At 39.2% G+C, this 72,089-nt stretch overlaps 2 protein-coding genes across 3 annotated transcripts; one reads left to right on the top strand and one right to left on the bottom strand.

Moving 5' to 3' along the window:
• Positions 1-31,621: 31,621 nt before the first annotated feature.
• Positions 31,622-35,130, top strand: LOC104452482 (60S ribosomal protein L23-like). Of its 2 annotated transcripts, XM_039317161.1 has the most exons (3): positions 31,622-31,766; positions 32,204-32,488; positions 32,579-35,130. In XM_039317161.1, exons 1-3 carry the CDS (start codon positions 31,754-31,756, stop codon positions 32,596-32,598), a joined length of 318 nt encoding a protein of 105 aa, XP_039173095.1. In that variant the 5' UTR covers positions 31,622-31,753; the 3' UTR covers positions 32,599-35,130. The 2 variants fall into 2 exon arrangements, with proteins under 2 accessions (XP_039173095.1, XP_010065261.2); XM_010066959.3 differs by having other exon boundaries at positions 32,204-32,609.
• A 22,497-nt stretch (positions 35,131-57,627) lies between these two features.
• Positions 57,628-65,049, bottom strand: LOC104454758. Its single transcript, XM_039316961.1, has 7 exons — positions 64,375-65,049; positions 63,987-64,173; positions 61,338-61,792; positions 61,110-61,245; positions 60,021-60,157; positions 59,824-59,941; positions 57,628-57,977 (listed from the first exon to the last, which is right to left on the bottom strand). Exons 1-7 carry the CDS (start codon positions 65,047-65,049, stop codon positions 57,628-57,630), a joined length of 2,058 nt encoding a protein of 685 aa, XP_039172895.1.
• Between the last annotated feature and the right edge of the window lie 7,040 nt (positions 65,050-72,089).

Raw genomic sequence — 72,089 nt, forward strand, 5'->3', positions numbered from 1 at the left:
GTGGTGGAGCTCACTTCTTCTCAAATCTTTTACTCCTACTTCATTTAAGGCTAGGGTTAGGGTTCGAGTTTGAGGAGAACCAAATTTGATGATAAAATAATGCCAAACCAAGAAAAGAAAGAGTGCTTCATTTTTGTGTCACAAAGAGAAGGAAAGACTTTCGTGAAAATGGATGAACATAAAAGAAAAAGTAAAAGAGTTGTACTTCGAGTTTTTTGAGACACTAGGTGATGAAAGGAAATGACAACTACGATATTATTATATTGCTACTTTATAAAAATTATATGCCCTAAGTGTGTTATGCACATGTCGTGCTAGCATCGTGCACGTGTCGTGCCTGCATTGTGGGTATTATGTGCATATTCCGACATCAACATAAAAAAACCTAAATTTCAATTAAAAAAGCATCATAAATCCAATTGACAAAAGTACTAATAAGTCATGAAACATTTTTGACTAAACTTGAGGTTTGGCCTTATGTTGGTATTTCCCCCATTCCTTCGGGAGAATTTAACTTAGTTGTGTTGTGCCCTAGCAAGGCACTGTCTATTATTTGAATTCAAAGTTCATAGTGATGAAACCATTAATCCGGATAACCATGTCTTTACTATTAGTAGGTACAGAAAACATACTATGTGTGTTAACAACATTTTCTCTAGTGACAGCGGCAATTCTCAAGCAATGCCTTTCATTAAAAACTCCTAGTTTGGACTTCCAATGTAACTTCATCTCTCACTATATAGCTATTGAGAACATTACAAAGGAATGTAATAATGAACGTTAAAGAAACATAAGGCACCCTTCGTAATGGATGAGTTTTACCGGTTTCCACTCTATGTGGTAATATGATGAAAGAACTAGCGCTTGAAGTTTAAGCTTTAAATGCAACATCACAGGTACAACAAGGATTAGCTTTTTTGTATCCATTCATGTGGGCTTTTATCACCATACCATAGAACTCAAGGAAGTATTGTTGAAACCTAAATTTGGGCAACCCATTTAGTCATTTATTGCATAAAAATTAGGGATTAATTTTTAACCGCTAAGAAAAAATATTATAATTCAATTGCATAGCATACAATTTTTTAGGTGCATTTATTTTTAAATTTACATGTTTTGCGTTTTTATTTTTTATTTTTAGGACCAGTGGTGGATGGGTTCAAATTAATATTTCTAAACTCTAGTTCGGCAGGCCAGGCTAGGCCCATAAAAGGAAACAAATTAACTCAAGCCCGTCGTTATTTTTAATTAATTATCTTGTGAAAAATTAAGATTTGATGCGATATTATGATGATTTTTGAAAATTAAGAAAATCGCATTGTAATCTTATCTTTATCAATAGATGATGAAATCGGGGGAGAATATTCATGAGATAAGGATTTTTGTGATCAAGAGATTATAAGCGATATTCGTGAGATGAAAATATTAATAAAAAAGATCACGTTTTGTTTCGCCTATAAGAGAGTGCGTACGGAGGTCGAGAAGATGGAGGGCGTTCAGTTTTTGCTTTCGAGGGATATTTCGGTTCTTTGGGAAGAAAAAAGAAAAGGAGAAAAAGCAAAAACAGCAAAAAGTAGAAAAAAAGAAAAAGAGGGGCAGAGGAGAAAGGTACAAGCGGCAGCGGACGGCCGTGATTGTCTCCCTCGCCGCTCGACTCCTCTGCAACTTCCATCCGCGAGACCCCGCGCCCACCGCCGCTCCGCCGATATCCGACCGACCACCAACGTTGCTTGCCGAACGCCACCGTCTCGCCACGCCAACGCCACCTAGAGGCCGAGGCCAGCCGCGACCGCCTCACTCGAAGCCCCGCCAGTGTCCGCTCGAGTTCTCCCGTTCGTGCCGCGCCGACCCACGATCCCAACGAGTTGTTGCTGCCCAGTGCCTCCCTAGCCTTGCATGAACCGCGATCCACCTGCTACTCGGGCCGAAGACCCGTACGCCAAGCCCGGATCCAAGCCCCACACATCCGAGTAACGTCTCTGTTGCTGGCCATCTCCGCTGCGAGCCTCCTCACGGTGCGCCTGCGGTTCCTTCGCTAAACGTCTCCGATTGCGACGGCCGCACCCGCAACCTTCTCCACCCACGACGCCGGATCCGGACGCCACGATCCGCCTCGGTCGCAACCGCCTCGCTCGAAGCACCACCCATGCCACAACGCCGCCCTTATGACACTGCACCGGGCCCTCTTCCGTGTAGACGCTAAGCCACCCTCGCTGCCGCTCCATCCGTTCTTGCCCTTCGCCGAAGCTCCAACAGATGGCAACAACTGCCCGGTGCCGGCGAACTTGCTGCCCCCATTTTCCTTAGGTTGCTCAATTTTCTTTTATTTTTTTTCTTATTTTATATTATTTTACTTTACTTTTAGTTAGTTTTATTATTATTGTTTAAGTTTGAATATTTTGAGGTGACTTTTAGGTTATGGATATTGTAGGCATTACTCACAGGATTTATCCCTAAAATTATTGTAATTATTAATTTTACCCGTAAAATGTCAGGTCATTTTTTTTAATTATATTGATTCTTGGGGTTTGTTGATAACATATTAATTGTTGAATCAATATAATTATTAATTTGATCCATAGGATTTCGGATCAGATTTTTAATTATTTTGAACCCTTTGTCGGTTAGATAATTGTTAATTTGACATATGAGACAACATGTTATTTCTTTCGATTATTTTAATCATTTATTTGATTGAATGTCTTGATTAGTTTAAATACAATGTTTATTTGATAATTTCTTGTTTTGGAAAACCACTAAAAAATATCCAAAAAATATTTGAATCAAGATTCAATTTGTTTTGGAATATTTCTTGTTATCTTGCATATCTAGAAGAGGGATTTTATTCCGAATTTAGAAAATATAAAAAAAAAAAAATGCATTCATTTAGGTTGTTAGTTTGTTATTTGGATTGCATGTTTAATTATGTATTAATTTTAATTTCGAATTTTCATACAGAAAATCACAAAAAAATAAAAAATTGAGCATATTAGGTTAGAATGGCATGTTTCATTTTAAATTTAGATCATCTTTTTTAGATAAATTGCATGTTAGATTAAGATAATATCTTAGTTTAAATTAGGATTTAATGTGACTTAATCCTTAGTTTAAATTAGATAGAATTTTAATCTAGCTAGATCATCTTTGCATTTTTAAAAATAGAAATATCAAATGCACGTCATTTAGTTTTTATTAGGTTCATTTAATTAGAACTTCCTCGTCATTAGACTAAGTCATTTAATAAATGTCGCATGACATATAACTCGCATACTAAATTGTATGTTGCGTGTCATTTTAGTTAAAATAATTTTGTATGTCATTGCATCGCATTACCCGTCATTAGAATTAGGTCATTTGATTAATTTAGATTGCATATCTAATTGTTACATTTCTTTAATTTCAAATTTCATGGAAAATACAAAAGAATTAGAATGAATTCATTTCATCCTTTAGGATAGATTGCATGCTTATTTATGTCATAAAATTTTGGTCATGTTATCATATCATTTCATGTTAGAATAGTGACATGCATTGCATAAGTCATGATTTTCATTAAATAAATTAAAAATAAAATAAAATTGAGTGTTAATTAGAAATCATATCTAGAATTGCTGATGTGAATTCTGATTTAACAATGTAAATGCTTTCGTTGCTTTGAGGTATATTTTGCATTATTTAATTGCTTTCTTGAGTGTTAAATTTGTGGTATGCGCATCTGTATGATCACTTCACATGTTAGGAAGTTAAATTAAAATCAATTCAATTGCCAAACATTTTTTTTGAAAATGAAATAGAAAGGTACCGAAAGGGCACTAGGATAGTCTGCTGTAATCAAGTCCCCGTATCCTTTAGTTTTTTGGTTTGCAGGAGTAAAAGAATGCTCCATTTATTTTACTTAGGTGCCTAATCGACCTACCCTAAACCGATTAGTGGCGACTCTTAGATAATAATCTTTTGCATGTTAAAACTTTAAATCGCGAATTAGTATGGGCTTGGAAGAGCCCGAGTTAAGCTTAAAGACTTAGTAATCCATTAACTTAGTTTTAGGTGGTGCACCCGAAAAATTGGGTCGTGACAAGTATTATATGCTCCTATGAAAAAAGGAGTTAAAAGGAAAAGAGTCCTTATAAAATGTTAATGTTATGCCATGTGCAGTTTGAAGAAGAAAGCGAAACGATGTCAGTAAGTGCAAAGATATTAGATCGTGAGAGTCTTGAGATGCGAAAATTGTCATACCTGGCTTTAGTGTTGCTAAGATGAACTCAACAGGAAACTTTGACGTTTACATGCATCTTTACGATGCTTTTCCTTTTCCCTTATTTTGGTAATTTGGTTTATGTTGTTGCTTGATTTTTGATGTCCTACCCAACTATCAAGTTCAATAAGAAAACTTGAGGATGAAATCAGTAAATCCATTTAAATGGACGAGTCATGAATGTATTTAGCCCATAGGGCTTTAATTTTCTTTAACAAGATATCTAGTCTTTGGAGGTACTTATTTAGAAGGTGTTGACACCTACTGGCAGCTCCTTTCTGCCATATTGGGCGACCGTAGAATGATACGGGTCCTGGGAAAGCAGCATCTTCACAAAGTCATGTTACTATTCTAGGCGACCGTAGAATGGTATGGGTCCTAGACAAGTAACACCCACTACCTCGAATTACTCTATCCTCCTCGAAGGTAAGTTATTCCAGGTAGGTTCATTTACATTTGCATTAGCATTTCCATGCATCATATGAATTGCATTTAAAAAAAATAGGATTCATTTCCCAAAAAAAAATCAAAAGTCATGTGCATGGTCAAAATTTAGGTCTCAATTTGTCTTTGAATGCAACCTCTACGAGCTCACCTTCAAAGAGGGGCAGCTGTTGACACCTAAATTTTGGCGATCCGTTTATCACATTAAAAAATCAGGGATTAATTTTAACCCCTAAAAAAAAAAATTAATTCCATAACATATGGTCATTAGAAGCATATTTCACTTAATTGCATATTTCACTAAATTTTGGCGATCCGTTTATCACATTAAAAAATCAGGGATTAATTTTAACCCCTAAAAAAAAAAAATTAATTCCATAACATATGGTCATTAGAAGCATATTTCACTTAATTGCATATTTGTTAGGCCGGCGGTGAATGGATTTTGGTGAATGGCTTTGAATATTCAAGCCAACAAGAGCATTAAACTGTGGATAAGTCGATAATTCCTCCATGGTGATTGATATTACATGGGTGTCCTAAATTGTTAAAAGTCAATTAAGAAATTTCCAGCATATTGGCACCGACATATTAGTGCATTTAAGGGAACGAATGCGAAGGAAGGACAGTGTGTAGCGGCCACCGATTCGAACATAGAGAAGCCCAACCACGTGAAGGAAAATTATGCGCTTTCCCATTATTCGGTCAACGTGGGGAGCAAGGAATTGACCAGCATTATTTTAAGAGGAAAGATACGAGCATATGCACAAAGGAAATTCGGAAGATCAGCATGAGAGGGGAATGTTGGGCACGTTCTGCATTGCGGGCATGGATTTGCGAAAAATATATATATCGGCATTCGATCAATAAAGAGGAAAGGAAAGAAAATATATTTCAACGCATGCCCAGAAGGAAACAGAATATGCTTTCTTTCCTCATTGGTTTACGCCCTTTCAATATAAATTGACTCATTACGGGACAAAAGAGAGGACTTTCGGAGCAATACACAGAGAACACACGAGAGAGAGAGTTGAGGTTTTCTTCTTGAGAGTGAGTCTTCGTAGCTGCAATTGGGGTCTACCAGCTTCACGATTCAGCGTTGCAACGGACGCCGCTGACTTTTGCTGGTGTCGCCCTCCACTGATCCGAGTGGTGCCGAGATTCATCCTTTTGGGCCGTCATCTCCAGCTGCATCTGTGACGCCGAAGCTTTTATCCCAACGTTGTTGCTGACTTTGTTGCGACGTCTAGGCCATGCATGTCATACCTTCTCCCTACCGCAGTGATCAATGAAGTCTGGCGATTCAATCCCTGCGAAGCCACATCTCGCGCTTTCTTGACGTGAGTTGGACCAGCGTACAAATAGCAAGCAACGGCCGTTATTCGCATCTTGTACTCCACGACGCCCGGCTACTGTTCAGAACCGTTCCTTAGTCGAAGCAAACACCACAGCAAGCTGTCCTTGCGCCATCACATTGAGCCCTATCGTGATTCACGAGCCACCGTTCGAAGGCTAAATTTGGAAGCAAATATTTGGGATAGGTAAGAATTTTGTCTACGTTAATTTCTGAAAATTTTGTTTCCTTATTTGATATACTCATTGGTGCACGTGATGGAAATTCCCAATATGCCATGATATTCGCAACACGATTAGCCTTTTAAATTGGGAAATCCTCCTAATTTCACAACGTACATATGATTGACGGTCCGATTTCACGCTCGAAATACGACCCGCAATCGTACGGAAAATCACCAATCCGATCTCACGCTCGAGATATGATTCGTGATTTTATTTAAAAATTGGCTAATCCGATCTCATGCGCGAGATATGATTCGTCAATTTAGTTCCCAAAGTTAAATGGACGTGGATGATGTCTTGCTTGATTTGGTGCCATGTTATTCTTGATGCTTTATTTGTTTGCTCCCGTAAAAGAAAAAAAATATTTGAGTTAGATTAGATGCATGTTAGGATGTTACTTGTTTTAGATTACTTTGCATGTCTAGAATAGGAAATTTATTTATTTCGAATTTTTGAAAAAATTAAAAATACAAAAAATTAGGATGTTAGATTTCTGCTTCACTAGTCTAAATTGCATGTTTAACTATTTGGCAATTATTAATTTCGAAATTTTTTAAAAAAAAAGGAAAAAAGGAAAAACACAAAAAAGGTCATTATGCATATGTCATGTAAAATTAGGGCATTCTTTGCACATCATTGCATGTTAAGATTGCATGTTATAGGTTTAGATAATTTCTCCTAAATAGATTGCATGCTTATTAGGAAAATAAAAATTATGTGCACGTCATATAGAATTAGTTTCATACAATGCACGTCATTTAGTGATTTTTGTTAGATGCATTTAATTAGAAATTGCCCGTCATTAGAATTAGGTCATTAGATTAATTTAGATTGCATATTTAAGTGTTACATTTCTTTAATTTCGAATCTCATAGAAAATACAAAAAAATTATTTAAAATAAATCATCTCATGCTTATGATAGACTACATGCTTAGTTATATCATATTGTTTAGGTCATATAGTAAGTCATGTCGCTATGTCATATTATTTCATGTTAAATTAGTGGCATGCATTGCATATTGCATGATTTTCATTAATTAAGTGAAAACAAAACAAAATTGCGTGTTAATTAGAAATCATATTTAGGACTGTTGATGTGAATTCTGAACTAACAACGCAGATGCTTTCGTTGCTATGAGGTAAGTCCTTCAATTTATTCATTTGCTTTCTTGAGTGTTAAATTGGTGGTTTGCGCACCTGCATGGTCACCTCACATGTTAAGGAATTAAAATCAATTCAAGTTGCTTGCCAAACAATTTTTCAAAATATAAGATAAAGGTACCGAAAGGGCATTAGAGAAATCTAGTGTAACCAAGTCCCCGTACCCATGATCTCTGGTTCGTAGGAGTAAAGTAAATCTCCCATTACTTTACTTGGGTTCCTAATCGACCCACCAAAAATAGATTAGTGGCGACTCCTAATTGAAAATCAATTGCATATTAAAAACTCGAATCTAAGTCGCGAATTGGTATGGGCTTGGGAGAGCCCGAGTTAAATTTAGGCTTAACAATCCATTAGCCAAACCCTAGGTGGTTCACACCCCGAAAATATTGGTCACGACAGTTTGGCGACTCCGCTGGGGACTTGAGTTAAAACTCTTAGTGGACTTAGGCCAATTTTTCTTTTCTTTTGAAAAATGTTTTTGTTTGGCAACGAGGATCCCAGGTACGTCCCTAACATTTAAGGTGTTAAATGTTTTTGCAGGATGGGAGGTATAAGGGGAAGTGTTTGCTAACCTTTGTTTTGTAGGGAGGTGTAGAAATGTATGGTTTATTTTCATATATGAAGTGTTGCTTGATATAAAATATTGTGCATGCCTTGCATCTAGCACTACACTATTGCACACACAACTTGCCGCCGGACCTGGGCCGCATTAAGATCATCTAGGATGGTATTGAGATGTTTGCCACTCCGACCGCATGCTCGCGGTACGAGTCGCCCATCTCAATCCCGAAGTTTCTTTCATGGTGTCAAGAGTACCCACCTCGGTCCGCATGCTTGTGACTTGAGTCGGCTCTTTGACCAAGCCGGAGTCATGAGGACCCGACATAGTCCACAAGCTCGTGGCTAGTCCGATCATCCTTGTGGCTTCACTTTGATAAGCCTTATAGAGTAGAAATCGAGCCACTTACCATGCGCATGTCTATGTGATTGCCCCTCATTGGTAAAGTAAGTTCTCTAAATTTTTGCCTTTGCAATTTACTTACTTCATCGTATTATTTTGTCGGTCCATGGCATTAGGATTGTCCTGAGTCTTGATCAATATACAATGGGGACACCGGACATTCGAATTATTTTCCCTCCAAGGGAAGAGCTTAGCATTTGGTGGGACAAGTTAGATCAAGATGGCCGTTAGTTTATAGAGTCACATATTGGTCAACTGCTTCCACTGTTGCGTATCAACATCCATGTCGGCCTCGTCCAAGCACTCGCCCACTGTTGGTGCCCCGAGACTTCTACTTTTATCTTCGGCGGTAAGCATGAGCTCACTCCCACCTTGGAAGAGTATAGCATTGCCATAGGAAAATCCTTGAAAGCTGAATTGATTAGTCCGTCTATCGGAATAGATCCTGTTATGACCTTATCTAATTTTCTGAGAATTAAGGAAGACGATTTAAGAAAGGTTTTAAAGGCTAACCGCAATGCATGTCCTTTATCTTTTCTGAAACAATGTTTTGAGAAAGGCACTTCATCTCAAATGCGAAGGGTTTTCCTTTTAGCCTTCTTTGGGTTTATAGTTTTTCCTTACTGCAAGAATGCTATTAACCCCTTGATCACTCAATTAGTTAAACAAGTATTGGAAGGAAAGAATTTTGTAAACACTATTCTAACTGAAACTTTCCTTTCCCTCACTCGTTTTAAAGGAGGCGGTGATAAGACTTTCCATTCCTCTCCTGAACTTTCGCAAATTTGGTTTCTTTCACATATAAAATGGTTTGGTGGTCTAATGACTATACATGATGTAAGTAATTCCAATCACCCTATTATGAGATTTGAGAACAATCAAAAACATGCACCGGACTATCATTATTCTAGGTGGCTAGCTTTCATGAAAAAACCAACTTCCAATGGTTTCCTATGGCATGCTAAATGGTTCCAAGTTCGGGTAGCGAGACTCTCGTGTGGAGGAGTTGGCCCAATCCCTCTATTGGGATTCACTGGAGCATTGGAGTACTATCCAACTAGAGTGACTCGTCAGTATCAAGTCGTGCAGGAGCTTCCCCCAGCGTTACAAACAGAACCATTCCAAGTCAGTTTTGTTGATGGAAGCCGAGACCATGAAGATTCCATTCTCACTATCAAGTTGATGTGGGACATGTGCCGTCCACGAAAACTCAAATGGCCCGAAGAGGAGTTGGAAGGCAAGGAAATGAAGTACTATGCCTCGATTAAGTATATCCAACAACACAAGATTCCCGAGGAGCTGCTTCCAAAGATACCGGAGGCGCCGTTGAAGATCACCAATCAAGCTGAGAATAAACGCCTCAAAAGAGTTGCTGAAAAAGCTCAAGAGGAGAATAAACGATTGCGCCGAAGGGTGTCCCGAATGTATATTGATCAAGCCAAATGAAGTGCTTGAATCAATCTTGCTATTCTCATTTTTAGATTAATGTTTAGGGAGTTGGGGTCATTTACTTTCCTAGTTCGTTTGTTTAGGACATATCGAATTTCTAGGCTTGTCAAAAGCTCCATTGATGAATAAAATTTCTAGAGTATTGCCATGGATCGGCGTATTTTCATATGATACTTATTTGTGTTCATTTCTTAATTATTAGGTGATAACGGATCCTCCACGCTCTCCCATTATCACGCGATTAAGAGCAAGAATGGCCGAACAAACCGAAGTGCGTGATCGTGTCTCCGTTATGGAAGGCCAACTCCAACAGTTAGCTGCCTCTATGGAGCTTATAACAGCTCAACTTCAATCCCTCCAAGTGAATCCGGCTCCTGTACCCACTCTCCCTGAGATAGCCGTCCCGAAGCCGGCAAACAAGGCCCAAATGGGTGAGGATGACATGCCCGGGCTGGAAGATGATCCATTCCCGATCAATGTGGAAAATGTTAAGCTTGTCAACATCCCTAAGACGGAGCAGGATGAACGCTTGGCGAAAATGGAAGAAAAGTTGAAACAATTGCAGGAGTCACAGAGTTCACTCCCATTCGACTTGTCCGTGTACGAGAAAGTCAAGATGCCAAAGAAATTCAAAATGCCGGATTTTGAGAAATACGATGGTACTTCTTGCCCAAAAGCTCATTTGCAGATGTACCACGTACGCATGGCCCAATATGTCAAGAACGAGCCTCTCATGATCCAATCATTCCATGCAAGTTTGACATGGATATTGCACCTTCCCGAGAGGATCTTGAGAGGATGGAGAAAAAGAAGAGCGAGTCATTCAAAGAGTATGCCGTGAGATGGCGAAATCTGGCAGCTCAAATCACCCCTGAGCCTACTGACAATGAGATGATGAAGTTATTTATCAAAACTCTCCCATCTGAATTCCGTATCCGGATGGCCAGCACGTACGTTGAAAGCTTCAATCAGCTTATTTCTGTGGGGGAACAATCGAGATGGGGATAAGGGAAGGATGGTTTACTGAACCATCAAATAGAAAATTATCTGCCAAGAAAGAGAAGGAGGCTGCTGTAGACGTAAATGTGGCTTATAGCCAGGAAAGTGCCAATTGCACCCCGGCTATCCAGATGAATCCGAGGCAACAGCAAGCTACCGGCCGTCAATCGTTTGCTCAAGCAAGAAGGCAATTCTCTCCTCTCCCTGGATCTCCATCCCAAGTCTTGGCAATCCTAAGGAAGAAAGGATTGCTTACTAGCGAACCGAAGCGCCCTAACCGCGAAAACATTCGTGGTTACGACTCGACCAAGAAGTGCGACTATCATAGCAGTGAATTGGGACATTCAACTGATGAATGTTTCACCTTGAAACATAAGATCCAAAATCTCTTAGACACGAAGGCCTTCTCATTTCAAACTACTCGACCGAATGTCCAAAAGAATCCACTGCCTGAGCACGAAGGTACAATCAATGCTATCTTAGAGCCTGAAGTAAGTCAGATCAAGAACTCAAAGGTACACGTAGCAGATGCTTACAACGGGCTGATAAGAGCTGGATATTATCCAGATCAGGAGGATGTTCCTCTATCACTGATGAAGGAAAGAGTCATCAGGATGGTGGATGACGGAATCATCGTTTATGCTGACTATAACTGTATAGTTTTCGCTATTTCACCCATCATTATTGATTGGGAGGAAGAGAAACGGCACTCAATGCTGATAAAGAGGAAATTGATCCTTCACTTGTGGACATGCCCCCACTTGAAGATGCATCCAACGATGAGATAGTGATTGAAATGCCTCAACCGTATGAATATGTCAACAATAAGGCGGTCCCTTGGTCTTATGATCTAGATGTTGACCTCGTTACAAGGTCTGGTCGGACTTATTCTCAAACGAATGCTCAACCCGTTAAACCTGTCACCGATAAAGAGGCTAAGGAGTTTCTGGCCGTGATCAGAGCAAGCGAGTATAAGGTGGTCGAACGATTCTGAAAAAATGCCCGCCCAGATTTCTTTGCTTGAACTCCTGCTTACATCCCCTGTGCATCAAAAGTCGTTAATGAAGGTGTTAAGTGAAATTCGTGTACCTGAAACGGTCGAGGCAGACAAGCTGGAAGACTTTGTGGGATCGATTATTCTTAAAGACATGATTGCCTTTTCTGATGAGGAATTCCCTCTCGAGGGTAGGGGCATAACAAGGCACTCTATGTATCTCCAAGCATAAGGCTTCTCATGTGTCTCGAGTACTCATTGATAATGGGTCCGCCCTAAACATATGTCCACTGGCCACTCTTCATCGCCTCAAGGTGGACCCGTCCAAGATACATGCCGCAAAGACTTCTGTTCGAGCTTTTGATGGTACGAAGAAGGAGGTGCTTGGAGAGATTCATCTTGATGTGCAAATAGGGCCGGTGGTTTTCAATGTTCCCTTCCAGGTAATGGATATCCTTACTGCTTTTAATTTTCTGCTGGGTCATCCCTGGATTCATACTGCTGGGGCGGTACCATCAAGTCTACATCAAGTTGTGAAATTCGTAATCAAAGGGAAGCTAGTCACCGTCTATGGCGAAGAAGATCACCGAATTTATCATGAGACAGCTATCCCATGTAGAGCCGGACTTTGAGTTCGAATCAAGCTACCACTCATTTGAGTTGGTATCCACTATTCATGCTTCTCGAGACTCACCACCACCAACTCCTGAAGTTTCAAATGCTACTCTCATGGTGGGAAGGATGATGGTTGGGAATGGTTTTATTCCTGGTAGTGGCCTTGGAAGAAATGGTCAGGGGATTCGAAACCCCATTGAAGCCCCTCAGAGGTCCCGTGCTGCTGGATTAGGGTACCATGGAAGAGATGGGGAAAGTTCTGGAGGACGAAGACAGGAAAGGCAAAACCCGCCACCTGACCACGGGCGAGGAAGGCAAAACCCATTGCCCCCAAACATTCGCGAGACATTTCCTGATCCTCCCATAATGATGCAGGATGAAGCAGAAATAATAGATACCCTGGGGCAGCCAAGCGGAAAATTTGACTATCTGGTGAAGTATTCAGCTCCTCCCAGTTTCTACATTGATCCCTGCGACATTATCCCAGATGGATGGGGTGGCATGGATGATCCGACATCCCTGGAGACGGAAAACCCTGAAGACGCATTTGAAGGAATCTCTAGTCTCTTCGATGATGTCTTCGTAGGGACCATTGACGAAGGACCTCCGGAGAAGATGGGCTCTAGCCCACAAGAGTAACTCATTTATTGATTTTTCACATTCCCCTGCGCGGGAATTTTTATCGCTTTCTAGGGCTTGTTTTCTATTTCTTCTTTTTCGCTTTCTTTTAGGGCTTGAAAATTGCATTTCCATTCAATAAATGTAATTGATTGATGAATATCAATAAAATTACAAGTTTTATTTTGAGGGCATGATGAGGTATACCAAACCAGCCCGGTGATGATATCCAACCGATAAATGAAAAAAGAAAAATCCAAGGAGAACTCTGAGGCCTGGGCTTCATCATGCTTCCTCATGTCAAAATGTTTAAAAAAAAAACATTTTTGTCAAAGATTTTTCTTTCAATAAAAAAAAAACAAAAAAACAAAAAGCAAAGATGTTGATTACTCCGTTTGTCTTTCTGATTTATCTACTTCATGTTTCAGGAACAATCCTATGACATGCAAAGGTGTGGAAATGGTCCAATCCATTACAACAAGTGCTGACAATGATGATCCTAAAGACTCGATCGAAGACTCCATCGAGATACAACGTAGCTGGGAGCAACATGAAAAAGCTAAGCCTCTCACATCTGAGCAAACCGTCACTATTAATTTGAGTGACACTGAAGAAGCCAAAGAGGTGAAAATTGGAGCAAATCTACCCAAAGACGCGGCTAAGCACCTAACTCAGCTACTAAAGGAATACCAGGATGTCTTTGCATGGACCTATGCTGACATGCCTAGTTTAGACCCATCGATAGTCGAGCATTGCCTGCCTACTAATCCGGACATACCACCTAAGAAGCAAAGGCTCCGGAGAACTAAGCCCGAGCTCTCGAAGAAGATAGAGGAAGAGGTGATGAAGCTCCTGAAGGTGGGATTCATTGAAGTCTCACAATACCCTGAATGGGTGGCTAATATCGTGCCGGTGATGAAGAAGGATGGTCGAGTTCGAGTTTGCGTCGACTATCGAGATCTGAACAAGGCTAGCCCAAAAGATGATTTCCCGCTGCCTCACATAGATGTCCTCGTGGATAGTACTGCCGGATTTGAACTATTCTCGTTTATGGACGGGTTTTCCGGGTACAATCAAATAAGGATGAAGGAGGAAGACAATGAGAAGACTGCATTTATCACCCCGTGGGGACCTTTCATTACAAGGTCATGCCCTTTGGACTCAAGAACGCAGGGCAACTTACCCGGTGAGCCATGGTAACACTATTCCATGATATGATGCATCAGGAGATTGAAGTCTATGTTGATGATATGATCGCAAAGACTCGGCCTGGAAGAAGCCATGTGGAAACCCTGAAGAAATTGTTTGATCGACTCTGTGAATTCAAGCTCCGGCTAAATCCCACTAAATGCGTGTTCGGGGCAACATCCGGTAAATTACTCGGATTCATTGTAGCGATAAGGGATTGAGATTGACCCATCCAAGGCTAAGGCCATATGCGAATTGCAATCTCCATCAACAGTGAAAGAAGTTCGGAGCCTCCTGGGAAGACTGAATTACATAGCCCGGTTCATTTCCCAACTTTTTGAGACTACCAAGCCATTCTTCAAGCTCCTAAAGAAGAATGCACGAATCAAATGGGATGATGAGTGTCGAGAAGCATTCAACAAGTTAAAGCAATACCTAATGAATCCACCAGTTCTTGTCCCACCATCACCGGGGCATCCCTTGATTCTCTACCTCACCATTCATAGTGAGTCATTGGGTGCAATGTTGGCTCAGGAAAGTCCTGTCGATAAAAAAGAACGAGCCGTTTATTATCTGAGTAAAAAGTTCACTGTATCAGAGCTAAAATATTCTGATGTTGAAAAGACTCGTGTGGCATTGGTGTGGGTATTGCATAGATTGCGACAATACACACTACATTATCAGACATTTCTCGTAACTGAAAACGACCCCATCAAGTATTTACTTGATCGGCCAGCTTTGGTGGGTAAGTTAGCCAAATGGCAAATTTTGATCTCTGAATTTGATGTGCAATACATGCCACAGAAGTCGGTTAAGGGTCGAGCGATCGCCGATCTATTGGCCGGAAATTCAGGAGTCTCTAATGACGATGACGGTTTCCTTGATGACCGTGTCTTGAGTGTAAATGAAGACTCATGGAAGATGTTCTTTGATGGAGCTGTAAACTTGTCTGGTTCTGGTACTGGGGCAATTCTGATATCCCCATATGGACAGCACTATCCGGTAGCTGCAAAATTGATATTTCCATGCACTAACAATGTGGCCGAGTATGAGGCTTGCATCCTCGGACTTCAAGCCTCGATCGAGATGGGTGTAGCCAAGTTAATGGTATTTGGAGATTCGGCACTAATCATATTACAGACTGTAGGTGAGTGGAAGACCAAGGATGCCAAGTTGCTCCCGTACTACAAGTACTTAGAAGATCTGGTAAAGGAGTTTGACAAAATTTCATTTGAATACTTGCCAAGGTCTCATAATCAATTTGCGGATGCACTCGCGACTTTGTCATCTATGTTGCAAGTCACTGACGGGTTAGAGGTTGAGCCTTTGAAGATAGAGGTTTTGCCAAAGCCGGCTTATTGTATGATCGTGACTGAAGAACCCGATGGAAAACCATGGTATTACGATATCATGAATTACATTAAAAGACATGAATTTCCCGAAGGAAGCACTCAGGCTAATAGAAAATACATCACGAAAATGGCTTCGAAATTTTTCGTCAATGGTGAGAATTTGTATAAGAGATCTTACGACTCTGTTTTGTTGCGATGCATAGATGCAGTCGAAGCCACTCAAATCATGCAAGAAGTACACGAAGGAATATGTGGCCCTCATATAAATGGGCACATGATGGCTAAGAAGATTATGAGATTAGGCTACTATTGGCTCACACTAGAAAGTGACTGCATCAAACATGTACGGAGTTGTCATCGTTGCCAGATCCATGGTGATAAGATAAATGTTCCTCCAACCGAGCTACATCAGTTCTCCGAGCCATGGCCCTTCTCAATGTGGGGCATTGATGTGATCGGCCCAATAAACCCGAAGGCTTCAATGGGCACCGATTCATTTTAGTGGCCATAGATTATTTCTCCAAATGGATTGAAGCTACGTCATTTGCAAGTGTCACTGCTCGCAATGTTGCAAAGTTCATCAAACGTGACATAATTGCTCGCTATGGTGTCCCTGAAACAATCATCACTGACAACGGAACAAATTTGAACAACAAGCTTGTTGATGAGTTGTTCAGCAAGTTCAAGATCAAGCATCTGAATTCGTCTCCTTATCGCCCTCAAATGAACGGGGCTGTTGAAGCGGCCAATAAGAACATTAAGAAGATTTTGGCTAAGACAGCCGAAAATTATAGAGATTGGCATGACAGGTTACCCTTCGCACTAATGGCGTATCGGACATCGATCCGCACTTCCACTAGGGCAACCCCGTTTGCTTTGGTGTACGGCATGGAGGCAATTCTACCTGTAGAAGTGGAGATTCCTTCTCTGAGAGTTTTATCTCAAGTGGAGTTGTCCAAGCTGAATGGTCGCAACAAAGACTTGAACAGTTAAACTTGATTGATGAGAAGAGACGAAGGCTCTTTGTCATGGCCAACTTATCAGCAAAGAGTTGCCAGATCCTTCAACCGAAAAGTGCGACCAAGATATTTCGAGGTAAATGATCTTGTTCTGAGAAAACTGTTGCCAATTTTCCCTGATCCTAGGGGCAAGTTCGCCCCAAATTATGGTGGTCCATATGCGGTGAAGAAGGTATTTCCTGGAGGTGCCTTGATCTTGGCAGAAATGGATGGTCATGAGTTTTCTACTCCAGTTAATTCTGATACTGTCAAGAAGTATTATCCATGATAAAATTTGCCATGTCTTGTCTTGAATTGCGAGTATTTTTGTGACTAATAAAGTGGGTCAATGAGCTGAATTGTTCAAATTTGTCATAAATCTTGTATTTTTCTTTCTTGATGAATTGTGTGAGATAAATTGAATGTGTCAAATGAGATACTTTGGAATGATGAAAGGCAAGCCTTATTCTATATGCTATCCCATACACTAATCCTCGGTGAGTTGTGTGAAGAAATTCCATGTCCGCAAGGAAGAGGGTGATCTTGCAAAGGGTACACTAACCAAGGTGACGAGAGGCAATTTCTTCTTCTACCCGAAACACTACAGGTATACCCATTGTTTAGCCCTTCGAGCCCACACACATGAAGAATTTTTAAATCATCCTTGTCAAGGATCATCCCACGTTGGGACAAAGTTTGAAATGAATGATAGGAATTTTCTTACTCACACTTGCATCAATCTTCGAGTATTGCTTTCGCGTTGTAACTCGTATGATAGTTTAAAGTGTCTTAGGATGATGAAGAGCAATCATTTCTCTATCCTACACACTTTTATCCATTGCATAGCCCACTTGAGCCTATGAATTCATTTCATATTAAACCCAGTTGGTGATCATCCCCCACACTGGGGCAAGACAAATACAGTCAAGTAGCATGAACAAGAATGCCGACAAAAATGGAGATTTTGTTCAAAAAAATGCAAAAATGGGGCATGAAAAAAGCAGTGTGTCTGGTAAAAGCAAGGCCGATGCCCAAAAAAAAAAAAAACTCAAATGCTGTTGCAATCAATGCAAATAAAAGTCCCCAACAATGGAGAAGGAAAGTGGTGGAAATGTCAAGATGATCACCAACTTTGACCCTCTAAATACTTTTTGAGCCTAATGATCCTTTCATTTCATAACCCATGAACCAAGCCTACGTTACATCCCTTACGAAGTCTCTTCAGATTAGGGCACTTGAATTAATGTAAGAGTTCATATGCTTGAAAGCATCGCTTGAAGAAGTGCGAGTAAGATAATTACTGCCTCATTTCACATATTTCTTGACTTGAAAATCCCAAGACAGTTACGAAATGTCATTTTTCAAATAACCTCGACTCAAAAGAGTCCCTTTTGTTAAGCCGTTGACTAAGCCCACATTACGGTCCCTTTTAAAGACCTCTCAGATTGGTGAATTCGTAACACTTGCAAGATTGCTCAGGCCCTTGTTTGGCATGACGATGGTGAGATAGAGTGATTGACAAAATCCTGCATCAAAGGTCAGGATGAAATTGCCGTTTTAATGAGAATGAGAGAAAAGTCCTTTCGAACCAAAGGATCCCTCATTTGACACATTCATGACACTCATGTGTTCAGGTGGTGCAAGATTAATGGAAATCATCATGAACCTCCATTATAATGATGCATATTTATGATTACAAATGCATGTTGCTTCTCCTACAACCATGTTTTGCAGGAGACGTATCCCCGAAGATCGGAGATGTTACCAAGTAAGTATATCTCTATCTATACCTTGAATATTTGTCATTGCACAGGTATTCCCTTTTAAGCATACCGACACTCAATTGAGTTGTCCCCCAAAGATTTTTCCTCCAGATTCAATCTGATTAAAGCGACCGAAGAATGGTTCGGGTCCTGGTCGGATGATTTCTGTCGCAAGGTTGGGCGACCGAAGAATGGTTCGGGTCCTAGCCAAGCAAAACCTCAGTCTAGGCGACCGTAGAATGGTACGGGTCTTAGACAACATTTATTGCTCTAACAGGCGACCGTAGAATGGTAGGGGTCTTGGAAAAGCAATTTCCTCATTCAGGCGACCGTATAATGGTATGGGTCTTGGAAAAATAATTTTCTTCGTCGAGGCGACCGTAGAATGGTACGGGTCCTTGACAACACCTATTCCTTATTCAGGCGACCATAGAATGGTACGGGTCCTGGAAAATGAATCCTCGTTTAGGCGACCGTAGAATGGTACGGGTCCTAGACAAAACATTTCTGCCGTACTGGGCGACCGTAAAATGGTACGGGTCCTGGGAAAGCAGTTCCTTACAAAACCTTTCTGCCGTATTGGGCGACCGTAGAATGGTATGAGTCCTGAGAAAGCAGCTCCTTTCTGCCATACTGGGCGACCGTAGAATGGTACGGGTCCTGGGAAAGCAGCATCTTCACAAAGTCATGTTACTATTCTAGGCGACCGTAGAATGGTATGGGTCCTAGACAAGTAACACCCATTACCTCGAATTACTCTATCCTCCTCGAAGGTAAGTTATTCCAGGTAGGTTCATTTACATTTGCATTAGCATTTCCATGCATCATATGAATTGCATTTAAAAAAAATAGGATTCATTTCCCAAAAAAAAAAAAATCAAAAGTCATGTGCATGGTCAAAATTTAGGTCTCAATTTGTCTTTGAATGCAACCTCTACGAGCTCACCTTCAAAGAGGGGCAGCTGTTGACACCTAAATTTTGGCGATCCGTTTATCACATTAAAAAATCAGGGATTAATTTTAACCCCTAAAAAAAAAAAATTAATTCCATAACATATGGTCATTAGAAGCATATTTCATTTAATTGCATATTTGTTAGGCCGGCGGTGAATGGATTTTGGTGAATGGCTTTGAATATTCAAGCCAACAAGAGCATTAAATTGTGGATAAGTCGATAATTCCTCCATGGTGATTGATATTACATGGGTGTCCTAAATTGTTAAAAGTCAATTAAGAAATTTCCAGCATATTGGCACCGACATATTAGTGCATTTAAGGGAACGAATGCGAAGGAAGGACAGTGTGTAAGCGGCCACCGATTCGAACATAGAGAAGCCCAACCACGTGAAGGAAAATTATGCGCTTTCCCATTATTCGGTCAACGTGGGGAGCAAGGAATTGACCAGCATTATTTTAAGAGGAAAGATACGAGCATATGCACAAAGGAAATTCGGAAGATCAGCATGAGAGGGGAATGTTGGGCACGTTCTGCATTGCGGGCATGGATTTGCGAAAAATATATATATCGGCATTCGATCAATAAAGAGGAAAGGAAAGAAAATATATTTCAACGCATGCCCAGAAGGAAACAGAATATGCTTTCTTTCCTCATTGGTTTACGCCCTTTCAATATAAATTGACTCATTACGGGACAAAAGAGAGGACTTTCGGAGCAATACACAGAGAACACACGAGAGAGAGAGTTGAGATTTTCTTCTTGAGAGTGAGTCTTCGTAGCTGCAATTGGGGTCTACCAGCTTCACGATTCAGCGTTGCAACGGACGCCGCTGACTTTGCTGGTGTCGCCCTCCACTGATCCGAGTGGTGCCGAGATTCATCCTTTTGGGCCGTCATCTCCAGCTGCATCTGTGACGCCGAAGCTTTTATCCCAACGTTGTTGCTGACTTTGTTGCGACGTCTAGGCCATGCATGTCATACCTTCTCCCTACCGCAGTGATCAATGAAGTCTGGCGATTCAATCCCTGCGAAGCCACATCTCGCGCTTTCTTGACGTGAGTTGGACCAGCGTACAAATAGCAAGCAACGGCCGTTATTCGCATCTTGTACTCCACGACGCCCCGGCTACTGTTCAGAACCGTTCCTTAGTCGAAGCAAACACCATAGCAAGCTGTCCTTGCGCCATCACATTGAGCCCCTATCGTGATTCACGAGCCACCGTTCGAAGGCTAAATTTGGAAGCAAATATTTGGGATAGGTAAGAATTTTGTCTACGTTAATTTCTGAAAATTTTGTTTCCTTATTTGATATACTCATTGGTGCACGTGATGGAAATTCCCAATATGCCATGATATTCGCAACACGATTAGCCTTTTAAATTGGGAAATCCTCCTAATTTCACAACGTACATATGATTGACGGTCCGATTTCACGCTCGAAATACGACCCGCAATCGTACGGAAAATCACCAATCCGATCTCACGCTCGAGATATGATTCATGATTTTATTTAAGAATTGGCTAATCCGATCTCATGCGCGAGATATGATTCGTCAATTTAGTTCCCAAAGTTAAATGGACGTGGATGATGTCTTGCTTGATTTGGTGCCATGTTGTTCTTGATGCTTTATTTGTTTGCTCCCGTAAAAGAAAAAAAATATTTGAGTTAGATTAGATGCATGTTAGGATGTTACTTGTTTTAGATTACTTTGCATGTCTAGAATAGGAAATTTATTTATTTCAATTTTTGAAAAAATTAAAAATACAAAAAATTAGGATGTTAGATTTCTGCTTCACTAGTCTAAATTGCATGTTTAACTATTTGGCAATTATTAATTTCGAAATTTAAAAAAAAAAAAAAGGAAAAAGGAAAAACGCAAAAAAGGTCATTATGCATATGTCATGTAAAATTAGGGCATTCTTTGCACGTCATTGCATGTTAAGATTGCATGTTATAGGTTTAGATAATTTCTCCTAAATAGATTGCATGCTTATTAGGAAAATAAAAATTATGTGCACGTCATATAGAATTAGTTTCATACAATGCACGTCATTTAGTGATTTTTGTTAGATGCATTTAATTAAAAATTGCCCGTCATTAGAATTAGGTCATTAGATTAATTTAGATTGCATATTTAAGTGTTACATTTCTATAATTTCGAATCTCATAGAAAATACAAAAAAATTATTTAGAATAAATCATCTCATGCTTATGATAGACTACATGCTTAGTTATATCATATTATTTAGGTCATATAGTAAGTCATGTCGCTATGTCATATTATTTCATGTTAAATTAGTGGCATGCATTGCATATTGCATGATTTTCATTAATTAAGTGAAAACAAAACAAAATTGCGTGTTAATTAGAAATCATATTTAGGGTTGTGATGTGAATTCTGAACTAACAACGCAGATGCTTTCGTTGCTATGAGGTAAGTCCTGCAATTTATTCATTTGCTTTCTTGAGTGTTAAATTGGTGGTTTGCGCACCTGCATGGTCACCTCACATGTTAAGGAATTAAAATCAATTCAAGTTGCTTGCCAAACAATTTTTTCAAAATAAAAGATAAAGGTACCGAAAGGGCATTAGAGAAATCTAGTGTAACCAAGTCCCCGTACCCATGATCTCTGGTTCGTAGGAGTAAAGTAAATCTCCCATTACTTTACTTGGGTTCCTAATCGACCCACCAAAAATATATTAGTGGCGACTCCTAATTGAAAATCAATTGCATGTTAAAAACTCGAATCTAAGTCGCGAATTGGTATGGGCTTGGGAGAGCCCGAGTTAAATTTAGGCTTAACAATCCATTAGCCAAACCCTAGGTGGTTCACACCCCGAAAATATTGGTCGCGACAGAAGGATTGTACTACTAGATGGTCGTCCTTTTCTATTGCTGGTAAGTATCCTAATAGGTCTTTTAATGTTATGATACCCTTTCGGACATCATAATTTGTGCATGGAATTATAATTCAGTCCTTGTTCATGATATTTATGTTTTGTTCTTTTTTCGTTCATTTTTTGCTTAGTTCTTTTCTTAATGCCAACCATTTATTCATGTTTACTTCAGGGCTGATGGTAGAGCAACAGCTCCGTGATATAAACTTGTGGAATCTATTGTCCCTAGAACAACCATAAGGCCAATTCAAATTAAGGCTTTCCTAGGAGGAGGGGTATCTCTCTCTCTCTCTCTCTGCATGGATGCATGGATGCATGTGTAGCTATGTCTAAGACCCTATTAAAACTTTTCTTTCCATATAAGTTGTATGACACACTTGGAGTACATCTCCACCATAGGCAAGCACTTAGATTACCACATCTTACCTCCGGTTATCAGCTTAGGCATTAAGATGGATTGGCAATGGCTTTCGCATAATTATGCGCCATATGAGACCATTTGTAGATGAACTTCAGGAGTGAGACGGTGTAATTCCTGAAACATTTTATGATGTAATAATTGTCATCGGTAATACTATTAATGTTATCTATTGTAGGATATTTATAATATGTTCTTTACATGTTGCATGCTTCATGGGTAGCTTTCAATAGGGAGATTAATACTCCAATTTTACTCTTGAAGGTGATATATTTTAGCCAAGTAGTCTTTTAACCGGTGGAAGCCTAAAGCAATTTCCTCATCTGCTTGTTTTCGTTATTTAGGGTGCGTTTGGTAACATTTATGTTTAAAAAGTTTTCAGAAACAGAAAAAAAAAAAAAAAAAAAAGTGTTTACATTAGGGAATAATTTTTTAACAAAAAACACGTTTGGTAAACTTGTTTCGGGAATAAAAAATAAACAGAAACACGTTTGGTAAATTTGTATAATTTTTTTATTTCTTTTATTTTTTAATATATATTTTTTCTATTTTCTTTCTTATTTTCTTATTTATTTTTCCTTTTTTTATTTTTTATTTTTCTTTTTTTTTTTTTTTTTCTTCTTTTGGCCGATCGCTGGCCTCGGCCATGGCCGGCGGCCGACGAGGGCGGCGGCCTCGCCCGGCCACGGCGAGGCCGACGAGCCTCGCCGTGGTGGGCGAGGCCGTCGGCCCTCGTCGAGCCGGTCGCCGGCCATGGTCGAGGCCGGCGACCGGCCAAAGAAAAAGAAGAAGAAAAGAAGAAAAAAAAAGAGAGAGAAGAAAAAGAAGAAAAAAAGAAAGTGTTTCTAAATTTTGTTTAAGAAACAAGAAACAACTTTTCTTTGTTTTTGTTTTACGTTACTAGATGTGTTTCTCGGAACAAAAAACAATTTTGGAACAAAAACACACCCAAACGCATTTCTGTTCCTTTTTTTATTCTCAAGAATGAAAAAAAAAAGTGTTTAAAAACAGAAAAAAGAAATGAAAACAAACACAGCCTTATTATGCATGGATGTTGTTTCTGTTACAATGGTCAGATGTGTGGTGTTATTCTCTTCGGAAGAGAGCTACCACATGCTAATTATTATTGTGTGGTGTAGGGATGGAGGTGACCTGTTGAGGCAACTTTGTGATTTGGCAAGGGCCAAGTCAAAACTCGCTATATATCAGAATATCGGCAATCGAAGCGAGAGGTAGACCTTGAATACATCTTTTGCATTTCAAGTGCTGCACCATATACACTTAAAATAATATATATATATATATATATATATATATATATATATATTAAAAGCACGAGATCCCTCCCCACCACATTAATTTAGGCATTTGTTTATTTTTTAAAATAAAAAAATTAATAAAAAGGTAAAAACATTAAAAAAAAACAAGAAATATAGAATATATATATGGATGAGGCCTAGTGCTAGCCCATTTTCAGCGAGTTTTGGGCTGGCCGAGCCCTTGGGTTTGGCCCAATGTTCCTTTCTCATCACCCCATCTCTTTACTTCTTTTTAGGCCCAATTCTCTTTCCTTTCTCTAACCCGTGATGTGAGCCCAAGGGTGAAAGGAAAGCAAAGTCCGGCCCGACTCCGTCTCCGGCATGCAAGAGCCTGACCTCGATCAGCGATCTCCAGGTCCGGGCAATTCAACAAGTCACGGATGAAGTGGACGAGGAGTTCAAGAAGATATCTGAGCAGATCAATGAAACTCGAAAATCTTCGAAGGCGACGTTCGTGGAATTCGTGGACGATGCTCAAGCCTGCACATCATAGGAAGATCTTTATCTCGGAGGTTCCTTGTGGCCGTTCGTTGTCGTTGCTAACATCATCGTCTTTAAGGAGTTCCGGATCCTATTTTTCTCCGCTTCACAGTGAGAACCTTCCAGCCAGGAGGATCTCAATGGAAGCTGTTTATCGCTGGAATCACTGATTTCCGTCGGCACTGATTCTGGTCGCTCCATTGTCCATCACGAACCAGGCAATGCTCTCTCTCTCTCTCTTTCTAATGTTCAGTTTTCTTTTGCTTCTTAGGAATCAATAACCTCATTCCATTTGATAGATTCGTGGATTAGTCCTATGAAATCGAAGCTGCTTTGCAGCGAAGGGCAAAGATTCTCAGGATATTGATTTGCAGGTGGCTGTGGAGAGTGATGACTCATCACTCATGCGCTGCGTGATGGGATCTGAGCAGAGCCCATGGGCCAGCCGACCTTGGATTGAAGATTGCAGATTTCGGCTAGGCCTACGGAGAGGTGTCCAGCTAGCCCATTGTGTCATAGGCGCAAATCAAGTCTATCGTGAAGGCCCATCGCAAGTTATAGTTGGCTTGCGAACCCTTCGAATGCTCTTTTAGATTTATTATGCTCGGATGTTGCACAGACTTTGCTTTATAGATTTATTATGCTCCGATGTTTCACAAACTTTTCTTTAGTATCTAATGAATTGCACCTCTTTTTCGACCAAAAAAAAAAAAAGAGTTAAATTGTTGAGTCAAGAGTACATTATCAATAATCAAATTGACTATGTTATAAATGACACATGAAAGTCTTTCAAGAAAGTCATATAACTCCTATGTTATGTATACTTATCAGTTGGCATGATATCATAGAAGGAGGAAGAGGAGGAGGAGGAAAGGAAAACTTTTATCATTTAATATGCAACAAACATCATTAAAAATATGTTACACTGGTTTTAAAAGAAACTAAGGTGCAAAGCTCCAGCTCCACAAGGGTTACCACCTTTGTCGCCATGGCCAAGATCTTTTCCCCACTGATATCAAGAAGTTGCTTCAGCATACTATTGCATTTTTCTTTGACCACTATATGGATGGGACTAAGCTATCTGATTTTGAGATTGAGAACATGAAGCAACTATAATGCTGCATAATTGGGGAGTGTAATGAGATTCAGTTTATTATTGATGGAACTAACATGCATGATGAAGCTAATAGAAGTGAAATTGAGGAAACATGGGAGGATGATAGGAGGTTTCTCAGATCACTCGAGTATCTCTACATCTCTCGTATGAAAAGTTTGAGGTGCATTTATGATGGGCCACTGCATGGAGGATGTTTGTCTCATCTTAAATGCTTGTCTTTAGTCAAATGTCCTCAATTGACTGTCATATTCATGCCTGGCCTACTAGAAAACCTCGAAAGCTTAGGAGAGCTCGAAGTCATAGACTGCTCCCTTGTCTTAAGTTTAGTGAGGTGTGAAGATAATTCTATTTACGATAATATAGATACTTCTATTTATAAGAATACCTACTTCCTCCCCAAGTTGAAAAAGATATCCCTAGTCTCAATGGTAGGGACTGAAGGTAAGGGTAATAATCAGCGGAGAGCATTTTTCTATGGAAATGGTGTGTCTTTTTCTTACCATTTCAAGGGATACATTTGATCGGACGAGTAAAAAAGCTACAAGCCCAGCTTTGATGAAGAGTAAAATTGGAAAGTCAACAGCTATCTAAATAATTTCTTATCTTCTTTCAAATTAGATTTTTGATTTGTTACTGTTTAAAATGTCTATGAACGAGGCAGTGGTTACTGTACAAATTTTGGTCGATCCACTCTTAGCTTCTTATGCATATATATTTCAGGGTACAAAACTAAATGTTGGCACATCATTAGTATGCATTGATTTGGATAGCAAGTTCATTTTTGCCTCTTTAGATATGCTTCAAGCTTGTAGAAAGGCTCAACAATAGCCAGCTTAGTTACTTTCTTTGGTAGGAGAATTTCTTCATTAGAGTGCCTAGGGAGTCATTATCGATGTCAAAATTTTGGTTAGGTTATTGGAACTCCTCTTTTACGTTCTGTACAAATACTATGCTTTTTATCTGGTGATATAAAGATGTTACTTCTTGATATTTTGCGTGTGTTTGTTGGAGGTACTATATGGGAAAAAGGAAAGGGCATTCTTTTTATTTATTTGTGGTCTGGTGAAGGAATGCACTTGAAGTTAATGTTTGGTTTACATTACAAAGTCCAACCAAAAGCTTAAGCTATTAGAGCAGGGGAGACTACATGACACAAGGGCCCCATTTGGTTCAAGCATTCCCAAGGGGCTTTCAACCCCAAAAACTCATTGGGAAAATTAGGTGATTGGTTCAACATTTGGAGGTGTCCTTGCTTAAATGCTAGCATTTGAAATGCTAAAAGCCCAGAACAAGTGGGGACCTGGTTTGAGCTTTCAACATTTCGGAAATGCAAGTCCACTTCTACTATTCATCCATTGACTTTTTTTAAAAACCGATCATCTTCCCCACACCCCAACCACCATTGATTGGCGACGGATTTTTATTGGATTTTAATTTAATTTTTTAAAAAATAATAAAACCCTTTGCAAATGTTGGGTTCACCTTTTTTTTTTTTTTTTTTTTCATTTTTATCTTTTGACAATCAATAGCCCAACTTTTTATCAATACACTAGAATGATCATTAATTAACAAAGATGATTAATACTACAATAATTTAAAAATATATATATTCAAAGTTGAAAACAAACCTAAAAGAACCCTAAACCAAAAGTGGAGCTTTGCATCTAATCTATAATCAATTTCTTTTAATATAATTTTTAAATAAATTTACTAATATATATCTTTTACATTAGTCTCAACATGAAAATGTAAAATGTTATATAGTCATTATTTCTTTTTTGCAATTTTAAAAATACTAAAACTAAAAAACTTAATTTGGTCACACTAAAGGGCTTTTCAAATATATGTTTACCAAATAGTCTAGCATTTCAAAAACCCATTTACCTCAAAGGTATTTGCATTCTCTCAAGGGCATTTCCCCAAAGTCGAACCAAATGGGCCCAAGGTTATATCAAATTTTCAAATTGCAATGCCAATTGCATTGCCGCAAATTCGGGCATATCCGCCTCAAAATAGTGGATATGGTCACAGTGGGCGTGAACTTTTAAATTATTGCATCGACATTATGCGGTAATAAATTAACTTCAATAACTTGAGTGGGGTTATATGATGAAATGGAGCAGAAAGGGGTGAAGCTTGTTGAGGAGTTGAACATATCCATTAGAATGAGGTTGTAGTGTTTGCATAGAATTATTTAAGTCTATATCAAGAGATCAGGTAGATTCACTGCTGCTCATCTTTTTCTATCTCTTTGATTGCAAGTTGAAATATGTTGTCATAGTTATCTTCTATAGACCCCACATATCCACCTAGGTTGCTACATAACCTCCTCTATTTGGGACTGGATGTTTCCTTGAATTGGAAAAGTAAGACATGCTAGGCCAACTGGCAGATTAACTAATTCAACTTTAAATTCCTGTTAAGATAAAGTGGCTTGGTGTTTGTTGTTCATCTAAGTGACCCAAATCTATGGTTACTCGTTTCGTCTGATAGGCTGATTTTGCATTTGAGCAGCACCAAGTTTTCCAAATGATGCAAGCAGAGAGCAACCTGCTCCTGTTGTGGTTTCATCTACAACTACTGGAAATGCATAAGTTAACCCTTCAAATCCTCAAATCAAAAGGAAACCTGAAGTTGCTCCTCGGTTGTGGAAATCCTTATTCAATGATCTTAAATTAGCTGCAAGAAACTTTAGCGCTAGAAGTCTTCTTCGTGAAGGTGGTTTTGGCTGTGTATGTGGCTTTACCAAAGATACAAGCAGAGAGCAGCCTACTCCTCCTAGGGTTACATCTACAACCACTTGTGATACAGAGATTAACTCTCAGTTTCATCTCCAACCGCTAGTGATAAAATGCCGAAGCCTTTCACCAGCACTGGATGCTGCAAAGTGTGTTCCTTTTCTACATAAGGACGTAGAAAGGCTTGTGATATGTCATGATTTTAAACCTACAGAATCCTATTAGACGCTGTATATAGCAATAGTTGTGGCAGCACCTGATTTACAACCCCAATGCCAAGCTTTTCTGGTTTTGGACTTGCAAACATTTTTCCAAAGGGAGATAACTCTCACTTCACCTATGTCATTGGAACATACAGCAATACTGCTCGGGAATATGTGATGCAGGATATCTATCTATTGGTACGGGCCATTTGAGGATGAGAATTGCACAAGTAACCTGCATAAATGCGGTCGAGTACTAGTTTTGACATGTCAAAGTAATCCCATTGTATCGAAAAGAAAAGAACAGCCCCAATCTACACACCTCACGCACAACATGTGCACCAGTTATGATTAGGAACTGAATTCGATTAGGTAGATATCAACCAAACCAAAGACAAGAAAATGAGAGCGATGGTCATATACGATGCACTATCTCGATGCGATCTCCCGATACATGTGGCCACTATTTGCAGGATGGTAGAATTAGCTGTAGTTCTTGCACCCCATGCTAAAAAGTTGGAACTTTTTTTTCTCTGTTTTAGTCCTGCATGTAGTCTCCTAAATGATGCTATTCCCTCACCTTCCAGTCCATCCATCTATCTACTCTTTCTCATATTGTTTGCCTGGGAAGGAACCTAGAAATTTTGCTGGACCCTCATGAGTTGGTGTTCCTAGGTGATCTAGATCTACTTTCTGTGGTGCGCACAGGCTCTGGAAAATACATGAAAGTTGGATCTTGAGGGTGCAAATCAGGCAAGTTCCTAACCCACGTTAATCACGCCTTGCCGGCAAGTGATCAGAAATATGTAGAACGTCTGCTAAGTCCTTCAAATACCCGATTAATCCCTATCATTTTTAACTACTGAAACACTAATTCACAATTAGAGTTATTTCTTTTATGTGCTTTCTACGCGGCATGTCCAAAGGGTTCTTGGATCCAAATGATATATCTAGAGCATGTCTGAGTAGATGGTTAAGTTCCGCTGGGCGTGGTAGTTGACTGTCCTACATGCACTTGATAATTCCCAAAAAAAACGTTGATTCATACTATGATTAGGTATTATTTATTACTTTGTTTTTGCATTTCAGGGGCATGCAGCACATTGTGTATACTCTCTCCATCGTACTTTCCTATTTATTATGCTGGCCGGTAAAAGCATAGTCGAATGAAAGACGCCTTGGTATTTGAGAACATTATCATATTTATTTTATTCCTATTGCTATAAATACCAAATTTTCGGGAGAGAGAGAGAGAGAGAGAGAGAGAGAGTTTAACTTGGTTGTAACACCTAAAATCTGTGGAAAATATTAACAGATGAATTCTAATATAATATTCATGATTTTCTATGTTTTAAAATAGTTCTTTTTTAGCAGATAAGTTCGATGACGTTTTACTTTAAAAAGAAGAAGAAGAGAAAATAAATCTCATAATTAAGGTTAAATTTATTTTAGACAGGTTTTGCTTTTCTTTAATCTCAATGTCTCATGAAATTCATTTTTATTTAATAAAATGTACCTAAAATCTTTCGAATTTTAAACATCATCCATCGTATTTATATTTCAAATGCTTATATTTCTTTTTTTCTTTTTTTAATTGCAGCCATTTCATCTTCGGGCCAAGATCTGTGTGCATCGACCAATCCACCTTCTCGAGTAATCTTAAATATGTGTAAAACTTTGACAATGCTGGAACGAGATCTTTTACCATTTAAGATATTTTTTCTAAAAGGAATTATTAGATTCAAATTATAATTCTTCTTGGATTTGCAGACTTAACATTTTTGTTGGCTCTCTCCCCCTTAATTATTGTTATTATTATTATTATTATTATTATTATTATTATTATTATTATTATTATTATTATTATTATTATTATTATTATTACTTTCCCTGCATAAAAACAAGGTCAAAGATTCCACCCATGAGGTGTGATCACGATTAGAAGGTAAATGCCGATGGCATGAAGCATTAAAACACATGGATATGAAAATTAGAACGTAAAGCCTACAAAAGCCCTCTTTGGGCCGGATTGTTTAATATTTAAGTCAATTATCTCAATAACCATCTTTATTCTTATAGAAAAATTATGAGGTTGAGAAAATTTTTGAAATTAATTTTGACTTCCAAAGTCCTTCAAGTGAAATCATATTAGACTTTGACTTTTTAAAAGATAGGCGTATAAAAGCTTTAGAGTGATTTTATCAAAATTTAAATTCATCGTTGACATCTGGTTAAAAAAGAGAGGAAACAAATTGGTACTTGAAATTACAATGTGGCCATGTACTTATCAATCATAAAAAAGTTATTGAAATATTTTCATTTAAGAAAGAGCATTTAGACATGTTAATTAATTTATAAAATCAATGTACGAGATAATTTTCAGTCTATTTGGCGATCCTCAAAGTATGCGTGCCTCCAATACTTCTCAAACACCAATCCAAAACCTAGTCGTGAACCCGAGCGTTATGACCAAGACAAATTTGGAATCCGGTCATCTACAAGGTTCGACGTTAGCAATGTGAAAAGATACCGCCAGTGAACTTGTTTTCTTGCCGCCCAAGAATTTATAGAGGTCGAAAACTCGGTCTGATCTAATTCAGAACATGCCGGGAGAATTTGTTCTAGATCCGTCAAAGACTGCACACTACCTAATGATGTTGGAATGGATCCATTCAACCGATTATTAGAAAGACCGAGTGATTCCAAATTTTGCAATTTTCCCATACCTTAGGAACTTAAACTGAGATGGAATTCCTAGAAAGCCATAAATATTTTAAGTTCCTTAAGTGCACTAATCAATTCAATGACCCATCCAGTTGATTACCCAAAAGATATGCATCTGGCTCGATTGCATTTTATTACGAGTTTTATCACTTAATTATACTTTCATGACAAGAGTTTTTTTAAAAATTTTAAGATTTAATTGCATTTTCGTAACAAATAAAAATTCCCAAAAGATTAGGATAAATGACTGAATGTGAAAGTAGAGTAAAACCGATCAAAAAGCGAAAAAGCCCAAAGACCAGGTGGACCGTGTATAGATGGGCTTTTCGGCAGAGACATATGGGCCGATGCAAAGAAACCCAAAACCACTAGCGATGACGGTTCCCCGACAACCGCCCCCCTCGCCTACGGTTTTCTTCGGCTCTCTCTCGCCGCTATATATTGAAGGCTTTCGGCAGCCTCCCCAAAACCGTTGTCGCGTCTCTGCTTGGTGGTCGCTTCTCTTCTCCTGCCGACGAAAATGTCGAAGCGAGGTCATCCCCCTCTCCCTCTCCTTTTCTCTTTTCTGCTTTGTGTCATATGGCTTTGCCTGGGAAGATGCGGCGATCAATCTATGGCCGCAGTGTTCGATTTCATTTGCCTCTTTGCTAGTTAGTTTTCTCGCAAAAGATCTTGCTTTTGGACTTACCCATTTGAATTAGCTTGAGAAAAAATCGATGCTTGGTTCATGGCAGCTTAAGTTTTTACTCGTGGGTTTAGACTGGTGGGATCTCTTGAGATAGACACGCTCTCTGTGTTGATCGGGCGTTGTGGGTGCTTTTGGCTGAATATGATTGTAGCTTGAGAGGGAACTGGATGGTCCAAATTCGGTTGCCATTCGTGTGATTCTGGGGAAATTTGGTCTGGGTAGTCGGGATAGTGAAACGGGCAGTTTGGAATTTGTGTTTCTGATGATCTGTCGATCTTGTAGGACGCGGAGGTAGTGCGGGTAACAAGTTCAGGATGTCGCTGGGTCTGCCGGTGGCGGCCACAGTTAACTGTGCGGACAACACGGGGGCCAAGAATCTCTACATTATCTCGGTAAAGGGAATCAAGGGTCGCTTGAACAGGTTGCACTCTGCCTGTGTTGGAGACATGGTGATGGCCACCGTCGAGAAGGGGAAGCCCGACCTCAGGAAGAAGGTCATGCCTGCAGTCATCGTCAGGCAGCGCAAGCCGTGGCGCAGAAAGGACGGCATCTACATGTACTTTGAAGGTCGGGATCACTATTGTCTTTTTGTTTAATTGGATTATATGCTTCGGTTGTCCACTTGAATCTTAATTGGGTTGTTGCGGTTGCATTCAGTGGTACCAATGTGCATCTGAACTTTTAGCAAGTTTCCTTCAAGTAAAATCGATGGGAAGGCCAATTGTGATATTTCAAGTAAAATTAATAGGGAATGTCAATGATATATAAATTAATATTCATTATCTATTATTAAAGTATTTATTTTGACTTAGTTAGATAAAACACATTGACTATATAAATAGACAACTATCGTTTGTAACTTATAAGTTTTTATGATAGGCCAAAATACTTTTCAGGAAGCTAGGTCCATCCCCTATTCAATTAGGGACATTGGATCGGCAGTATATTGCTTCACCTACATGAAATGGGCTAACTTGTTACATTGACACTAGACTATACAAAAAACTTGTCCCGTGATTGCTTGCCACTCTAATATGAGGAACTAGACATTTCTTATTGGAGAAAGACAAAGCCATGTTGGCAAGAAGAGAAAAGGAGAGGGGGAATGATCAAAGCATTTTTTTCTATTAGATAATTTGTTTCAAACCTACGAAAACTCAAAAAAAAAAAAAAAACAAAAAGGAATTGGAGCTGCATTAAGAAGATAAAAAAAAGACACTACTGGTGCATTCATGCTTTTGCCTACAAAGACCAGTAGTGTCTTTTTTTATCTTCTTAATGCAGCTTCAATTCCTTTTTTATTTTTATTTTTTTTTTAGTTTCGTAGGTTTGAAACAAATTATCTAATTGAAAAAACTCCCGCTTTGATCATTCCCCCTTTTCTCCCTTTCTCTCCTTGCCGACACGGCTCTGTTTTCCTCCAGTAAGAAACTAGACTGAAATGTCTTCTTCTTTGAATAGAAGAAGAGTTAAAGTGGCAAGCAATCACGGGCAAGTTTTTTGTATAGTCCAGTGTCAATGTAATAAGTTAGCCTGTTTCGTGTAGGTGAAGCAATATACTGTAATCGAATAGGAGATGAACCTAGTTTAAAATAGAAGTATTTTAGTTATAAATGATAATCGTCTGATACTATTTATATACTCGACGTGTTTTATCTAACTAAACTAAAATAAATACTTTAACTAATAGATAGTGAATGTTAATTTATATATCATTGGCCTTTCCCAATTGATTTTACATGAGATATCATAATCAACGTACAACCTCAAATCTACCCAACACTTCCTATCCCTCTGGAAAATCAGACAACCGGAACAGCACGACAGGTGAAGTTTCGCGGGGGTCGCACGGAGGTAATGAACAAAATGGCTGCTTGTGTGACAGGTGGTCTGGTCTCTTTCCTATTCAAGAAGTCTACACACGTTCTCAAAGAGCGGTTGACAAAGTTAAGTTTGTGCTAAACTTGTCATGGCACGGGCCCCATGTACAGAAAAGATTCGTGCGTAGCTCGTTCATACCCCCATTATCCGTTATTGGAGCCAGGTTTGTCTAGAAAAAAAAGTCAAATTGGAGAAAATAAAATCTTCTCCCAAAAAAGATGAGAAGAAAGTAGATTTTTTTATCTTTTTTCACTCAACTTGGAAAGTTAAGACGCAATGAAATCGTGGGTTATGCCAGGTTTAGCTAATGGTTTTAGTCATCAACTTCCTTGATTGAAGCAGGTTTCTGTCGCGCATCCGACATCTGAAGCACATTGAATTATCTCCAAGATAATATGTCATGATTCAAAGTGACCGACACTAGACGGTGACTGAAATTGCTGGCTACTTTTGGTCATGAAATTCGTCCTCATTATGCCCCCACCCTCAGTGAAACCATGAGAAGAACCTGCAGTACCCGTGGCACCGGTTCATGGACATGTAGCGCTGGTTCGTTGACTTGGGCGACTGATGGTTCGTCCATGTGGAACTCGTGCAACACATCTGGCATCGTCATTTCTCCAAAAGCCACGGGCCAGCACAACCTTTGTGGTACGCGTGCTTGCAACATGCAAGCAGTAGACACACTTTGCCGTCCTCGAAATCCCTCGGTGAATAGCAAAGTCCGTGTTCCTGGCCTTTGTTTCATTGCTATTGCACGCGACGATCACCTGCGCGTGCACACCAAAAGACGACAAGCTAAGTTGCTGCCGTTCTGGAGGATCCTCAGCTCCGGCGAGGAATCAGAGAAAAGAAAGCGATGGGATTGAGGAAAATGTTGATTTCGCCGGCAAAGAAGGACTCGAGATGGATGGCGACGGTGGTGGCGAAGATGGGGACGATGATGAAGATGATAAGTGAGAGAAGTGACGAGGTCATCGTGCAAACGGAGAAAGAGCTACTCGGCAGGAGAAAGGAGAACTGAAACGCACGTCAAACGCTTAGGAATTGGAGCAGCAACAAGCCTCTCTCTCTCTCTCTCTCTCTCTCTCTCGATCGATCGATCTTCTAGGCGTTCCAGAAGCCTTGTCCACCGTTGATCGGTGCCGGAAACCACCGCCTACCATGCGACATCCGTGCTCTGCAAATAACGGTGTTCTCGCGCTTGAGCTTCGAATCTGGGTGCTCCATCAAGGAACTCGAGTTTATTGAACCAAGGAGAATTTCTTTCGACTTTCGATAACTTGGGGCCTTCAAGCTTTCTGATTTTCATCGAGTGTGGAAGTTGAGAACATTCCATTTACGCGCGTATGTTGAAGATATTGTTGCCCATAATTGATTATAATTGATCTTTATTGATCTAATTGGTATATTTAGAGAAAATTAGAATTTTGTATATTTGGGAAATTATTCTTTTTTTTTGTATATTTGGGAAATTATTCTTTCCTCATTTTGTATATTTCTTTTCTCTAATTAGTTCAGGCTTGTACATTATTAATAGGGCTGTAAGCTGTATAATTCTCGACTTCTTTCCATCTAATATTCTGACATGGAGCCCATCTTCTAGCTTCCGCTCCTTTTTTTGTCTTCCCTTCTTCTTCTTCTTCTTTGTCCAAACCCTTTTTTTTCTTTATGTTTTTTGTTTCCTTTCTTTTCCCACGTCAAGCTTGCAAAATTTTTCTGGGCTAAATCAGCAAGCAAACAAAATGCCGAGAAACCAAGCTTCAAAATCTGGTACATCCCAAGATCCAGAAATTTCTTCTAACGTCCAAGGATTCACCTTTGGATGAACAAAATGCCGAGAAACCAAGCTTCAAAATCTGGTACATTCCAAGATCCAGAAATTTCTTCTAACGTCCAAGGATTCACCTTTGGATGAACAAACAAATCTGGTGACAGAAAACCAGACGCAAGAACAGAATCAATTGCCGACCCCTGAGGAGAGACAAGGTTTTGTTTACCCCAATTCGGGGAAAATTTTTTCGGGCCCATATGTTCAATGGGTCCCAATCCAAGTTCAACCTATTCCGGGCCAGACGAGTCAGATGAATTCGACCCAAAGTTCCACTAGCTTTGCCGAGAGAATCAATGGCGGGCAAGGGGGAGGAAACCCACAACTTAATAATGAATCCAACTCCGGTGGGATGGGTTGGCCCTTCTTGAGTCAAACCGGTTCGGGTACATCAGGATTTGGGGCAAATCCTTACCTGACCTATGGAATTGGATTCCTTCTCTTCGCAGGCATCATTGCAATCCGTATTAAAAGCTAACCCGGTAATTTAAAATCACTTTATTCGGAAAAAAGAAGAAGGTAATTTATTGTGTACTCATACATATTCAAATCCAGTGAAAATATTTGTAATTGGATCGAGACATTAACAATATATCTCAAATTTTTACTTTCATTAACCAAAACTTCAGCTTTTTTGTGGATATGTGTACTACAAGTCCTAAAATTTTTCGCAAAAGTACAATTGAATCATAAAATTTTCAACAAATCTAATTAAGTCTTAAAACTTATCAAATTAGTACAATCAAGTCATTTCGTTAACACCGTCAATTTATATAATGGAAAACACTAACGTTGCTTTTATATTAATTTCTCTCTCTTACGTGACATTTTTATTAATTTTCCTTTTAAATTTTATTCAAAATAATTAAAAACAAACTAGAAAGAAGAACAAAAGGCGCAAGAGCTTGCCAATGTGTGTTGCCATCACCGGGTGACCGTTGCTACGCCCAAGCAAGGCCCCCTGGGGGCTAGCGAAACTCGCTAGATCTAGGCGACACCTCACCGGCCCTCGCCTAAAGCTAGGGCGGCATGCCCATATTTAGGTGACGTGGGCCCCCCACTGGGCCGGCGATGGGCGGCAATGGCAGCCCCTGCCCCTTTTTGTTCTTCTTTTTCCAGTTCGTTTTTTCTTAAAATTATTTTAACTTTTTTTTAGTTTTTAAATATTATTTGACTAAAAGTTAAAGGAACAATTTAATAAAAATGCCACATAAGAGAGAGAAATGAATTTAAAAATGCTACGTCAACGTTTTCCGTTAAATAAATTCACGGTGTTAACTAAAGAATTCGATTACACAAATTTGACAGGTTTTGGGACTTGATTGAATTTTTTTGAAAGTTTTAGGACATAATTACACTTTCGCGATAAGTTTTAGAACTCATACCGTACATGTCCATTTTATTTGAAGAATAAAGATCTAGCTCATTAAAGTTAAATAATGTCACTTTTGCTACGTGTAAAAAATTGAAACTTTCATTTGTAAAAAAAGAAAGTCTCCTCTCATTAGATTATATGTTCAAAAGTCTACTTTTAGTATAATTTATTAGAAAGGTTGGATCAGAATGTTACTCACGAATAGACAAATACATATTTTCCCAGCATGGAAAGTTAGTAACGATGGTGGGCAGCATAAATGTTCAGCTAACCGTACCGTTAGCTTTTGAAACAAACGGTCATGCTTGTGCTTCGCTCGGCAAGTTTCCACATGCTTGTGCCGGAGAAAGGAAACTTTCGTGTTGGGTCCCTCCACCGTTGGCTTACCTATTAACAAACTGAGCAGGTATAAACTAGGGCGCGCATGACAACATTTTTGAAACAGAAATCAATTTTTATTTCATGGACGAGTTTCTGAGTAAAGAAATGCGTTTGATAACGATTTAAAATTTCTATTTTTGGAATAAAAATTCTTTTGGTAAAAGAATAAAATTTCTATTTTTAGGAACGGCGAATATCGACATCCGGTGGTTGGAGCCAACTTCCGGCGAGCGGCGGCAAGCAACCGGAGTCCGATGTGCGGTGAGTGGCGGCGAGCGGCCGAAGTCCGGAGTCCAACATCCGGTGTCCGGCGTTTGACGTCTAGAGTTTGGCATTCGACATTCGGCGGTTGACGACCAGCATCCTGTATCCTACGTCCAAAGTTTGGTGTCGACGTTCAACTAGGCGGCGATCGGCGTCCGACATCCGGAGTCCGGTGGCCGGTGGCCATTGGTTGAAGTCCGGCGGGCGGCCGAAATCCAACGGCCGGTGGCAAGTGGCGAACGTCCGGTGGTCGGCGATGGGCCTCCAGCGTCCAACGGTTGGCGATGAGTAGCTAATGACCAATGGGCATCTGGCATTTGACGGTCGATGGTTGACAATGGGCGATTAGAGTTAAGTGGCCGACGGTCGGCGGCGGGTGTCTAGCGTCTCATGGGAGGCCGGTGGGCGATGGGCGGTGACAAGAGTAAATGATGAGAAAAATTTTGATTTCTCATTTTTGTTTCAGAAATAGAAAAGTTAAAAATTTTAACTTCAGATTTCTATTTTAAATCTATTTTTGGAATATAAATTTTTTTTGCAGAAATAGAAAAATTAAATTGCGTTACCAAACGGATTTCTGTTTCCAAACATGTTCCGAGGAGTAAAAAACAGAGAAATCGAGAGATAGAAATGTTGTCATGCGCACCCTAAGCAACTCTAGGAGGCGAAAACTAACTTCAAACCTCATAAGCGATTATTGCCGAAGTCAAAAGAAAAAACGAAGAGATAAAGAGCCGAGGGAGGACAGTGGATTTCCCTTGGAAGCAAGATACGACAAATCTCTTTGCTTTCCTTGTTAGACTAAGGACTCGTTTGGTAACGATTCTATTCCGAGAAACAATTTTTAAACATAAATAGTTCTTTTTTTTTTTTTCCAATGAATAATTTCTAAGTATAAGAACGCGCTTGGTAACTGAAAAAAATTTCTACTTCAAGAATAAAAATACGTTTTGTAAACTTGTATAATTTTTTTGTTTCTTTTAATTTTTCAATATTTTTATTATATTTCTTTTTTTTTCCTTTTGGTCGGTTGTCGGCCCTCGGCGGCTCGAGCTCGCCCAGCCAAGGCGAGGCTAAGCCTCATCGGCCGGCACGAGGCTCAGCCTCGTCGGGCCATTGTTGGGCGACGTTGACTGGCGATGGCCTGGCCCGGCTAAGCCTTGCCGGTGGCTAGGCGAGCTCGGCCTCGCCGGGCCGGTGACGCTACGGCGAGGTCGCCGGCCCTCAACGGCCGGCGGCCAGCCACCGGCCAAGGAAGAAGAAGAGAAGAAAAAGGAGAAGAAAAATGTTTCTAGGAATTGTTCCCAAGAACAACAATAAACAATTTTTTTCTAGTTCTTGTTTACATTCCAAATCTGTTTCCGGAATAAAAAAAATAGTTTTATGTTCCCAAGAACAAAAAATTTACTAAACGCGTTTCTGTTTTTTTTTCTCGAAACAAAAGAACAGAAATTTTTGTTCCAAGGAACAGAAACAAAAATAAACAAACAAGCCCTAAAGAACCATCTCGACAATACGTATTTTGCTCGATTGTTTTCACGAGGAAGAGGAATCATGTTAGAATCATTGTGGCCAGGGCAGGTCGGGCTCCCCGGAGACGAGACCTGGATGAGCTCCTCTCCATTGAAAAAGCCCGATCTAGAGATCCCCATGAAGGACAGAAGCGGAGGAGGCGGGGCCGTGGAGAAGGAGCCACTCGGAGGCCGAGGGGCCATCCGCCGGGCTCCAAGAATAAGTGGAAGCGGCTGATCTTTGTGACTAGACATAGTTCTAACGCACTTCGCAGCCTTGTGATGGAGATAGCCAGTGGTGCAGATGTAGCCGAGTACGTGGCCTAGTTCGCTAGACAGCGACGGAGGGGTGTCCGCGTGCTCAGCGGGAGGGGCACAGTCACCAATGTCACGCTCCGGCAACCCACAGCCACTAGAAATGCAGCAGTTAACCCTTCAACTTCTCAAATCAAAAGGAAACTTGAAGTTGCTCCTCGGCCGTGGAAATCCTTATTCAATGATCTTAAATTAGCTGCAAGAAACTTTAGGGCTGAAAGTCTTCTTGGTGAAGGTGGTTTTGGCTGTGTACGTGGCTTTACAAAGATACAAGCAGAGAGCAGCCTGCTCCTCCTGGGGTTACATCTACAGCCACTTGTGATACGAGATTAACTCCTCATTTCATCTCAACCGCTAGTGATATAATGCCAAAGCCTTTCACCAGGGCTGGATGCTGCAAAGTGTGTTCCTTTTTGCATGAGGATGTAGAATGGCCCGTGATATGTCATGATTATAAAGCTTACGGTATCCTATTAGACGCCGTATATAGCATTAGTTGTGGTGGCATCGATTCACGACCCCAATGCCAAGCTTTTCTGGTTTTGGACTTGCAAACATTTTTCCCAAGGGAGATAACTCTCACTTCACCTATGTCATTGGAATGTACAGCAATACTGCTCGGGAATATGTGATGCAGGATACAGGCCATTTGAGGATGAGAATTGCACAAGTAACCTGCATAAATGCGGTCGAGTATTATTTTTGACAAGTCAAAGTAATCCCATTGTATAGAAAAGAAGAGAACAGCCCCAATCTACACACCTCATGCACAACATGTGCACCAGTTATGATTAGGAACTGAATTCGATTAGGTAGATATCAACCGAACCAAAGACAAGAAAATGAGAGCGATGGTCATATGCGATGCACTATCTGTCGATCTGTCCGATACATGTGGCCACGATTTGCGGGAATGGTAGAATCAGCTGTAGTTCCTGCATCCCAAGCTAAAAGGTTGCCACTTTTTTGTTTTCTCTGTTTTTAGTCCTGCATGTAGTCTCTAAATGATGCTATTCCCTCACCTTCCAGTCCACCATCTATCTACTATTTCTCATATTGTTTGCCTGGGAGGAACCTAGAAATTTTGCTGGACCCTCATGAGTTGGTGTTCCTAGGTTATCTAGATCTACTTTACGTGGTACGCACGAGGCTCGGAAAATACATGAAAGTTGGACCTTGAGGGTGCAAATCAGGCAAGTTCCTAACCCACGTTAATAGAATGTCTGCTAAGTCCTTCAAATACCCAATTAATCCCTATCATTTTTTCCTACCGAAACACTGATTCACAGTTAGTGTTCTTTCCTTTATGTGCTTTCTACGCCGCATGTCCGAAGGGTTCTTGGTTCCAAATGATATATCTAGAGCATGTCCAAGTAGCTGGTTAAGTTCCGCCAGGTGTGGTAGTTGTCTGTCCTACATGCACTAGATAATTCCCAAAAAACGTTGGTTCATACTATGATTAGGTATTATTTATTACTTTGTTTTTGCGCTTCAGGGGCATGCAGCACATTATGTATACTTTCTCCATCGTACTTTCCTATTTATTATGCTGGCCGGTAAAAGCATACTTGAATGAAAGACACCTTGGTGTAAATACCAAATTTTCAGGGGAGAGGGGGAGAGAGAGAGTTTAACTTGGTTGGAACACCTAAAATCTGTGGAAAATATTAACATATGAATTCTAATATAATATTCATGATTTTCTATGTTTTAAAATAGTTCTTTTTAGCAGATAAGTCCATCAATGACGTTTTACTTAAAAAAGAAGAATAAGAGTAAACAAATCTCCTAATTAAGGTTAAATTTATTTTAGACAGGTTTTGCTTTTCTTTAATCTCATATCTCATGAAATTCATTTTTATTTAATAAAATATACCGAAAATCTTTCGAATTTTTAAACATCATCCATCCTATTTATATTTCAAATGCTTAGATTTTTTTCTTTTCTTTTTTTAGTAGCAGTCATTTGATCTTGGGTCAAGATCTATGTGCATCGACCGATTCTCGAGCAATCTTAAATATGTGTAAAACTTTGACAATGCTTGGAACGAGATCTTTTACCACATAAGATATTTTTTCTGAAAGGAATTATTAGATTCAAATTGTAATTCTTCTTGGATTTGCAGACTTACCATTTTTGTTGGCTCTCTCTCCCTTTATTATTTTTATTTTTATTATTATTTTTGCTTTCCTGCATAAAAACAAGGTCGAAGATTCCACCCATGAGGTGTAATCACGATTAGAAGGTAAATGCCGATGGCATGAAGCAATAGAACACTTGGATATGAAATTCAAACGTAAAGCCTACAAAAGCCCACTTTGGGCCGGATTGTGTAATATTTAAATCAATTATCTCAATAACGATTTTTATTCTTATAGGAAAATTATGAGGTTGAGAAAATTTTCAAAATTAATTTTGACTTCCAAAGTCCTTCTAGTGAAATCATATTAGACTTTGACCTTTCAAAAGATAGGCGTATGAAAGCTTCAGAGTGATTTTACCAAAATCCAAATTCACTGTTGAAATCTGGTCAAAAAGAGGAAAAAAAATTGGTACTTGAAATTACAATGTAGTCATGTACTTATCAATCATAAAAAGTAATTGAAATATTCTCATTTAAGAAAGAGCATTTAGACATGTTAAATTAGTACTTGCTCCCCCTCTCGACTTGCGCTTTGCCCTCGGGGAAGGTCCTAGGTGACCAGCTATCGGCCTTGGCTGCCCCTCTCCCCGTCAACGGCGGAGCCCTTAGTGCAATCATGGTGGATTTGGGATGGTGAAATGAAAAGCTCAGCTGTCGCCCTCCAAGCACCACACCAAGATCGCCGTCATGGAGGTCAGGAACATCGGCATGGCCATCACCCAGACCATCCTCACCCAGGACCTTGCTGACGAGCTGAGCCTCAACGATGCCAAGCCCGACAAGCTCCCTGGCGAGACGCTCGACCTCTAGCAAGCCACGGCGTTCCTCCCCACGTCGACTACTGCATCGCCGGCCGGTCGACCGAATCCGAGATAGATGAAGGAAAGATCAACTTCCATAAACGCTGAGATCTCGGCCTCTCTCTCTGAAGGGAAGAGACGACGGAAGAAGAAAGAGGAAGGATGGCATGTGAGAAAGATATGTGAGAATCCTAATAGAGCGGGTCCCGTAGGACATCTGTCAATCAACAAATAGACTATTATTTTGCTGAGTTGTCAATCACAAGTGTACCCAATATTTGAGTGATGAATTCAACCATTTGGCAATCGATGTCAACCGTCCAGATCTGAACGATGCGATGGACAATCAGGTTCTGGATTCGTCCACCTCCAATTGCCTGAGCATTGTCTGTGCTGATCAATCTGGAACTGATTCTTTGCTATTCACTGGCATCGAGCTGATGGAACTCAACGAAGGAGACAAGGTCCACTCCTATATCGAGGAGAGACTCGCCTCACGTCTAGTCGGGCTTGGGGCGCAAGTTACCGTGGTGGCAATCCTACTCCAGTTTCTCGGCGAAAACGCAGACCCAAGCTTTTCAACTTCACTCAGAGGCAGTGCAGAAGAAAGGCGGCATTGACACCGCCAACGCGAGGTGCACATGGTATGCGACCTCGAACGAGGAAGTCCCCAAGATCTTCTCCTATGGCTTTGATTACAGTGACAAGCCTGAGAACAATGGCTTCTATGGTTGTGGAGTTTATTATGCTCCTCTTGATCATCCTCTCTCGAAATGTACGTGAGTTCCCTTTTAACATACTTTTTATAAAGTGGTACGATGATGAAGATATGTTAATATAGCATGTTACTAGATTTCCTTTGTCACATATGATCAGTTATATCTAATAGAACTAGTATATTTCACGATCATGTTGTTGGACTCGTGTTAGAATGTTGTGCGTAAGATGATATTGGCCTTAGATGGTTTCTCGGTGATGCCTTGGCAGCGTTAAATCTGCCACTATTAATTGCACAAATGATGGGATAGATATTGTTTGGAAAGTCTTATTTAGAGCGTTATTGTATTTCCCTTTTATGCTATGATTGGTTAGATCCGATAGATTGAGTATGATCATCGGTGAAATTTGATAAATCGAGTATGTTTCGTGAGCATAATGTTTCTTGACTTACATTAACAAATGTGCATGTGATGATATTGGCCTTAAATATTTTCTTTATATTGCTTTGGCGGTGTCAGGAGCTTATCCTTGGCCAATTTCCGTCCACTTGCACTGCTATATATGGTCTTCCATCACGTGCAAAGATCGGGCTGGTTAGGCAGCTGAGGAGGATATGGTGGGGCCACCAAATTGCTTACTCAGCAACTCCAGATTAAGACCAACTCGTGGACTGAGTTTTGGCTGCTGATTTGAGTGCTTTAATCCACTAATTTGGCTGCGTTTTTTGATCAATTAGAAATCTCATGTATAGTAGTTTAAGATCTTGACCATTTTTCGCAATTGTGCCCACCCAATTTTGCAAAAAGTCCCTCAAAGTTGGCCATTTTCTTATCCGAAAATACCCAATTCAATACAAATGTGGTCTTTTTGGCTCAATTTGATTGATTCTACTTGGCCCAAATTCAATTTCAACTTAATTGATGACCAAGATGATGATTTAAGGGCTCGGGCGCAAATTTTGCAAAATTTGCGGGTGGTCCCTCGACTTTTGGAAATTGCATTTTTGCCCCAATTTGCCATTTTAATTCCAATTTGACCTCCTGAGCTTGGCTAGTCACATTTAGATCATTGGCCCCAACTTTTTTCTTTTTTTTTTTTTTTAACTTTTTTTTTTTTTTTTTTAATCTTTTTAATTAATTTTTTAATTAATTTTTTTTTTTTTTAGGTGTCAATATTAACTCTTTCTTTGCAAGAAAGCTCAAAGAGATTTCTTTCAAAGATAAAGTGACACCTATTTTTTTTTTTTTTTGTTTTTTGTTTTTTTTTTGTTTGTTTGTTTGTTTTTTTTTTTTTTTTTACAATAGTAAAATGAAAATGCAATGTGAAGAGCGTGGTTTAGGGATGTACCTATGAACAATTTGAAAATTGTGGTTTAAGGATATACTCACAAACCTTGTGGTTTAAGGGAGTCCCACGAACCTTGTGGTTTAAGGCAGTCCCCACTAGCCTTGTGGTTTAAGGTGGTCCCACTAACCGTGTGGTTTAAGGTGGTCCCACTAACCGTGTGGTTTAAGGCAGACCCACTAACCTTGTGGTTTAAGGCAGTCCCACGAACCTTGTGGTTTAAGGCAGATCCACTAACCGTGTGGTTTAAGGCAGTCCCACTAACCGTGTGGTTTAAGGCAGACCCACTAACCGTGTGGTTTAAGGCAGTCCCACTAACCGCGTGGTTTAAGGCAGTCCCACGAACCTTGTGGTTTAAGGTAGTCCCCACTAGCCTTGTGGTTTAAGGTGGTCCCACTAACCGTGTGGTTTAAGGCAGTCCCACTAACCTTGTAGTTTAAGGCAATCCCACTAACCGTGTGGTTTAAGGCAGTCCCACTAATTGTGTAAATTGTATGATTTTAGGATGACCAAGAACCTCTTGAAAATGCATGGTTTAAGGCTAACCCATGAACCCTTTGAAATTATGTCATGAAAATGCATGGTTTGAGGCTAACCCATGAACCTTTTGGAATTGTATGGTTTAAGGATGACCAAGAACCTCTTCAAAATACATGGTTTAAGGCTAATCCATGAACCTTTTTGAATTGCAAGGTTTAAGGATAACCAAGAACCTCTTGAAAATGCATGGTTTAAGGATAACTCATAAACCCTTTGAAATTGCCAGGTTTAAGGATAACCGAGGACCTTCTGAAAATGTATGGTTTAAGGCTAATCCAAGAACCCTTTAGAATTGCATGGTTTAAGGATAACCAAGAACCTCTTGAAAATGCATGGTTTAAGGATAACTCATAAACCTTTTGAAATTGCCAGGTTTAAGGATAACCAAGAACCTTTTGAAAATGCATGGTTTAAGGCTAACCCATGAACCTTTAGAATTGTATGGTTTAAGGATAACCAAGAACCTCTTGAAAATGCATGGTTTAAGGCTAACCCATGAACCCTTTGAAATTGCAAGGTTTAAGGATAACCAAGAACCTCTTGAAAATGCATGGTTTAAGGCTAACCCATGAACCCTTTGAAATTGCAAGGTTTAAGGATAACCAAGAACCTCTTGAAAATGCATGTGGTTTTTTTGGAGAAACCTGTCATTTGAGAATATTCTGAAGTGGATATTGCCCATCAAATAGAATTCATTATAACAAGTATTCTAGTAGCGAAAGCATACTAGATGAGATCAATTTCAGCATATGTCATCGAAAACAATATCAAGAGTGTATCGGTAATGAGAAGGCAATGATTGCATAAACAAATCAAACTAATTCCGACCACTTGACAAATTCGCAAAACTGTCATCACTCTCGGATGATATCATTAATTGTCAAATTCTCTTGGGAGAAAAGTCCTTGTTAAAATGACCTTGACTCATGAGAAAGGTCTGTTAAGTATGTCGAGCAAGGACACCTAGTCAGAAAGGGCTTCTCGCATATTCTCAAGAAAAGGGCTATTTGATCCCATCTATTCATGTGGGAAATAAACTGATCACTCAACCTCACTCTTCCAGTGCGCAAGGCTTTGAATCATTCGCAATAAGCACACATTGACCAATCAAAGAGGTCTTTTAGAAGGACTGTAGTGCAGGTTTGGTCATGGTTTTAGCAATAGATAAGCATCATTGGCTATGAAATGAATTAATCACCGATCAACATCTTCGCCGGGTTTACAAGTCAAGAAACCTTAAGATGAGATAAAATAACCTTGCTCTCACTTCTTCGAGCGGCATCTTCTTTGGGAAGTCCTTATTTCCACTTTGAATCATCCCAATCTGAAGAGACTTTGGAAATGGGTTGTAATGTTGATTCGAGGAAAGGTTCAAAAGGCTTAGCTCAAAAGGCTTAGAACTTTTTGTCAAAGGGGGATTTGAGAGTTGGTGATTATCATGGCATCATTACCATATCATCCATTTTTTGAAAGCACTCGAATTTGTCTCGAAAGTCCCTTGACTAATCATCGCAAAATAAGAGCTTTGCTCTTTCCTCTCATGACTTTTGCATTTGCAGTGATCTCCTTTTGATATAAGCATTTTGTTTTCTTTTTTTTTTTTGTTTTCACGGAGACATTCTTCTTGATGCATTTTTTTTTTTTTTTGTGATGGGCATTAGCCTTGCTTTTACCAGGCATACTGCTTTTTCATGCCCCCCTAATTCTCATTTGACTTTTGCTCTTTTGAACTTTTTAAACTCTTAGGACTTTCGAGATGCTTTCCGCATTTTCATGTAAACATCACTTGCCTTGGCAAATCATATGCTCTGCCCCAATGTGGGGAGGTAATCACCACTCGAGTTTTGGAAATGAACGATTAGGCTCAACTTGGTTTAAGCAAAGGGTATCGGTGTTTGGGTAGAGAAAAGAATGCTCTTCTTCACCTTGGGATGCTTCGAGCTTCCATAAGAATTCACCTGAAGTTACCACAAAAAGATTTATGCAAGTGAGAGCAAAGAAACCTTTCTCATCTTTCCTCTCCAAATAATGTCAACCCAAACCTCCATAATTGCCCCCATCGTGGGGTGGTTCTTGATAGGGGTATTTTGTAGAAAATTCTTCACATTAAAAGGCTCAAATGGGCTAACGATTGTCACCTGTAGTGTGTATGATAGAGGAAAGAAATGCCTCTTATCATCTTGATCTATGTACCGCTTGCGAATGAATTCATTGACCTCAAACAACACAAGCTTTCTTTTTCACTTGAATTCCAGAGTGTTTAAAGGACATGTTTGGAAATGGGTTGCCTTTCCTCATCCTAAGTGTTTCTTGCTTGGCATAAGCAACATCGCCTTTCATTTTTGTTGAGATCATCTGAGTGGATTAATCTCCATAGAGAACTTTGATTCGAAATGAGTGATCCATCGAGTGGATGGACAATTTAAAGATAAAGAAGATTTTTACAAACTTTGTGGAAAACTTTTTTTTTTTTTTTTTTTTTTTTGCAATGGAAATTCTCCCTTTTTCCATTTGATTTTGAGGAGAAGGGCACTTACTTGTGTCTTAGTAGTCGAGCGACCCTATGAAGAACAAAAGGGAATGTGTTAGTACATGAATCCTTAGGGATTGTAAAATTGGAAACGATACAACATTACCCTTGGTTAATTTCACCATTTGGCGGCAAATAGCGGAATGAACGTACTGTTTTAAGGCTTGAAGAGAATCTTAGGTCTTTGGTCTCATTAGTTCAAGCATTTTCTTCTTTTTGCAAAAATAAGAGATGCAAAATTTTTATTTTTATTTTTATTTTTTACATGGCAACCTCGTTGCCGTTTCGGGGATCGAACCCCGTACCTCTCGGACCATTCATTCATTCCCATACCACCAGGCCGAAGCGCTGGTAGTGTCTATGGGGCGCTTCTTTTTTTATTTAATTGAACCGGCTCTAGAACGACGCATATTTTAAGCCAACTTAGGTGACTTTGTCATGTGTTAACTCCACATGCTTACTTTGTCGATATAGATTATGCTTAAATCAATTTCTCGAGTTTGTTCCTCGAATACCAACGCTTCCTGTCAAACAAGGGAACTACGTCAAATAATGAAGTTAGAGAGGGGCATTTTGGAAACGATACCGAATTACCCTTCTCCTGCAGCTGACTTTAAATGTCTTGTGTTTCCTCTTCATGTGCTTTTGCTCCTCAGGTGTTAACATTTCCTTGAAGATCTTGCTTTCAAATAGGCCATTTAGATGTTATCGAATTCACTCATTCTGAGTGGGCGTCAAAGATGAAAGGAGAGGGTACTCCTTGTTTTGACATGTGAGGGCATTGCTCCTTGGATGTTTTACTCCATTTATTCCATCAAAATGGATGGTTGGGCCTTAGCATGCCTTCTTGGTATAAGGTGTTGCTCTAGCGGTCAATGTGCACATTTTCCTACAAGAGATGGGGCATGTTACTTATATTCCAAAATTGAATTGGACTAATTTAGGGACGATACTCCCTTTTTGTGCTGAATCAATTGACTTTGTTTCATCTTGCTTCACAGGTGGGAGCTACTCTACTTCGAGTGACTTGCCCCATTTATCAACTGCAAGTAAAAAGAGACGTAATATGTTATTTTCATTTTCGACATAATACATTTTAGGAACGGTATACTCCCTTTTACGGCATATCTGATGACTGTGTTCCATCCTGTTTCCTTGGCTATGGGGACGAATTTGCTCTCATGATTGGCAGTAATTCACTTGGCAAATGTCTATTTCATTTGAAATTTTCCCCTTTTAGAAGTCGGGTGACTCAGGCATTGCGTGCCCCCGATCCATTTTGTGGCCATCTGCCCCAATTAAAATTTCCTACATATATGGAAACAATGTATTATTTCTATTCTTAGGTACAGGTTTAGGAACGAAGTACACCCTTTTTCAAAGTCGGGCAATTCAGCATCTCATTGTAGCTTTGTTGAAGAAGGCAAGACATTGTCCTTATGGTCAAATGCATGCCACACTAGGTTAGATAACTTGTCCATATGCAGCTCCATCATGTTGGATTGATGAATCTTTGTTTCATTTGAGCCCTTCATGCTTTACTCAATTTCCTGCATACCCGCTTTTAGGCTAGGTGATTTTTCGCCATTTTTTCTGCGTCAATGCATTTCCCACTTCACAATCTGTAAGCATGGGTGGCTATGTCAGTTTATGAATGAGTTGTTTTGACTTTTGGAACGAACACACCCTTTTCTTTCAGAGATCGTGTGATTCTGGACCAGTTGTCCTCCCTGTAATCTTGTTGCTTGCCAATAATTTGCCTCACTAAAATCTGCACAAAGTGCAAGGACAAATCATTCCTAAAATAAATCGAATTTAACTTGAAACGATTACCACCTTTTATTTGAAGGCAACATTTGATGACGGATTCTTGCTTGTGTACATCTACATCTTGAAGTGTTGTCTTGCAGACCACCAATAATTATCTTCATATAGGATTGGATGCCAAGACACCATTGGAAGTGTAGGGATTGCAGTTGCTTTTCATGTTTGCAACCAATGGAGTAGTTTGATGCCAAAGAATGTCTACATATTTCTTCTTCCACAAGGAATGTCAAATTAATATGAGGTCATCCAGGATGTGGAACTTCGTTAGGCCAGTAGATTTGTGATCTTCGAGGCCTTGATGATTCTTTTCACACTTAATCACAATGTTTGAATTCATATGTTGCGAAAATATTCAAGTAGTTCATGGCTCAACCTAATATGCCCATAAATGAGCATGAATTGGTGCATCTCATGACTTGCTCTGTTAGGGAAAGGCCCGCACTTTTGTCAATCTTGAACAAAACCGTCATTTTGCCTGTTTAACAAAAATGGATGACTGAGTTAGTTGTTGCGCAAGAAATCCCTATTGGAATGATTACAACCTTACCCCCTCAAAGCATCGTTCTACGGATCAACCTGCAAAAGCGATTAAGTGAAGAGATAAAGTATTACGCAAGTTCTTCTTGAAACTCATTTTCACACATTTTGAAGCTAAGGCATAAAACTCAGCCCAGAGGGTCCGTTTGAAACACTTCAAGTGTTTTAAAGAATATAACTTTTATGAACTCTAATTTCATTATTAGAAATGTGAGTTGTATGATTTACAAAAGCATTTGATTGGGTTCACAATCAAAACTCAAAACGTAAAACACGGTTCCTAATAGGAATAATGACAAGGATAAAGTACAAGAAGCTCTTTCGTAGAGGAGCATAATAATCACAATTCTCGTCCTAGCTTTAAAGTCCACTTTTGGCATGGCCAAGCAAGAGGAGTTCAAGGAATGGTTGTCATGCATGACCTGCGAAAGGAAGATAATGTCAGTATATGAATGAAAAATTGATCTTTCAATAAAGCCGCCTCTTACAATGAAATCAAGGCGACGATACCTTCTCCGTAGTATCCACTTACGAGAATTTGGTATTTCGTCAAGATTTTATTAGTAAGAGGAGATTTCATTAAAAGATCGATCTGCGGCTATCAATTGAATGCCCACTCTGTTCGAAAAGTTTCATACACAAATGGGGCATTGATTTTGAAAGATTAATTTGTAATTTCACTCATGCAAAGGTGAGGTGATTTTTATTTTGAGAAATCAATACACAAAATGTGATTTGAATTTTTATTTTCGAAATGAGACCAAGGAAGAATTTTATTGAAATTTTGATTTTAATTCTATGCCCCAAAATGTAATCTTGACTTGGAAGAATTTCTATACAAAATGTAACTTTGATTTTGTAATTGAAAATTTAAACAAAAACATATGTTCTAATCTAGGCCAAATCAGATGCATTTGAAATGTTTGTTTATCAAGAGTGAATGCGAGCCTACATTTTCAAGGGCATTCCATTGATTTCCATGAATAAATAAAAATTTCAATCCGAAATGAGCAAGTAGATGGAGAAATCATACTTACAGTGGGTGAAGAGACCCTTTAAAAAAAAATCACATAGACATGCGGATGTAAATTTGTGAGGTTTGACACATAAAGGTGGAATTCTAAAGACTTAAGGTCCCCATTTTGATTAGATCAAAAGAGTTTTCCCCACTCCGCGCTTACGTCGAACAGTTCTCTTTATCATTAATCAAAATGAGCGGGACCAAAAGTGGATAACCATGGGTCATTCCCCGCATGGGTTCCATCTTTTGGCACCTTCTATGGGCTTCCTAATGCGATCGGGGTTTTAGATCGCAGGTGGTATGTGTAAATGTGTAGTGCTAAGATAAGTATAAATGCACACACATCGATTGATATCCAAACAACACTTCAATTTCATCCATATAGGCATACATTCCTACGCCTCCCTACAAAAGAGATGGGTTAACAAACACTCCACCCCTTATTACTCCAAACCTACAAAAACATTTAACACATTGTTAGCAGGCTAACCTTGTTTTCCACGCGACTTTGACACGCGCTATCAAATGAAGACCATGTTAGTGAACAACCAACCAAGTTATTACGGCCTAAGTCCTCTAAGGTTTGCAACCAATTCCCCAGTGGAGTCGCCAAGCTGTCAGGAGCTTATCCTTGGCCAATTTCCGTCCACTTGCACTGCTATATATGGTCTTCCATCACGTGCAAAGATCGGGCTGGTTAGGCAGCTGAGGAGGATATGGTGGGGCCACCAAATTGCTTACTCAAAGCAACTCCAGTTAAGACCAACTCGTGGACTGAGTTTTGGCTGCTGATTTGAGTGCTTTAATCCACTAATTTGGCTGCGTTTTTTGATCAATTAGAAATCTCATGTATAGTAGTTTAAGATCTTGACCATTTTTCGCAATTGTGCCCACCCAATTTTGCAAAAAAGTCCCTCAAAGTTGGCCATTTTCTTATCCGAAAATACCCAATTCAATACAAATGTGGTCTTTTTGGCTCAATTTGATTGATTCTACTTGGCCCAAATTCAATTTCAACTTAATTGATGACCAAGATGATGATTTAAGGGCTCGGGCGCAAATTTTGCAAAATTTGCGAATTGGTCCCTCGACTTTTGGAAATTGCATTTTTGCCCCAATTTGCCATTTTAATTCCAATTTGACCTCCTGAGCTTGGCTAGTCACATTTAGATCATTGGCCCCAACTTTTTCTTTTTTTTTTTAACTTTTTTTTTCTTTTCTTTTTTTTTTTAATCTTTTTAATTAATTTTTTAATTAATTTTTTTTTTTAGGTGTCAACAGGCGGTACTATGACTGCTCCCATAGATAAAGATGGCGTACGACATTTGTTGATTTGCCGTGTCACACTGGGAAATCAGAGCTTGTTAGTCATGGCTCAAAACAGTCTCATTCTAGTTTGGAATAGTATGATTCGAGCGTCGACGACTTATAATCTCCAAGAAGATACATAGTTTGGAGCACCCATAAGAACATTTACGTGTTGCTGGAGTATGTTGTCAACTTTAGAGCCCCTTGCTGCTCAAGAGGTAATCGGATTTTCTTTTCCATTCCTGCTTTTGCATTGGTGATATTTGTGTGTTTGACTTTATCTGTCCTATCAACTAGCCGGATGATTTGTGAAATTTATATGCAATAGGGCCGTTGAGAACTCCGGAGAAGTCATGGAATCTTAACGCCCCTTGGATCCCATTTAAGGAACGAAAACCTTCACTGCATCTGACATCAATTTGGTCTCCAAGTATTATAAGGCTTACAGGGTAAGTGCCACATCAACATTGTCATCACAAAATTCTTGTCTTGCAAGCATTTTTCTTTGAGAAAAAGTAAATGAAAGCGTGCGTGTGGAAACATCATCTTCCTTCCCTTAAGATCTTAATTTTATTCGAGCATAATTCCGAAAGTTTAGTAAAAGAGAGGCGAAACCAGATTTCCTTTTTCTATATAAAAGATATAAGGGCAATGTCAGACAGGATGGTAAGTTCTACTATGAATTTTAGATTGGTCATTCATGATTTATCAATTTGTCCGAAAGTCAATAAATCATGAAAATAAGATAAATTTTGTCCTTCATATTTACACAATGCGTAAAAAAAATATTAAAAATAAAAAAGGCTATTCATTTAAAGGCTTAAAATGTGGGGAATTTTAAAGAAAATCCAATTAACACTTAATCATCTTTTGTTGGAGGTGTGACGCGGCCATCCACCAACACCTCCCACTTAAAATTGAGTCCCTTCGGTGGCGGCACCCTAAGAGAGCCATGCTTGGCGTCCGTCCTCTGTCGCTGCCTAGCTGCCCTCAAACGCCTCTTCGCTGCCGCCACCTCCATCAGCAAACCTTCCTTCTTGCTGAATTCCTCCACGATCAGTGCCTCCTCATCTAGCTGTGACCACTGGCGCCACAAGTGGGACGGGACCGAGTATGACCGCATTGGGGCAGACGTGAACTGTCCCTAGTGCTTGAAGCAAATCCCCTCCTCTTCTCCAACCGCCCCCTCCATTACCGGCTGAGAGCCCGACGTTTACCTAGCCCTCAACCTCTGCCCTTGCTACCGGACGGCCTTCTACTTCAGGCCTTTCAAGCTGGAATGATTGTAGGGGAAGCTCCATCAAGATTAGCCAGGTCTTTGCTAGGGACATGGAGAGGCATTGAGATGCATCGTGTGTGAAGAGCAAAGGTTCTGGTGAAATGGCAGAGTTGCCGTTGCTGATGCCGAAGGAGGTTTGCAAGGCGCTCCACAAGTTCATTGTTGGGCATTAAATGGCAAAAGACTTAAGTGTTTAGAACCGGCATGTGTAATCAGTACTCCCTAGTCATAGACACTGTGCGAAGAGTGAAAAAGGTTGCAGTGAAACGGCAAAGTTGTAGATATTTATGCTGAAGGAGCTTTGCAAGGGGCTTGACAAGTTTGTTGTTGGGCAATGGGAAATTGTCACAAACAGTCCCTAAACTTTCACTTAATGTGCAATCTCGTCCATAAACTTTTAATTTGTTCAATTTGGTCCCTAAATTATCGATAAATGTCCAATCTAGTCCCTGACTATTTGAAAATTGACCAATTTTGTCTCTGAGCTTTCGATTTGCTCAATTTGATCCCTAAACTATTAACAAATGTTCCATTTAGTCCTTCTTTTTGTTCAAACCGTTAAGTGATGACATGAAGCATTAATTGATGACGTGAAACTAAGTTGGGTTACTAGAATTATGAGTCAATATGTATCTTAAAAAAGGAAAACAAATTAGGGGTCAGCTAGAGATGAGAGCATTGATCACAAAAGCAGAGAGAATAAGTGATTCTGTATCTCTTTTTTTTGGATGGTGGCCACAATTTGACATGTTTTAAAGGTAGTTTCCATGTGAATATTCCACATGTCCTTTTTTTTATTTTATATTTAAGAGACTAAAAGCCATGGAAGCCAATTTCGTTAACTTTAACTAACGGAAAGACGAAATTGGTCAATTTTCAAATAGTTAGGGACTAGATCGGATATTTATCAATAATTCAGGGACCAAATTGAGCAAATTAAAAATTTAGGGACGAGACTGCACGTTAAGTGGTAGTTCATGGACCAAATTGAGCAAATCGAAAATTCATGGATGAAATTGAATATTAGATGAAAGTTCAGGGATCATTTGTGACATTTTCCTTTGGGCAATAAATGGCAAAAAGTTCCGCTGTTATGTTTATGTTCGGGGATTTTCATTTGTGGTTCATTTACCTGAGAGGGAATTTGTGTAGAATTTGCATATGCTTCTGCTTCTCCGATCATCCCTAATTTTTCGGTGAAAAATTGGGTATGAAAAATACTAGATAATATGTGGTATTTGCGCTGCAGATATAGGACGGGGTAAACAAGTCAAACAAATGGATCAGGTCGAATTAAATTTTTTGATCTAAATTCACTCATTTTCATACAAAGCAAATTTAGTAGCCCATACTTGACCCATGCTCTACTCATACATTCATATTATCAACCTGTGGAAGTCCATAACCATCAACTTGGCCCACTTTAAGCTCTTATGTGAATGTGTTATTTAGATAAAATTTTGTATCAAATTAAAAAGTAAAATAACAAAATAAGAAGATGTACATAAATAAATAAATATAAAAAACCTAGAAAGAACTATAACAATGTGCATGTGTTGTAACAAAACATTTTTTTTGGATGCATGCTTTACTCAACAAACTAAAAATTTAATCCTTTCTCAATAATTTGCGTCAAATTCCATGGCCTACTTATCCTTTCTCGGCACGTATTGCATAGTGACAATTAGCTGGTGTAGTAAATTTACGTCTCTCTCAATTTCACCTTACAATTCCACACTTAGTATCCATCTCTCTCTCTCTCTCTCTCTCTCTCTCTCTCACACACACACACACACACACACACACACACACACACACAGAGCTCACAAGCTCATCGAATTCTGCCAAGAAAAATATATTGTATTTCAACTAAACATGAAAACGAACACTTTGTGTGCAAATTTAGAGAGCCAATGTATGTTCAAGAAGAAAAATGAACCGCTTGCGGCCTTGTCGTCGACAAGCTAGTAAGGCCCCAGAGTCTCCATGGGTGTCCCGGAACGATCAATAAAGGTAATAGTTACATAAACACAATGAAAAGACAAACTACCATCATAATCAACAAACATCCAAATGATGATGAAAAGTGGAATTAGTGACTCACAAAAAAAAAAAAATTACTAACCCACCGTTAGGCAGCTGCGTTGGTTGAAAATCTCTCATTCATCGCCAAAGTTGAGAGTTCAAAACCCGCAATTACTAACATGCTAGTCTCCCTCAAGGTATAATCGCCGTTAAAGTCTAAAGGTGCCACCGGGTGCTGGAGGACCTTGTGTCTCCGAATAGCGTAAGCAAAAGGGCTCGGGCGGATCCTCAGTTACCAAAAAAAAAAAAAAATTACTAATTCATCAAACACCCAAAGCAAAAGCTAATATCCTCTCAGAAAATACAAGTCCAATCCAATGTATTAATTTCATCATGTGCCCACTATCAGCATGGGTGAGCAAAGCAATCATTTAAAACATTGTTGACTGACAGGAGATGGAAAACACCTCTTTCGAAAGCATTGCGTTCAAGCCGAGTTCATTTCCCGCCGATGCCACACCGCCCCCAAAAAATTGATGTCCACGGCAGCAGTGGCCCTACAACTAGAAATTGCCACGGAAGAAATCAATAGATTGAAACGTTTTCAGGCATGAAAGCACATGACAAGCGCACGCAAAAGTGAAACTCGGAACCCTAGAAATGGAGGAACGAATAGAGTACATCGGATTGTGGGGAGGCCAAAGTGAAGGAGTGGACGGAGACGTGGAAAGGGCAACAATCGAGGGAGTGCGGAGAAAAGAAATCTGGGCGATGTGGCAGGAAAAAAAGTTTTTATTTTTTGGTAACACAATAACAATTATGGGAGCTTCGTTATTCTTCCTCAGTAGAAAAATGTCTTTGTTGAGGTTTTACTGATATTAAAATTAATGAGATAATGCACATCCTCTTGTATAAAAGCATCATCGATTCTGTGCCCTAAATTTGTTTTCAAGGTGATAAGTAGGTTCGGAATAATTAACGTGAATTAATATGTAATTGAATTTAATCAAGTTCAACTATATGAATAGATTGATTGCAAAATACAAAAGGAAAAGGTATTATTACCTGAAAAAGTAAGAATATCTTTGATTAGATTTAAAGGAAAAGAGAACAAAAAGGAAAAGAAAAAGAAATTATAGAAAATAATACACTTTATATTTATTAATGGGAAAAATAAACAAAAAAATAGAATATCTCAGAAAGAATAGAATAATATGAAAATAAAAAATCAAAGAAAAAAGCTTGGAGGCGCCATGGCACCAGCATTTCAACCTCTGTCCTAGGCGTGGTTAACGGGGCCGTCACCTACTTGGGCCGGTCTCGCAGCCTCTGACAATTTTTTGGGTTGGGCCGCATGGTCCCAAATAAAAATAAAATAAAAGATCGCCTACATTGAATTCTCAAATACCGGTTTCAACAAGAAATGCTGGCCCAAAAGAATTTCCAGCAACTTATTGTAGCTGAAGTCTGAATGAGAAGAACCGTGTATTTTTACATAGCAAGCGAATTAGCAATTCAAACGAACAAGCACCCCAGTTATGTGAGAAACAGAAATACAACGAGATGATTATTGAGAATGAGAACATGTGTCAAAGACATGCCACAACGTGGAAAAGCTCCATACATAATAAATTTCGCAGGAATAGGTACGTCAAATAGATACAATCAACTTTACCAAAAAAAAATAGATACAATCAAAGGTAATCATTATTATGTAGAGGAGAGATAAGGTACCAATGCCAAAGTCTCAATTCGGGCTTCACCTCACCACTTCTCAATGGATGACTTTATAAACGTAGCATAACTCATACTATATTTTTCTCTATTGACATTTCAATAATTAGGAGTGAATATTTATATGGAAGCCAAAACTCCGGCACCCAAAAAGGAAAGAGGAGAAAAAGAGAAAAATGGGGTTGAATGCCGACTATTTATAGGCACAATGCCGCAGTTTATCACTGGCTTCCAAAGATTGGTGGTGTGGTGGCATGGATATGCGTTGGTCCCATCCGGAAATGAAGGAGCTGCATTCCTTGAATTCACCATGGTTTGAGTTTGGATGCCATTCCACGGCTAGCGCTTCCCTGTCTTGTCCTCAATATCTGATGTACTTGGCATGTATGGAAGATATTGGATAGTCTTCAAAACTTCGACAACTTCACTCATCCAGGGACGAGCATCTGGATCTAGTTCAAGGCAGCCAACAGCCAACTGCAAAGAAATCTGGGCACCTTTTTTTGAGTACTCACTTGTGAGCCTTGGATCCATCAATTCGGGCAAAATTCTTTCATCTTCCCTATGTGACCAAAAGTACATGACAGAGGAACGTCCACGACCAATAAGGTCAAACGGTTTTCTTCCGGTCAGGATTTCCGAAAGAACCATACCAAAACCATAGACACCACTCTTTACTGTAACGTGACCTGCAATAATATATGTGTAGTTAGTAGTCAGGATTACCAAGAACAAGTACTAGTTGGTCCTATTTGGATATAAATACAATCCATGAAGGACCCGTCAAATATCACAACCACCTCTAACAATCAAAAACAGGTACTTGAACTAAAAGGCTGAAACAATATTTAAGACATATTTATTTTACAAAAAATGAGTGATTTAGAAAATAAATTTTTAAAAATGATCATTTGTATTGTTTACAAAAAAATTATTAAAGAATATTTTCATCGTTTACAAAAATATTTATACATATATTATTATTGATAATGAAAACATTTTTCATTGACTAGTTACTTCAAAAATACTAACGATCATTTTTAGGAAAATATTTTCCAAATCAATTGTCCTTTTAGTTTTAAAGTTAAATTTCGCTACTCCTAAATGATAAATAGGAAATTATAATGAGAATAAACACAAATCACGATCTACCGCATGTAGCCCTAAAGCACATAAAACAAAGAAACAAATAATACCTGGTATGGATTTACGTTTTTAAGTAATTATCTATTGCTTGTAGGACGGACGACTACCACATTAACCGGCTACTCTAAGAAACCTAGATTCTCCGTTATGAACTAGGAACCCTTCAGACATGTAGCGTTGAAGCATATAAAAACTTACAGGAAAGAACTTTAATTATGAATCAGTTTCCGTAATTACTGGTTGTGCATCCTATCAAAAAGCACCATACCTGATGGGGATCAATCAGGTGTTCGAAGGGTATAGTGGACTTTCGGTCGTTAATAAAAAAGAATAATAAAACCAATATATATATATATTTCACTTGCCAGCATTGCATGATTAACGTGGATTACGAATTCGCCTAATATGAACCCTCAAGATCCAATTTTCATATACTTGTGATCAGCCTTTATCATTCCCAAAGCCTGCGCATACCGCATAAAATAAATCTAGATCACCTAGGCAAACTGACTCGTGAGGGTCCAGCAAATTTTACAGGTTCCTCCTGGACAAAAAAATATGAGAAAGACACCAGACATTATTCTCAGAGGAAACAACAGTTGAGAGATGCCTCCGACGAAGAAAAGGACTGCAAGTACTGAGCACCGATCAGTCATTCCACAAGGTACGCTGCGCGTAATGTTCCAGAAGTTCAAGCAAGAAATATGCAATATAATCCATCCAATGATAAGATACCCGAAGGACTGAAAGTAAGGGAATAACATCATTTGGAAACACTCCCCCTCACACTTAATCCGAATCTCTTTGTCTAGTACTAAGCGTGAACATATTTAATTAAAAAGACAAATGAGGTATGGAAATGTTTGAACTTAGGACTTCTAACTCTGATCTCTTTGTCTAGTACTAAGTGTTGACATATTTAATTAAAGAGACAAATAAGGTATGGAAAGATTTGACCTCGGACCTCTAACTCTGATACCATATGAGATTTTGGTAGACTACTGCCAACTATTAAAAAAATTTAAACTGTTAGATGAAAATATGGTTTAATATTTAATTACTCCAACACATAACATTCCTGCAAATCATGACAAAACATATGAGGACAGAGCAGAGACAGGATGCACAAAGAGAAAATTAGGTTATATCGGTATATGACCGTCCCTCTAATTTTCTTGTTTGTGGTCACGGTTGAAATCTACCTAATTCAATTCAGTTCTTTGTCAAAATTGGTGCACATGTTGTGAATGAGGTGTGTAGATTGGGGCTGTTCTCTCCTTTTCTATGCCATAGGATAATTTGACATGTCAAAAATCTTACTCAACCACTTTTGTGCAGGTTATTTGGACATCTCTCATCCACAAATTGCTCGTAGAAACATACACATACCACGCATTAAGTATTCCTGGTCAATATAGCCAAGTGTTCGTACGACAGTGCCGGAGTGAGAGTCATCTCCCTCGAGAACAGTTGCAAGTCCAAAACCAGTAAGCTTGACATTGTAGTCCTAAAAAGACGAGTAATGGAAAAGTCAAACATCGTGATTAAAAGGAAAAAGGAATGTCACCCCAGCTTTTGCTACCTACATCATCTAATAGGATCTTGGAAGGTTTAAAATTACGAAATATCACTGGCGGTTCTGCCTTCCCATGAAGAAAAGCAAGAATCTCTGCAGCTTGCAGTGCTATTTTCGTCTTGTTACGCCAAGTGAGAGGCAATTCCGCTACACAGCCCACAAAAGAACACAAGAATTAACTAATAAAATATTTGTCATCACAGATAAATCAATATTGCCTTTCTGAAGCCACCATAGTCAAAGATACTTTGGTTAAAACTGATACCAACTTTTGGAAAATAACTGCTAAGAATTAGTACGCAACGCAAGAATATGATAGAAACTACAGCAGGATTCCCTTTCTTTTCTCATGAAAATGAAAATAATGCTTATGCAAAGGAATATGCCCTACTATTAAAAACATTTAGTATCTTTCGAGAGTTGTTCAATTGGCAGGCATGTCCCTTCCATTAAATATCATTACTAGCATACTTGCAAGCCTTGTACTAAGTTCCATCCTCAATACGATACAACTCTAGTGTTCTTGCACCTAAATGACCAAGTTAGAGAGAATTGTCTCAGGATTCCCTGACATGTACTACTGAGAGACAAAGATGATAAAATGATACTAAAATCACACACGGATGAAGCTGCTAGAGAGTGACATTTCATGACCACATCACATGATCCTCCGCTATTTCTTCCTCCCCCCTCCCTCCTTTTTTCCTGGCATCGAACTATAATGTCCTCTGAGTACATTGCAACATTGAAAGTATCTGGTATTGCACCCTTTTGGTGGGTGGCACCAATATCAAAAAAGCAATATACATAAAAACATTTCAGGCAGAAGAACATTCAACAAAGTATGAGCATTGAAGAACTATTTAGGAAATTATGGTTCCGAACCCTACAATGACGTCCATAATAAGGACAAGTGACATTTTTTTCTCCTTAAAATTATCATCCATATTCTAGTAGCAATCAAATAGTTTTTTTGGGAGACATGACTTCCATATCCAGCAGGTGGATCGTTTTACCGTGAGTACTTGTATGGTATGAACATAATGTAGGACATGTCATTAAGGGCACCAAGCACATGTTAAAGGACAAGTGCGCATACTTTCCAAGAGGTGATTGTTCAAGCTCCCTCGTTGCATATACTCATATATCAGCAGCCTTTGGTTGCCTTCCACGCAATATCCAATTAAATGTACTAAATTTCGATGCACTAGATGACCAAGAATACTCACTTCAGCCTGACACGTGGAAAGTGCAACAGTTCAAAAGTCATACTAACTGTCAAACATGCATTAATTCAGAAAGAAAAGATAAACACATGAGATATAACCAGCCATTGTTCGTGAGTCCGCTGCCCACTATTGAGAATCTTAACAGCAACAGTCAGCCCAGTGCCAAGCTCCGGAGGAACAATCCCATTTCCTTTAATCCAACCCCTAAAGACACGGCCAAAACCGCCTTGACCGAGCAGACCCTCGGGACTAAAGTTTCTTGTAGCTAACTTAAGATCCTTTAATGAAAATTCCCGCAGCCGAGGAGCGACTATAGATACCTCATTTGTAAATCCACGCGCACAGCCAAAACCAGCTTTACCAAGAGGACTTGCAGCACTAAAGTTTCTAGCAGCTAACTTAAGATCATTAAATTTGAATTTCCACGGCCGAGGAGCAACTTTAGGTGCCCTTTTGAGTTTGGAAGTTGAACGGTCTACATTAACAGTGGTTGTGGACAAAACCACAGGAGGAGCAGGCTGCTCTCTGCTTGCATCATTTGGAATACCTTGTGCTGCTCAAATACGAAATTAGCATATGAGACGAAAAAAATAACCATCAATTTGGGTCACTTAGGGGAACAATAAGCACCAAGCCACTTCATCTAAACAGGAATTAAAAGATGAATCAACTAATCTGCCAGTCGGTGTAGCACCTGTTACTTTTCCAATTGAAGTAATTATTCAGTCCCAAATAGAGGAGGGTATGTAGCCACCTACGTGGATATTTGTGGTTGACAACAGAAAACTATGACAACATATTCAACTTGCAATCAAAGCGATGGAAAAAGATTAAGCAGCAATATCTCTTGATATAGACTAAAATAATTCTATGCAACCAATCTCTGACGTACTTTGCTCATTCTTGTGATATCACGCCCTCAACCTACTCTAGATCTGTCACAAACTTATGTCTTCCTATGAGAAGCATCGCTATCATCACCCTTTGCTAGATAATCTACAACACACAATAATGGTTAGTCACTTCCATACCAATATAGCCAAATAAAACTCTGGGAACAAAGAGCACTCCTAAGGACACTGGCAATCAACTCCAGCTTGACAAGTGTTAGTGGGGCAAATGCATGAGCCGTCAAAACGCAAAACCAGAGTTAGACTATAAGTCCACTATAACAAGCTACATATAATAGTAATATATCCCACTTTGCTTCTTTTGGGGCTTATAAGGGTCCCATAGTCTGCATCCACTCAATACTTAAACTTTCACATTGGACTTTTAATTTGGTACTAGAGCATAAACTCTCGATTTTCCATGCCCCATTTAACATTTCATTTCAAGTGGGTTATTTTCCCTATCTTATTCCTAAAGTGCATTCATCATTTAATTTTTCCGGGGTTGCATATGAGAGGGAGTATTAAAGTGTTGAACATCATTCTTTTACAGAGCTTATGATAACCTTCGTCTTAAGTAGCGGCAAATAGCAGTCGGCAAGAATGAAATTTATAACAATATGGGGCATTGTTGGCCCTATTGTGGTGATTTCACGTCCAATGAGGTTGATATGCCCGCATCCACGATTATTGCAATGCAAACAGTAACACAATTTGAAAATTTTATATACACGTAATCTCTCTTTCTTGCCTTATAACTTAAACCTTTGGTTGGACTTTGTAACATAAACCAAACATTAATTTCAAGTTCATTCTTTCACAAGACCAAAAATAAATAAAAAGTATGTTCCTTTCCTTTTTCCGGTATAGTACCTCCAACAAACACAAGCAGAATATCATGAAATAAGATCTTCATATCACCAGATAAAAAGTACAGTAGTTCCACAGAATGTAAAACAGGAATTTAGATTATCTATTCACAATTGACATTGATAATAACTCCCTCGGCACTCTAATAAAGAAATTCTCCTACCAAAAAATAGTAAATAAGCCAGCTAGTATTTCACAATCTACAAGCTTGAAGCCCGTTTACAGCAGCAAAAATAGACTAGCAATCCAAATCACTGCACACTAATGCTGTGCCGATATTTGGTTTTGTACACTGAAAATACATGCATCAGAAGCAGTCATAGTTCTGAAGCTAACATTAGAACGGCCAGAATATTGTATAGTTAGCTGTCGCCGCCTCATTCCTAAACATTTCAAGGGTGATATCGGATATCCGATTTGAAAGGAGATCAGATTTCATTCAGATAAATGTTAACTTTCCAATTTTCTCTTCCCTGCAGCTTTTAACTTGTTCAATCAAATGCATAAAATGAAAGGAAAGAAAAGACAGGCATCATCTCAACAGAACAATGCTCTTCGTTGATAATTACTCTTACCTTTAGTCCCCTGTTTGGATGATTGCAAATAGATTTCATCAGGTGATGGACTCTTGAGATTCGGACAATCGATAATGCTCATCCGTTCCAAGTTTGGTGCAACGCGTAAGCCACTGGAAATGCTAATGAGTTCTGGCAACGAGAATAGGGATATCCTTTTCATGTTGGGGAGGAAGTGAGTACTCTCGTAAATAGAAGTATCTTCACACGTCACTAAACTTGAGACAACACGGCAGCCTTTGACTTTGAGCTCTTCTAATGACTTTGAGCTCTTCTAAGCTATCAAGATTTTTCAGTAGGCCAGGTGTGAATAGAGTAGTCAAACGAGGGCATGTGACTAAGGCCAAGCATTTAAGATGAGACAAGGATCCTCGATGCAGCGGCCCATAAATGCAACTCAAACTCTTCATACGATATACATAGAGATATTCAAGTGACTTGAGAAGTCTCGTGTCATCCTCCAATATTTCTGATACAATTCCACTTCTATCAGCTTCATCGTACATGTCAGTTCCATCAATAATAACCCGAATCTCATTACACTCCCCAATTATGCAGCATTTCAGTTGCTCCATGTTCTCAATCCCAAAATCAGATAGCTAAGTGAGATCCGTATGGCGGTCTAAGAAAAATGCAGTAGCATGCCGAAGCATCTTCTGGATATCTATAGGCACCCCCACACCATTTACATATTTCAGGGATCTATCCCAGTGCAAACTCAAGATCCACTAGAGTCGATTCATTATGCGTTTATCATGATTGCCAACAATGAATTTGAAATGTGACAATGATCTAGACACCTTGTATGTACCAAACCATTTGAATTTCCTCAGATATTCCACTCGCTGAAGGTACAATTTAAGTGTATCCAGACTTATCAAGCCACAAACGTCATCAACAATAGCTTCCACAACACTCTCCCACCTCTCATCCTCTGGATTTACATCAATACTTAATTCTTCTAACTGAGATAACGCGGAAATAGTGCCTTGAGGAATCAACGCATTTGCTCTCACAGATTTTGTGCCCTGATTTATGCGTCGGCAAAAAGATACTTCTAAGCAAGTGAGCTTTGTTAGCTTTGCCACCTCCTTTGGCAGATCCATGATCTCAGTACCTTCAAGATCAAGTACCTCAAGCTGCTGAAGTTCTCCAATTTTTGAAGGTAACACCATCAATAACTCACAGTGATTTAAGAACAGTCTTTTCAGGGGGCTTAACCTGAACAGAGACTCTGGCAAGGACTTGATCCGAGTTCTGGATAAATTCAGGATTTCAAGAGCAGGCATGTGATCAAAGAAAGACGGACTGATAGTTCCAAGCTTGTAATTTCTATTCAGAAACAATATCAAGAGTACAGGACACCGAGGATCCTCGGGTAACTTAGTCAACTGATTTTCCATCAAGTAAATATCTGCAAAACTCCGCCATTGCGTGACCTCCGGAGGTTCCGTCAGTCCTAAACCCCTGCGCATAAGGACCTTTCTGCTGCTATATTCAGGCGGACCGGAACCGATGTCGGCAAAACATATCTCAAGTTCCTCTACCGGTTGTGGGGTACCTGATGATGAGTAAAGATGATGAACAATCCTACTATTAAAACATGCGAGCCAAACAACACGTGAACATTCCAGCCGAAAACCAAACATGTATGAAAAATTTGAGGAAATGAAGGAAACCGCAAGAGATGTCGGAATCGGATCCTTGAACGGACGAACATGAAACCCGAGCAGAACGTAAATCGAAGGCCTGCGGTGGAGAATATCTCCCCATGATCGCACCCCAAAGAAGGAAGTAGTCCGGCTCGAAATATAACAAATAATGGCAGATGAAACTTTCTTATTTTTCCCTTGAAAACCGGTTAGGTAAAGTAGTCCGGTTCCATGGAATATTCTCCGGTAAGGAAAGCACCTGTTACCGGTGAAAGAATGACCGAGCCGTCACCATGGCATTGCCCATTTTCCTAATAAAAAGGGCAATGTCTCGAGGAAGAGAAGCATAAGGGTCGACTGGACTGATGAAGGTAGCATGTATGCACTCTATCTAGCCATATGAATTTTAATTATTGCGTCCATAAAAACGATTGACATATTAAAATAACCCATTATCTTATATCGATCTATTTTGTTATTAGATGTAAGAAAATGAGATAAAATAACAAAAAAAAAAAAAGATTCTTAAAATAACAAATAAAAAAATCTTCTTTCTCTTGCATATTCGAATTGAAAGAAAATAATATGGGTACTGTTGTACACAACATAAATAAGATTACTTAGCAAATAGCATGAATGGAGACGGATTTGCATATATTCTTCTCCTTATAGAAGCATTATGATTACTCGGTATTTGTCATTGTATATATATCAAGAGTAAGCTGATTGGGAGCACATTTGTAAGCTGGTGGAAATGTGCTAGGGATTATCTTTCCCGTTGATTCTGGTCCTTTTGTTCTTTGAAGTTGAGAATAGTCATGACGAAAAAGATGTAATATAATGTATATTATTGAACAAAAAGTAGACTTTACAGGATAATTATCGAAAATAATAAAATATCAATTACAATCAATCAAGATCAATTATGGAAATATACATAACATTCTCAAATTCTACATGGCCAAGTTAGGTTACCTTTTGGAAGAGAACTGAGAAGTCTCTCTGTCAGGTCCTTCCATAGTCTCCGTCTTGATTTCACGGGGTGAGCAGGACTAATCAGATTATAGAGACCACAAGAGGCTGGGCAACTTTGTGCGGATTTCTGGCGATTATTTACATAATCAGGCCGCTCCACTTTTATTTTTGTTAAAGTTTTCTCCTTCAAAGTCTAAAAGTCTTAAATCAATAAATAATAAAAGTGAAACAGAAAAAATGTGGCCAAATCCCGGTCTACTTTGGAACCAGCCAATTTGATACTAGGCCGATTCCAAGGTCCACCAATTTGGTTCTCGAATACAAAAATTGATAATCCGCTTTGACAGAATAGAACCTAGAATCTATCTACTTTGAAACAAGTCATACCTAATATGAATAGTGAGTCGCAATAATAAAGTAATGAAGGACAAGTTCTTAAGAAAGAGAGTGGTAACCAACTCACTAATTGACTTGTGATGTTAGATAAGATGGGCCTCAAATCATCTAATGTTACTTATAAACAGGGCATACATGTATTAGTTGTATATTTGTATCAAAGAATCTTGTGGAAGAGTAGATATTGCTTGCACTCTCTCGGGTGGACGATTCTAACAAAGTTGACCATCCACTTAAAGATAGAAAATTAGGATTGATTTATTTCACAAAAGATGAATAATTTTGAATATATTTTCCGATAAAAATGCACGAATAAAAAATATTTTCATTTTCCCTGAAAATAATAAGAATGTTTGTTGATAATAAAAGTATTTTTCATAACTAATTATTTCAAACGATATAAATAATTATTTTTAGATTTTTTTAAATCATTCGTTTTCTGTCAAATAAATGAAGCTTCATAACTGGTTGTTTTTTTAGCCAAGAAGAAAAAACATAAAGTTATTTCGTCCCGTTCGTTTCTAGGCATGGAAATTGCCTATTGACTTTCTCTCTCTGGGCAAAAGAAGAAAAAAGCCTTTTCTCCTAATAAACTGAAATATTATTTGAACTTTACGGAGTTAAAGGAGCAAGGAGAAAGTAGGTGGTCAGTATTCAAGCACCTAATTAGACACGTGGAGGCATTGTCTCGAAACTTTCCAATTTACAATCATGCGCTAAGGTGCATGAGGAAATTCATGCAATTGTACATGTGCAATTTGGTCTCTCTGACAAGTCAACGTGAATGGATTACCACTGATTCATCCCTTCTCTCTCCATAGAGCAACTTCAACTGTGTATGACTTTCTCATCTTGCCAATCTCAATCTTTGCAGAATCAGGTATGCGAGATGCTTCGTCCCTCTCTCTAAATCTAAGATATGTTGCTTATGGGACTGTATTTTTATCTCCTTTTTCTTGTTCTTTCCTTCCTTTCTGTGCGTAAGCCTGTGCTTCAAAAGATCCACTGTCTACTGCAAGATTGATCCTCTGCTACGTGATGAAACGATGGTGCGATCACAAAAAATGCATCTTTTGCAGCTCACACTGCTGCCATCTTTTGCCATCACCTAATTTCTAGTGGTCTAAAACTGTCTTCTTCTGAATCAGTGGATCTCTCTAATTGGCCTCAGTGGACGTCCATGGAGAACCTTAAATTTCTTACCGTGCGTGGCTAAGACGGCAACTTCCTTTAAGCACCCGATAATAAGATGAAGCTTTTTTTTTACCATTTGGTCTACTTGGTCCACTTTTTGTTGAAAGTAGGCATTCAGATTCAGTACTTGAACTGAACCGAGAACTGCGAGATTGTAACTGCGGAGACTTTTATTATTACTTTGCCTTATGCTTATTACAGTAGCAAATAAACATGTTCTTGTTTAGGTACTGATCTTTCCCAAAAACATAGGTTCGAACATGTGGGTTATGTTCACTGAGACTGTAATTGAGCCAAATGCAGAAGTTCTACATTATTTATTGTTGAGACATCTCTGTTAAAATCTCTGTATCATTGCAAAAGTTAAACTCATTCTCTTTATTAGAGTATGTTTTCCTGTACGTTCGCTTGACAAATGTAAAGTCAAACTCTGTTTTTCCTTTTGTCTAAGTTTACATCTCATGACTAAACCGGATTACTTGCTCTTTTCTACACAAGTAATCTGCAATTTCTTGTAGGGCTTTTTCAAATTGATTTTGTTCTTGTGATAGTGATGCTTGAAGCAGCAGCTTCTGCAGCAGCAGTCGAAGGCTACAAGGATGGACGTGGCATTTTTTGGCTACATCTGTCAAAAATTTGACTATGCTAATCATTTCAAGGTTAATTTTGAGGAGATGAAGGAGCAAGCAGGAAAACTTAAAGCAACAAGGCATGATTTAGAGGCAAAAATAGACGGGATGAACAGGCTAACCAATGTACGGGAAGCCTGGAATAGCGGGTCGAGGTGGCCGAACAAGAAGTACTCGAATTGGAAAGAAAGTACAATAAAGAGACCGTGCATGCTTGGAGATACGCTCGGTTCTGGTCCCGTGCAAATCTCAGTAAGCATATGGCCAAGAAGCGTGAGAAATTAAAAGTCCTGCTAGAAGAAGAAAAACTTGATGATGGAGGGGTAGTTAAAAGATCCCCGGAGCCTGTGAGAGTCATAGACGCTCCGAGGACTAAGGGTAAGCCTTCGCTACACTGGGCTGTCGAATAGATTTTGGGTAATCTAAGGGAGAGAGAATTTAAAATGATCGGACTCTGGGGATCGGTGGGCACTGGGAAAACTACGGTGATGCAGAATTTGAATAATAGTGAAGAAGTTAAGAAAATCTTTGACATTGTGTTGGAGAAATCTTTCCAGAATATTTTGAAGCCGACAAAACATTTCTATCGCCTAAGTCCGGATATCGATAGTTAAAGTCTCAAGACTTTATAGTCTCAAGACTCGTTATCTCAAGACTCAAGACTCAAGACTCAAGACTCAAGACTCAAAGTTATTCTCACTGACGGTCTTTCTAATCCGGTTGAAGGAAATCCAAAGTCGAGGTTTATGATTGAGGATTTGATCCTATCCTCTCGGGATAGATTCTTTGGTTGGATAATCATTTCGGATTCTTTATATCTTATCTAAGAACGATTGAAGATCCGATGGTCGACGAAATAATCTTGGATTATTCTATTCTTGAAACCGAGATCCCGATTGTATGGGCGAACAGATTGATGGGCTATCATCAGATTCCTTATATAGCTCCTGGATGATCTTCTTGATTGATTCCGTCCAACGGGTAGATTGGAGGAATTCCTTTGGTAGTGCCAACGGCTATGATGGCATGAAGGAGTATAAAAGGAAGACGTTCTAGTTGTTTTAAGTGTGTGATCGATAGAAAAATTCAGAGTCTCGAAGATCCTTTGATTGTTAGTTGAGACCGAGCGAAATTGTATACTGAGAGTGTTTATACTTGGTGACGCCTTGAGCAAGTGTGGTAGATCATCTACACCTAGAAATCAAGGAAGATCAACACTGTAACAACTCTTTGATCATAGTGGAATCCAGCCAATCGGCTGTCGGTGCGAAAGAGCGGACGTAGGCTTGAATCCAAGCCGAACCACTATAAACGAGTGTTCAATTCTCTCTTTCCCTTACTCAGTCTTGCGATTGAATTTTCAACTGTTGCAAAGTCTCTAATTGTTTAAGTATCGTGCAAACATCGAGAAATTTTTTGTATACCTATTCACCCCCCTCTAGGTACTCGTACTAGCTATCTCAATTGGTATCAGAGCCTGTGTTCTTACTTTGTTTGAAGTGTTTTACTTCAGAGTAAAAGATCCATGGCTAGTATGCTAGCACCTGGGCTGATGGAGGGGCAAAGCAATACTGCACCTCCCTACTTCGATGGAAAGGATTACAACATCTGGAAGAACAAGATGAAAGCTTTCCTACGATCAAAGGATCCTACGGAATGGGACGTAGTGGAAAAAGGAATCACTATTGCTGCTGCATCAAACACCTAAAGAGGAAAAGAAACCGTTGAAACCGGCGGAATGTCTCAAGAAGAAATAAACAAGAGACAAGCACTTGATGCTAAAGCAATTTATTCTTTATATTGTGCTTTGTCACCAACTGAATATAACAGAATATCTTCTTGTGTCACAAAGAAAAGAAGTCCCAGGACAAAAGTTACATATCACTTATGAAGGAACAGGTCAGTGAAGGAGACCAGAATTAACATTCTTCTTGGTCAATATGAATCCTTCAAAATGAAACCAGGGAGAATCTATAACTTGACATGTTTAGTCGTTTTGACGATATTGTCAATGGTCTTGAGAACCAAGGACAAAAATTTCTGATCCCATGAAGGTGAACAAGCTTCTACGTGGACTCTCCAAGGATTGGAATCATATAAAGACTTCAATAAGAGAGACGCAAAGAATCATGCCATTATCTCGTAGACGAACTGATTGGAACTCTTCGCCTTACGAAGTGGAACGAATTAATGAAGACGAAGATCCAAGAGGTAAGAAATCTATTGCCTTTGAAATCAAATGATGATTACGATGATGCAGATTCTGAAGATGATATGAATGATGAGGAGCTCGCCCTCATGATAAGAAGATTCAGAAAACTGAATAGAAAAGGCAGAAGGTTTATCCCAAAGAAACAAAGTTCTCGAGAGACAGCAGACCAAGTCTGTTGATGATGAGGAACCAAACAAAGAAGTAGTTTGCTTCGAATGTAAAAAGAAGGGACACATCGACCCAACCTTGTCCTCTTCGAAAAAAAGAAAAGAGGAAAAGCTGAGAAATTTCGAAAAGCTCTTAAAGCCGAAACTTTTTGGAGCGATACAACAGTGTGAAGAGAGTGATGAGGAATATGCCAACCCCGTGTCTAATGGCGCAATCGGACTCGAGACTCTGGATCGACTCGACAAGTGAATTTGAGGTAAGCAATTATAAAATCCTGTCAAAGTCTCTAAATATATTAATGAGTTATGTTTTAGTCTTAAGACTTCTCTTAAAAGGATTTCCGAACTTAAAAGGAAAACTCAGTTTTAAAACAAAAGGAAATCATTTTAGAAGAAAAGGTAAAAATTTAGACTTGAATGTTTCTACTCTTAAAGAGAGTGAAGACAATCTTTCAAAAGAAAATGCTTTCTTAAAAACTGATTTATCAAATATTTCAAAGAAATTTTCAATAGGGTCCGAAAAACTTGAAAAAGTTCTTTCAATCCAAAGACCTTACTTTAATAAGTCGGGTCTAGGTATGACAGAAGAAACAATCCCTTTGATTGATTTTCCTAAAGTAAAAGAAAGAATTAAGAAAAGACCATCGAAAGAGGCTTATAAAAATCATTTCAAAAGAGCTTTTGTAAAGCCTGTAGGTCAAATACTTTAAGGTGTTCTAAGTGTAACAATCGGGATCATTTTGAAAAAAAGAGTGTCCTATGGTTTGGAAGCCTGTGAAGAGAGTATGGCCTAATAATGCTTATCCTACTAACATGAAAGGACCCAAGAAAATTTGGGTACCAAAAGAAAGCTTGAGACTCTTTTTGAATGCAGGTCTCTGTCAAAAAGAAGGTAAAGTGGTATCTTGACAGCGGATGCTCAAGACACATGACAGGAGACTCAGAGTGTTTCATAAAGCTTATTAAAGTGAATGGTGGAAAAGTTTCATTCGGAGGAAATAGCAAAGGAAGTATTGTGGGATTCGGAATTGCGAAAATTGGAAATCTCACAATAAGCAATGTCTCTCTAGTGGAAGGACTCAACTACAATCTACTCAGCATTAGCCAATTGTGTGATACTGGTTACAAGATCTTCTTTCAAGAAGGCATTTGTTCTGGAATTAGCAAAGATTCGACTCGCTCTTTCATGGGTCGAAGGCATGGAAACATCTACCTCCTTGATGTAAAGCCAAATGAAGAACAATGCTTAATTTCAATTCAAGATGAAGCAATTCTATGGCATAGAAAGCT

The sequence above is a fragment of the Eucalyptus grandis genome, chromosome 7 (genome assembly GCF_016545825.1).
Source record: "Eucalyptus grandis isolate ANBG69807.140 chromosome 7, ASM1654582v1, whole genome shotgun sequence".
NCBI lineage: Eukaryota > Viridiplantae > Streptophyta > Magnoliopsida > Myrtales > Myrtaceae > Eucalyptus > Eucalyptus grandis.

What these genes read in the sequence shown, in the direction of transcription:
- LOC104454758 (XM_039316961.1), bottom strand. Translation starts at nt 65,049, where the DNA reads ATGCGCAGGGGTTTAGGACTGACGGAACCTCCGGAGGTCACGCAATGG. An exon ending in GAACAATCACCTCTTGGAAA is followed by an intron (nt 60,158 to 61,109) that starts GTATGCGCACTT and finishes TGGGCTGTGTAG; the next exon opens with CGGAATTGCCTCTCACTTGG. An exon ending in CCAGGAATACTTAATGCGTG is followed by an intron (nt 57,978 to 59,823) that starts GTATGTGTATGT and finishes ATATTATTGCAG; the next exon opens with GTCACGTTACAGTAAAGAGT.